Source organism: Elaeis guineensis, chromosome 9 (assembly GCF_000442705.2).
Source record: "Elaeis guineensis isolate ETL-2024a chromosome 9, EG11, whole genome shotgun sequence".
Taxonomy (NCBI): domain Eukaryota; kingdom Viridiplantae; phylum Streptophyta; class Magnoliopsida; order Arecales; family Arecaceae; genus Elaeis; species Elaeis guineensis.
The window spans coordinates 47450400-47522488 of record NC_026001.2 but is presented as its reverse complement, the minus strand read 5'-3'; the positions used below and the strand labels follow the sequence as shown (position 1 = coordinate 47522488).

The following is a 72089-nucleotide window of genomic DNA, read 5'->3' as shown; positions in this document are numbered from 1 at the left end:
AATGGGCACATCTGGTTGAGGATCAACTCATAGACTCTCCATAGGTTATTGTGAAATAGTTTGTAAGTCTTGAACTTCTCAAGTTCAATTATCCTCCTACTGCCTTCTTCTTAAATAAATTCTTTTTTTAAGAAAAAAGATATACCTACTGACAAACATCTTTTGTTCAATAGGATGGTAGAAGTAGTATCACATACTCTTCTTAGGATAACCTATAAACTTGTACTTATCTAATCTAGCACAAAATTTGTGTACATCAACTCTTTTCACATAAGCCAAGCAACATGCCTCTTTCTTTTCCATATCTTATATAGAGTGCTAGTAACAAACTTTGATGATACCTTATTCAAAACAAATACAGTAATTTTTCGGCATATCCTTAGAATGAGATTGGAAGGTCTGTAAAGCATATTATGCACCACACCATATCTCATATAGAGTATCCATCTCTACCTGAGTTGTTAGTAGCCTTCAAACATCCATATATACGTGGCCCAATAGCTCGCTTGCTATCCTCATATTTAGTAAATGGAGTCTTGGTCATCTTACCCATGAGATAAGATTTATAAGTTTCATATGATTCAAAATCATACTAATCAAAAAATTTTCTTTGTATAACTTGTTTATCTTTGACTCACTAATATGGCCAAGTTGACAATGCCAGAGATATGTGACATTCACATCTTCTCACTTTTTCTTCTTATTCTTATCAATATAAAGAATATTATCATTGAGTGATATAAACATGAGATCATTATCATCAAATCTATAACCATATAATTTATCAGAAGGAGAACAACCTTTGCTTTTTACATTAATTTCAAAATCATGATCTAATAACAAAAAAATTAAAATAATATTTTTGATAATTTTAGACAATTAATAATAGTCTAGTAGTTTCAAAGCCTTGTCTGAAAGCAATACTAACAAATAGGTTTCTTCAACTTAGGCCAAGATAGACTCTTCACTAGCACCGAATAGCTCGAAGTTATCTTTATTTAATTTCTTTATTTTCTGCAATCCCTGCAACAACTTACACAAGTGGGAACCACATGAGGTATCTCACACCTAAGAAATAAAGCTGAAGTACTCAATGATAAATTGGTCTGTATCATACATAAATATTTAGTAAATATAACCTTTGCATCCTGCTATTGCTTCACACTTGCAAGACAGCTCTTGTAATTTCTTTTTCAATATCCATCTTTATCGCAATTGAAATAGGTACCTTTGATGGAGACATTCTTTACCTTTTTCTCCTCGAAAATGCTATCCATAAACTAAGAGAAAGAATTAGGAAGTGATTGCAGGATCAAATCCTGACTCAACTCACCATCCATGACAAAACCAAACTGACCTAATCGCATGATTAAGTCAATCAGGATACACTTGACAAACGTATTATCATCCCACCATATCTTATATGCGATTCTTTTCTCCTTTATAGCATCATTCTAGATCAGATCAGGATCAGGAGCATCAAAAATATAAGAGATTTTCTTCTAAGTGAAACTATTCTCAAGTTCCTCAATCAGTTCATGTGGTTCGGTCTGGTCAATTTATTGATAGTGATAGTGAAGATGCAGATGAATATATTAGAATACAATATAAATGGACAACTTATGATGATATACATAATTAGATGAGATCTTTTATCTAATCATGTCTTTCATTTATTTGACGAATTTCATAGCCTTCTAGTATGAAAAATGAGAAACCCTATCGTCAGGTTTCTTAGTGGGGTTGAGATCTCAATTTCTCATAAAAAGTCTCATGGATAACACAACAAACTTTTATGAGTTCAAGAATAGATAACTCTTATCAATTGCATCTCATACAACTCTCAATATAATTTTTGCCTCTAAAATACTTGTAACCTTATGGATAACACAATAAGCTACAGTATTTTAGTTAAACCATATCCTTCATTCCCATATAGTCATATCTAAATAATATTATCCTTATGGATAGCACAATAAGATAGCTCCATGCAAATATGCCATAAGCATCAATATGTACTAAGTCAACATCACATCAAACCCTATAGCAAGCCTTGTGGATAGCACAACAAACTCACTATAATTTTTGACATACTCTATTGGCTTAGTATGAAGGAAGACATGGGTAGTATTCTTAACACTTTATCATTATGACTTAATATAATTTAAATGAGGGACTTAGATCTCCAGCACATCTATAACAGGCAATTATATTTAATTCTAACTACCAGCATATAAGAGCAAATAATAAAATTAGATGGTCATGAACTTTTCTAGTGTTATCCATCCAAGCCACTTGGATGGATTATGGATCTCATCCTAAATGCATCATAGACAAAACCATCTCATGGTCGATCTTATACGCTTCCCCTCTTTAGCCGCCTGGTAGTCCGGTCTTCATCTCCATGAAAGCTTGGATGAATGCTGTCTTCTTTCTTTATCCATAAATATAAAGAAATAATTTTTATCTATTTATAAATAATTTTTTTTATCCTTAATTTTATATCAATATGTAAAAATTTGAATCAATAGTTGGGAACATATAAAGAAAGGAACAGAAAGATACAGCTGAAAATATAATACATCGAGGCACCCAATCCCTATTAAAAAATTATTACCATTGCAGATACATTCATACAATCAGCCATCACAGATACATCCATTATATAGGTATTTCTAGTCCATAACTATCCATCATGTAATTTATAACAATTTTATAAAGCATGATAATAAACTATCTATGTTATTATTATTATGATATCATTCATGCACATGTCACTTAAGATATTTAAATTCATGGGCACATGACCCACTAAGATTTTTTATTAGAATTCAACTCTTGATCCAAATTCAATTATGAGTCAACCATATATCACCCTTTTGAGTTAAGTTAACTAATTCTTGAACAAACCCTAATCTAATTAGGTTCACAAAGATTCGATCAACTATGACTCAAGTCCTAATCAAATTAAGTCAATGACAATTAGGTCAATTTTAATTGAATAATATGTGTTGGAGCAAAAATTCACCTACGTCGGAGAAGCTGGAGTTGAGAGAGTCACGGTCGCCACCGGGACCTGCAAAGGAAGTCTAAACCGGAGGTGGGGTTGCTCCGGCAAGACCCTCCGATGCTCAAGTCAGTTCTCTGCCTCAACAAGAATGGAGTGCTCGAACGAAAATTTTAGCAGAGTTTCTAGGTAAAAAATGAGAGCTTAGAAAATAACGTATCTAGGGTCCCCTTTTATAGACGGGGGAAGCAGCGGGTTGATAGCGACTGTTTATGATCGCCTCGTCATGGGCCGTACGGGGCCAGGAAGAATTTATCATGAAGAGTAATGGGGTGGAGTCGTGGCTATCACCATGGCTCACCATGTGGAATCAGTTGCGGGGAGTGGAGCGGCATCCGTTGTCGTGACTCGTCAGGGGAGTGGAGCAGAATCGTGGCCGTTACTACAACCTACCAGGGAGTAATGGAGCCGCATAGGATCTGCCGTGGGGAGTGGAGCAGAGTCGTGGCCATTACTACGGCCTGCCAGGGGGTCCAGACTTGTCGGCTGAAGTTCGGTTGGAGTCTGTAGCTGGAGTCAGAGGTGAAGTCCGGCTTCCGTAGGAGTCCGGACAGAGCTTACCAGCGGTCGAAGTCGGGGATGAGGTTCCAGCTCCCGTAGGAGTCGGACGAGTCTTCTTTCGATCAAAGTCGAGGGCGAAGTCCGACTCCCGTAGGAGTCCGGACGAAGTTTGCCTGCAGCCGAAGTTGGAGACGGAGTCCGGCTCCCGTAGGAGTCCGACGGAGCTTACCAGCGTCGAAGTCAGGACGAGGTTCTGGCTCCCGTAGGAGTCCGAATGGAGTCTTCTTTCGATCAAAGTCGAGGGCAAGTTTGGCTCCCATAGGAGTTCGGACGAAATTTGCCTGCAGCCGAAGTTGGAGACGGAGTCCGCTCCCGTAGGAGTCCGGACGGAGCTTACCAGCGGTCGAAGTCGGGGATGAGGTTCCAGCTCCCGTAGGAGTCCGGACGGAGTCTTCTTTCGATCAAAGTCGAGGGCGAAGTCCGCTCCCGTAGGAGTCCGGATGAAGTTTGCCTGCAGCTGAAGTTGGAGATGGAGTCCGGCTCCCGTAGGAGTCCGGACGGAGCTTACCAGCGGTCGAAGTCGGGGATGAGGTTTCGGCTCCTGTAGGAGTCCGGACGGAGTCTTCTTTCGATCTAAGTTGAGGGCGAAGTCCGGCTCCCGTAGGAGTCCGAACGAAGTTTGCCTGCAGCGGACGTTGGAGACGGAGTCCGGCTCCCGTAGGAGTCCGGATGAAGCTTTCCTGTAGTATCCCCGAGGGGTCACTCCGGACACAAACTTGGTTGGGGAGGTTTTACACCCAACACCAGTCCCCCTACTTTCGAGTTCGAATTTCGATCGAAGGAAGTACAAAAATTTTCACACCGAAGTCGTTTCCTTGAATTCTGCACACGACCGCCCTCGAAAATCTTGGCATTTAATGCGCACATGCTGGAGCCTTTTTCCGATTAGGGCGACCTGAAAGGTCTTTTCGGAACTCCCACTAGGATGTGATCCTAAGCATCACACCATAAGAGTCCGCGAATGGTCAACCCCATGCCACAGTGAATGGGACACGTGGTGGGCACTGGTTGGCCTAGGGACATCTGCCACCATAACTGCGCCAGACTCCGTTGCCTATTTAAGCCCCCGCCTTTCCTCCAGGGGCTTCACTTCGCCTGAGGGTCGACGTCTTTCTTCCGCTTGAGAGCCTAGCCACTCAGCCACTCCATCGGTGCCCTTTCTGACTCCGAGCATCTTTTGCGTCGTCTTTGCCATCTCTGTCGGCTCTCCGCCATCTTCGGTCCTCTGAGTTTCTCCGAGGGGTTCTCCCGCGGGGCCCCCACCCCGGAGGCCAACCTCACGAGGATGCCACGGACTAGGAAGAGTGCGAGGAGGAGAACAGCGGTCTGCGAGTTCTCCGGTTGTCAAACTACCTTTGAGGGTTCCATCGCCTTAAAGGGGGCTCGAGGGAGAATTTTTCAACAACAGGGGTTTAATAATGGGGACAACCGGTGAAGGCGTTCCGCCTGAAAACTTCAAAGTAGCTGAACGGGGCGACACCGGTCAAGGGGGCAGAGTTGTCGTCACAAGCCGTGGCGGGATCATTGATGTCGTCGGGGCGAGGGACCATAAGCGGTCGACACCGACGGTGGGGCAGTAGAACTTGTTACGGGGACGGTGGAAGTAGCGCATGCCGACCTTGCGGAACACCTAGGACAGTGATTGTCGCGGAGCACACGGTGGTGGCGTATATCTCCGGTGCCATCGCTGCCTCTGGGGTAACCCCGGTTCTTCTTGAAATAGATCGTCGTCGCTGCTGCCGTTGCCTTTGCTGCTCCCTGAATTCTATCCCATCTTTTCCACTAGGGTTGGGATTTCGAGATGGAGCGGAACAAGGCGGGGGGCGAGAGCCGAGAAGCTTATCACACGTACTGGAAAATGCTGCTGGAAAGGACAGAACCGGAAGAGAAGTCTACAGCTTGAAGTGGCCTCCGGTGTATCCCTTTCAAGTTTTGTAATAATATTTTCTTTTTCTGGCCCTCTGGGTCTTGTAACGTACATCTTGTTAATCAAAAAATGAGAAGGAGATTTTGTTACTTCGTCTGCACTTTGCGTCAAATTGTTGTCTACCGAACTTCTTTCCTTTACCATTGTTATTGCTGTATTCCCTTCTCTCTATTTCTCTTCTTTTCTTCTTTTTCTCCTTTTTATTTCTTTATGTCATCGTCCATAGGTTACCGGTAGTTGTCAGGTCAGCTCGCCTTTCAGTTATCCTTCTCCCTCAACCTCAATGGCTCTATAATGTATATTGGATGAATAATACGAGAAGGAATTTTCTGCTACGTCTTATACTCACGTGTTGAATTATCGCTTGCTGAGCTTCTTTTCGGCCTTTGCATCGTTCGAGGTACCCGATTGCATCGTATCGATCCATCCTTTTCGTCCATGGTCGCAGATTTGTCTGGGGCCGCTCGGGTTTGGTGCCCCCCACCAGGGCCTGGGCTCGGAGGTCTGAGCTTCTGTCACCCTGAGGAAGTCGTCTCATCTCGGGCTTGCGTTGAGAGCTTCCTCGAGAGCTGGGGTTCTTGATAAGAACCCCAATTCTTGCTGAGACGGGTTCTCTGCATCTTTGACGCTGTTTATTTTCCATCCGTCGCTGATGTAGTCCATCACTTCCCTTTTCAACCCCTCCTCCCTTTTTCTTTTTGAGTGAAATTTTTCCTCCGCTCTTAGTGGGGCTACGGGAGTTTGACTCCCGTAGGTGAAGTCGGGGTGAAGTCCGGCTCCCGTGGGAGTCTTGTCGGAGTCTACCTGCAATTGAAGTCAGAGGTGAAATCTGGCTCCTGTAGGAGTCCGGACGGAGCTTACCCGCGTTCGAAGTCGAGGATGAAGTCCGGCTCCCGTAGGAGTCCAGACGGAGCCTTATTGCGAAGGGGCCGCTGGGGAAGGTCCCCCTTTTTCTCATTGGTCTTAAATGGCCAGACTTTAATTGATGTCGGGGTGAGGTTCTTTTCCTATTTCTATCATAACAGGTTTCAGCTCTGGTTAGGATGAGGTTCTCCTCTTGTCTCTAATGCGGCTGTAGGGGCACATATGGGCGTTGCTGGGCCCTTCCCCCCATCCGGTCTAAAGAGAACCGGGCCTTCACTTTGCTCGAGTTAGGTGAGGTTCTCCTCCTGTCCCTAACAGGGCTATGGGGGCGCATATGGGCGTTGCAGGGCCTCTCCCCCATCCGGTCTAAAGAGAACCGGGCCTTCGACTTTGCTCGAGTTAGGGCGAGGTTCTCCTCCTATCCCTAACAGGGCTGTGGGGGCGCATATGGGCGTTGCAGGGCCTCTCCCCCCATCCGACCTAAAGAGAACCGGGCCTTCGACTTTGCTCAAGTTAGGGCGAGGTTCTCCTCCTGTCCCTAACAGGGCTGTGGGGGCGCATATGGGCGTTGCAGGGCCTCTCCCCCCATCCGATCTAAAGAGAATCGGACCTTCGACTTTGCTCAAGTTAGGGCGAGGTTCTCCTCCGGTCCCTAACAGGGCTGTGGGGCGCATATGGGCATTGCAGGGCCTCTCTCCCCATCCGGTCTAAAGAAACTGGGCCTTCGACTTTGCTCAAGTTAGGGCGAGGTTCTCTCCTATCCCTAACAGGGCTGTGGGGGTGCATATGGGCATTGCAGGGCCTCTCCCCCCATCCGGTCTAAAAGAACCGGCCTTCGACTTTGTCGAGATGAAGTTCCCCTCCTGCTTTCGATACAGTTTGTTTCGACTGCCCTATCGATATAAGATAGTGCCAAGAGGGGAGACATGTAGATATGCAATTTTATTTAAAATAAAGTTATCGGTAATACATTCGTAAGTTTTTCGAGCTCCATGGTCGGGGAGGTCTGCTCCTTCGAGCTCCTTGAGGTAGTAAGTTCCAGGCGGACTACTTCTTTGACCTCATACGGGCCTTCCCAGTTTGGGGCGAGCTTCCTCGATCCTGAGGTTGCGAGACAGCGGCTCGTCGAAGCACTAGATCTCCTGCTCTAAAGGCTTTATTCTTGACCCGGGAGTTGTAATAGCGGGCGACTTTCTGTCGGTAGGCTGCCATTCAAACTTGAGCTACCTCCCGCCTTTCTTCCAGCAAGTCGAGGTTGGCTTTAAGACCTTGCGAATTTTGATGTTCGTCGAATGCCACGACTCGCGTCGACGGGAGTTTAAGCTCAATTGGGATGACGGCCTCTATTCCGAAGGCTAAAGCAAAGGGGGTCTCCCCCGTGGGCAGTCTTTGGGTAGTTCGGTACGCCCACAGCACATGATAAAGTTTGTCTGCCCAAGTTCCCTTCGCCTTTTCAAGCCTTGTCTTGATCCCCTACAGTAGGGTTCTGTTGGTCACTTCAGCTTCACCGTTCACCTGAGGATAGGCTACTGATGTGAAGTTGTGGGAGATGTTTAGATCTTCACAGAGTTCGACGAATCTTGATCCCATGAATTGTCGTCCATTATCAATGATTAGGGTCCTTGGCAGACCGAACCTACATACGATTGACTTCCAGACAAAATTTTATACTTTTGCTTCTGTGATTTTTGCCAGTGGTTCGGCTTCAATCCACTTGGTGAAGTAGTCAATCGCTACCAGGAGGAACTTCCTCTGCCCTGATGCCACGGGAAAGGGTCCAAGGATGTCCATCCCCCATTGTGCAAAAGGCCATGGGGCACTCAAGGGCGTAAGCTCGGTGGCGGGTTGCCTCTGGATGTTGGCATATCTCTGGCATCGATCATACTTTCTGACGTATTCAATCGAGTCATGATGCATCGTCGGCCAGAAATATCCTTGGCGGAGCAACTTGTAGGATAAAGATCTAGCCCCCAGATGGCTTCCGCAGATTCCTTCATGCACCTCCCACAAGGCGTAGTCAGCTTCCGAAGGTCGGAGACATTTCAAAAGGGGCAAAGAGTATGATCTCTTGTACAACTTGCCCTCATAAAGGATGTATCGGGAGGCTTGATTTCGGAGCTTCCGAGCTTCTTTCGGATCCTGGGGGAGAACCCCGTCTCTGAGATATGTTATCAGTGGGTCGATCCAGCTGGACTCGTGGTCAATTTCCAACACGGGCCGTGATTCTTTCGTACTCGGGCACTTGAGCACTTCAAAGAGAACACCCTTGGGTAATTCGGCCGGAGCCAGCATTGCCAGCTTGGAGAGAAGGTCGGCCCTGCATTTTCCAACCTCGAAATCTGCCTGATGTTGAAGCTGCTGAAGGAGGGGACGAGCTCCTTTACCTTTTCAAGATATTTAGCCATGCTGTCCTCCCGCGCTTCATAGTTTCTGTTGACTTGTCCCACTACTAGTTGAGAGTCGCTGTGGACCTGGAGCCGATCTATTTCCAGCTCTTTGGCAATCCTCAGTCCTGCGATCAGAGCTTCATATTCTGCTCCGTTGTTTGTTGCGGAAACTCGAAGCGCAGAGCGTACTCCGCGATGATTCCCTCTGGACTGATCAAGATCAGGCCCGTGCCTGACGTGTTGGAAGACCTGTCCACGTAGAGGACCCAAAAACAATCAGAGGGATCTGCTTCTTCTTTGGGGAAGTTCAGTCGGGACTCCAGACCGTCCATTTCGCCTTGTTCAGGTTCGGCCTCCTCTAGGATAGTACACTCCACTATAAAATCTGCCAATATCTGGGCCTTCACTGCTGGCCTGGGTCGATAGTTGATGTCGAATTCTGTGAGCTCGATCGCCCATTTTGCCATCCTCCCGAGGCATCCGCCCGGTGCAGAATCGCCTTGATCGGTTGGTCGGTGAGCAGCGTTATGGTGTGCCCTTGAAAGTAGGGTTGGAGCTTCCGGGCTGCAATCAACAGGGCGTAAGTCAGTTTTTCTAATTTGGTATACCTGGTCTCGGCGTCTCTCAATACGCGACTGACGTAGTAGATCGGCCGTTGGACTTTTGCTTCTTCCTTGACAAGGACTGCCGCAAGGGCCATGGGAGAGACCGCCAGGTATAAAAATAGTTTCTCTCCAGGCTCTGGCTTTGCCAATAGCGGAGGTGAGCCGAGGTAGCTCCTTAGTTCTTCGAACGCCTGTTGGCACTCAGGGGTCCAACAGAAGTTCTTCGACTGCTTGAGGGTTTGGAAAAATGGTAAGCACCATTCGGCTGACCTCGCGACAAAGCGATTCAGGGCTACTACCCTCCCTGTAAGGTGCTGAACCTCTTTTATCGACTTTGGGGCGCCATCTCCTGGATGGCATGAATTTTCTTCGGATTGGCCTCAATTCCGCGTCCCGATACCTTGAAGCCCAAGAACTTTCCTGAGGTCACTCGAAAGCACATTTAGTCGGGTTCAGCTTCATTTTATATTTCCAGAGGGCGTCGAAGGTCTCTTCGAGGTTGACGACGTGGTTCATGGAAGATTTGCTTTTTACGAGCATGTCCTCCACGTAGACCTCCATGTTGCGGCCGATCTGCTCCTTGAAGATTTTGTTCACCAACCGCTGGTAGGTTGCGTCTGCATTTTTGAGGCTGAAAGACATGACCCTGTAACAGTAGAGGCCACGGTTAGTAATGAAAGCAGTCTTTTCTTCGTCTTCCAGCGCCATCCTGATTTGATTATAGCCGGAGAATGCATCCATGAAGGTGAGGAGCTCATGGTCCGAGGTCGTGTCCACCAGTTGATCAATTCTGGGCAAGGGGTAGCTGTCCTTTGGGTAGGTTTTATTCAGCTTTTTGAAGTCTATGCACATCCTCCGCTTGCCATTTGCCTTTTTGACTAGGACAACGTTGGAAATCCAATCAGGATAATTGACTTCCCTAATGAATCCGGTCTTAAGGAGTTTGTCCACTTCCTCGGCTATCGCCTTCTGCCTCTCTGGTGTATGACCTCGGATTTTTTCTTTTGTCGATCGATGCTTGGGATCAACGGCCAGGCGGTGCTCCATGACTTCCGTGTCGATCCCCGCATGTCTGCAGGAACCCAAGTGAAGACGTCTGCATTCTTTCGTAGAAAATTGATGAGACGCATCCGCACCTCTTCCCCTAGGTTGGAGCCGATCATCGCCACATGCTCCGCATTCCCGTCGTTCAAAGGGATCGGTACCAGATCTTCAATTGGACCGCCCCTCTCTTCAATGAGGTCATCGTAAGCATCCAGCCCATCAACTGGACAGGGGTTGGATTGGTCGCTTCTTTGCAAAGCTATGTTGTAGCAGTGTCTGGCCAGGGCTTGGTCTCCTCGGACCTCTCCGATCCCCTGATTGGTAGGAATTTCAACTTCAAATGGTAGGTTGACACGATGGCTCGGAGAGCATTGAGGCCAGGTCGACTGAGGATTGTGTTGTAGGCTGACGGCGACTTCACCACCAGGAAATTTACTAGAGCCTGGATTGTCTTGGATATCGACCCACAGCTACAGTCAAAGTCACCATTCCCTCCACCGAGACAGCGTCGTCGGTAAACCCTACTAGAGGGAGGTTATCGGCCTCAAATGGCCGTCAAGGATGGACATTCTTGAAAAGGCATCGTAGAACAAAACGTCGGCCGAACTTTCATTGTCGACAAGAATGCGGCGGACATCGTAATTTGCTATATTCAAAGAAACTACAACTGCGTCGTTATGAGGGAATTGGACTCCCTAAGCATCTTCTTCGGTAAAGGTTATGGGCTCCTCAATTTTTTGCCGCTTGGGGGTACGGCCAGTACGTTGGTTGCTTCCTGCCGGGATCCTCCCGAGATGGTGTTGGCGAAATCCATCGGAGGCCGATTGTCCGACCGCTCCCTGCTGGCCACCGCTGCCGGAGGATGCGGGGCCTGGGAAACTGGAGGCAAAGCCGGAGCCTGAGATCTGGCCGCAGAGGCCGTGGGTCGCCGTGTGGATGCTTCGCGAGAAGGCATCGGGCGAGGATCTAGTGGGGGGAAGGAGGAGTAGATGTCGGAGAAGATAACCAAGGCGGTCCAGATGAGCGCTCCTTTAAGAACAAGGGTACTGCGAAGACACACCCCGTCCTCTAGCGTCAATCCTGTTGGAGCAAAAATCCATCTGCGTCGAAGAAGCTGGAGTTGAGAGAGTCGCGGTCGCCGCCAGGACCTGCAAAGGAAGTCTAAACCGGAGGTGGGGTTGCTCCGGTAAGACCCTCCGACGCTCAAGTCAGTTCTCTGCCTCAACAAGAATGGAGTGCTCGAACAAAAATTTTAGCAGAATTTCTAGGTAAAAAATGAGAGCTTAGAAAATAACGTATCTGGGGTCCCTTTTTATAGACGAGGGAAGCAGCGGGTTGATAGCGACTGTTTATGATCGCCTCAATGTGGGCCGTACGGGGCCAGGAGGAATTTATCATGAAGAGTAATGAGGTGGAGTCATGGCTGTCACCATGGCTCACCACGTGGAATCAGTTACGGGGAGTGGAGCGGCGTCCGTTGTCGTGACTCGTCAGGGGAGTGGAGCAGAATCGTGGCCGTTACTGCAACCTGCCAGGGAGTAATGGAGCCACGTAGGATCTGCCGTGGGGAGTGGAGCAGAGTCGTGACCGTTACTACGGCCTGTCAGGGGGTCCAGACTTGTCGGCTGAAGTTCGGTTGGAGCTGTAGCTGGAGTCGGAGGCGAAGTCCGGCTCCCGTAGGAGTCCAGACGGAGCTTACCAGCGGTCGAAGTTGGGGATGAGGTTTCGGCTCCCGTAGGAGTCCGGACGGAGTCTTCTTTCGATCAAAGTCGAGGGCGAAGTCCGGCTCCCGTAGGAGTCCGGACGAAGTTTGCCTGCAGCCGAAGTTGGAGACGGAGTCTGGCTCCCATAGGAGTCCGGACGGAGCTTACCAGCGATCGAAGTCAGGGATGAGGTTCCGGCTCCCGTAGGAGTACGGACGGAGTCTTCTTTCAATCAAAGTCGAGGGCGAAGTTTGGCTCCCGTAGGAGTCCGAACGAAATTTGCCTACAGCCGAAGTTGGAGATGGAGTCCGGCTCCCGTAGGAGTCCGGACGGAGCTTACCAGCGGTCGAAGTCGGGGATGAGGTTCCGGCTCCCGTAGGAGTCCGGATAGAGTCTTCTTTCGATCAAAGTCGAGGGCGAAGTCCGGCTCCCGTAGGAGTCCGGACGAAGTTTGCCTGCAGCCGAAGTTGGAGACGGAGTCCGGCTCCCGTAGGAGTCCGGACGGAGCTTACCAGCGGTCGAAGTCGGGGATGAGGTTCCGGCTCCCGTAGGAGTCCGAACGGAGTCTTCTTTCGATCAAAGTCGAGGGCGAAGTCCGGCTCCCGTAGGAGTCCGGACGAAGTTTGCCTGCAGCCGACGTTGGAGACAGAGTCCGGCTCCCGTAGGAGTCCGAACGAAGCTTTCCTGTAGTATCCCCGAGGGGTCACTCCGGACACGAACTTCGGCTGGAGAGGTTTTACACCCAACAATATGTTTAATCTAATTAGAACTATAATTCTGATTTGATCTATAATCATAAATCCTAATCTCATTGAGTCAATGAATTGTAGTCAACATCAAATCCATCAGCAAAACCCTAATTAATGTTTGATGCATCTCTCTTCCATGATCCAGATTATTCAGCCTCCCACATGCCTAGGTCAAGAACCATGATGGGAGACCCCACCATGATCAGCACCCAATTTGTGGTGGCCGACCCTGAGTATAGGGTGTGTGCATCACATGCAATAACTCTATGTCATGCGCATCGCATGCGCTAGGCTATAATTTCATAAAAAAATCAGATCACAAGATCTTTTCTCAACTTGTCACACAAGTATTAAGGCCATGGAATTTTATACCCGGGTTTGATCATGAACAAAATAACTTTTATTCTTAACAAAGGATGCAACAAACCAGCAATTAAACATCATTCAAAATTTTGATTTTGACATATCATGAATTTGATCTAATCAATATCACAACAATAACATATCGTTTGATTGAATCAATTAAGGATGGCTCTAATAGCACTATAGGGATTCGAATGCACAGTGAAAATATATTTTAAAATTTTTATTGAAAATATGAGATCCGAACCTCAATCGTAAAATCACCTTATTGATGTCAATCAAACATGAATCATATAGCATATAAATGAGAGATCAGAAATGATATACCTTACATGAAAATCTAAGTTACCTACTGATTGGTATCCTTGAGGCATCCAAGCATTTGCTCTCCAATAGTGATCTATATGGATCTTGATCTAGGACTCTCCTCAATCTGAATTTGCTAAATTTTTTTCTCAAAAAAATCAGCAGCTCCTTCTTTCCTTGTATCACCAACTATTGGTGTTTTCCTCTCTCTTTTTTTTCTTCACTTGGAATGTAAATCCACTTGTCTCTTAGCCATCTTGCTATCCAACATTTGGACCTTTGGAACCCACACATAAGATTTGATATTTGATCTCTTAGATCCACACATCCCTTGGCCTATTTTCAGTCTTTTTATAGACCCAAGTCATAACTCAAATAAGAGCCATGAAAGGAGTCTAAACACCCTCCAACACCCAACCCTTGGGCATCCAAACTAGAGGCATGAAGCCGTTTTTGGCATGAGACATGGAAGAGTCCTACTCTCCATGGACTTCTCCCCAGAGCACCAATTATCTGAGGCATGAAACCTTCTTCACGTGGAGATATGGGGTGTGATTTTGTTTTAGCAGGAACACCTTCACGCGTGGACCAAGGAGCATGGAAGATTTGTTTCCAAAAGGGACTCCTCAAAACCTGAAATTCTTTCACTTAAATTGGAATGAAGAGGAGTGAGGGATTAGCACACAACTCTTGGTGCATACCCCTTCACAAAACACGTCGAATCTCTTGGGATTAAGAAGCACATGGAGAACTCCTAAGAGGCATGGAGAGCATTCAAGGAATCAGGGACTCCTTTAAATGAATAGATAAGAAGGGGTGCCACATTTAATACATGAAACTTCTTTCATGCAAAAAATAAGAAGGTGTGAACTCGTTCCTTATGGCATGGAGACTTCCATTCATCCAACTCTTGGACACCCAAAACTAAGGAGGCGTGGACACCTCCCTAGATACGGATTTGACCAATCAAAGGTGGTTAGTATCCTATATTTAAATTTGCCTTTGAACTGACAAAGCCCAATGCCACTAGGAATCCAAATTGATTAGGATTAGGGTTTAAACACATGCTAGCATGCTTAACTCAAACCCATTTAGAATTTCAATTAAATCCTTATTCAATTAGATTCAATATGACCTAATCAAAAAGTCCTAGATCAATTTTTTTTTGTATGTGATCCATTGGGTTCCACATCTAGCCAGCAGTAGGTCCAGACTCTAGTGCATCTAATCCAATTAGGTCTAAGATATATTAAACCTAAATATATCAATTAATTAGAATCCTTCTAATTAATTTGCTGAATTAAACTTTTTAATTCACAGGGACCTATAAGTCAAGATTGACGTCTAGCAACGTGTCATGACTATCTAGAAGATGTAGAATTTGGTGGAATACTAAAATTATCCTTATATAATGAGGTGCCATGCAATACAATCCTTCGATCACACAACATCCCAGATAGATCATGGGCATGCAATCATGTCAAGCCCAAATACCTATCCATATGTATCTCGATCTGATGATGATGACTTGGTCAATGAACCAATAGAAAATCTTTCTAATATTTATTCTACTCTAATCAGAGACTTTCTGAGTCATCATCCTATGAGATCATATAGGATGTTCTCTCCTCTTACAAGGAGTAATCAATTTCTTCTTGATAACTCACAACCTCCATGTACATTTCACCATACCCAGAACATCCTACACATATCTCAAAGAGTTATGCTAGAGAATGAACCAAAGCATAGATCCACATATATAAGGTACCATGGTGATCTCAGATCTAAAGATTACTTGCACCACTCCCACAAGAGAATAATTTTTTGACATACAAATAAGGCTCTATCAGATGTTCTTCCTGTGAATCAGATTAATGAACTCATTCACTAATGAGCACCTATATCCTTGTATTAGTGTCACCACACAAGTGATTGTGAGATCAATCATCCTCTCTATCGAGTATATATAAAATATACTAGTCTTACCGACATCATCGATCTCTGACTCGATGATCCTATGACTGAAAATATTTTAGACTAGGACTATCAAGATTTTCGATCTCACTGGTATGATCTCATCATGGCCCTAAAATATTATCTTAATCTATGGGTTCATCATAATCATAATTAAATCATAATATGATATAGCAAATGATGAAACACAATACTTCATAAATAACCAACGTCATACACATGAGTAGAAAGATAAAATAGAATAGTCCCATCGCATCACTAATGCGATTAGCTTGTAGGATACTATTCTTTCATTAGTCATAAGATCATCGAGTCGAGGATCAATGATACCAGTAAGACTGGCATATCCTATGTATGCTCGATGAAAAAGATTATTGATCTCACAATCACTTATGTAGGATACTAATACGAGGATGTGGGTGCTCATTAGAGAATGAGTTCACTAAACTGATCCATATGGAGAGCATCTGATGGAGCCTTACTAGAATGTCAAAAGATGGTTCTCTAATGAAAGAGATGCAAGTGATCCTTAGACCTAAGATCACCATAGTACCTTGTACATATGAATCAATACTTTCATTCATACCTTAGCTTGACTCTCTGAGATTTGTGTGGGGCATTCTGAGTATGGTGAAGTATGTATGGAAGTTATAAGTGATCAACAAGAAATCGCTCACTCCTTATAAGAGGAGAGAATATCCTATGTCGTCTCATGAGATGATGACTCAGAAAGTCTTTAGCCAAAGCAAGATAAAAATTAAAGAGAGTTTCTAATATTTCATCAATCGAGTCATCATCATCAAATCGAGATATATATGGATAGGTATTTGGGCTTGACATGATTCTATGTCTATAGCTTATCTGAGATGTTGTGATCTTAAGATTGAATTACACAGTAACTCACCACGAAAGGATATTTTGGTTATTCCATCAAAATTTTGCATCTTCTGGATAGTAATGACACATTACTCGATGTTAATCTTGACTTGTAGGTTCTATTGAATTAAAGAGTTTAATTTGACAATTAAATTAGAAGATTCTAATTAATTACAATGCATGGGCTAAATATGTCTTGGACCTAATTAGATTGGGTGGACACAAGCCTAGGCCTACTGCTAGCTAGATGTGAAACCCAATGGATCATATACAAAAAAAAATTGATCAAAGATTTTTGATTAGACTTAAGAAGACCTAATTCAATAAAGATTTGTTGAAATTGTAATGGATTTTGGACAAACATGCTAGCACATGATTAAACTCATGAATCCCAATTAAATTGGACTCCTAGTTGAATTTGGTTTTGTTTGAGTCAAACCATTAGAGCCTAATTAATGACTCCTTATGTGATAGGGAGTTGATCAAGTCAAGAGTTGATATATAAGAATTCCTTAAAGCAAAAGGACTCCTAAACCCCTTTGAGTCTCCATGCCTCATATGAGATGTATGCCCCTATTTTACCATGGAGAAGAGGTCCATGCTTTCTTATATTTTGGATGCCTCCCTTGTTCACGCCAACTTCCTTCACATGAAAGAAAACTTCATGCCTCCAGTGGTTAGCACCTCATCTTGTTTTCTAACACCCCTAGATAGTTACACATGAAGGTCTTCACATTTTCCTTGGTGCACCACCTCATCACGTCTCACACCATAGGTGCTGATTTCTTGTGAAGAAATTCAGCCAGCCAAGAAGAGTTCTTGGCAGAGAAAAAGATCAAGAAAGGTTCTCGATAAAAAAAGGAAAGAAATAAACAAAAGTTCTTGGAAAGAGCATGCTGATTTCTTGAAAAGAATTCAGCAACAAAAATTTAGGGGCTGATTTTTTTTAGAAGAAAATCAAGAAAGAAACCAAGAAAGGTTCTTAGTTAAGGGAGAAAGAATCCAAGAAAGGTTCTTGGAAAAGAAAAGAGATTGATTTTCTTGAGAAGAGAATCAAGAAAGAAAGGACTGGATTCCTTAAGAAGGAATTCAAGAAATTGATTGGGGAGATTCTTAATCGATTCTTGTGTAGATCACCGTCGGAGGGCACACACTTAGGTATTTTTTAAATGTGAATCAAAAAATCTGTCGATCAGCGAACAATCAGGATCTTCTTGAAGGTATCCCTTTTTTCCTTTTATATTTTATTTGCTATCTCTCTGCATTTGATTGCTATCATCAAAGTGATTTCAGGATTGGGGTTCAGATCCATATGTAATCAATAGTTGATGCATGCCAAAAAAATTTTTAAAATCTATATTCCGCTCCGCATCCGAATCCCAACACTTTCTTCTTTCCCCTGAGGCCATGCTCCTTGCTTTGGAACCTACATCCTCGTGTTGGAGCTAGAGATGGTAGCAACCCCTCTCCACTCTCTTCTATCTGTCCTTACCTTCAACTGGTGCTTCCTTCCTCCATGCTTCCATAGCCCGCTTCACAGCATGAGCATCATAGAAACAAGCCATTCAAGATAAGTTTCCTACAACTTATTACTCATTATTTTTTTCTTTTTTTTTTCAATCTGCTCCACTACAACCCTAACCTAACCCTTTTATCACCTCCTCTGGAACTTATTTCTCACCATTTTATGTTTTTCTTTTTTTTTGATCATCTCCTCCGCTATCACCTCCATTGCAACTCTAACCCTAACCTAAGCCCAAACCCGAATCCTAACCCTAACCCAACCTCTATCGTAACCCTGCACTTAACTCGAACAATCCGCTGATGCAATCCATTAACCCAACAACCCAATACCCAACCTGACAACCTAATAACCCAAAACCTACCAAGTTGTTAGCCTGTTAAACCAAAACCTGATAACCCAAATTCATTAACCCACAAATCAAAATCCATCACTTTAAACCCATTAACCTAATTTAATAATTCAAACCCACTACTCTAATCTAATAACCCTATTTCTTTCCTTCAGATTCCTCACCCGATCACTCAGTATGCTTTCTCTTCCATCCATGGGTTTCTCAATTCTTTGAAACTAAAGAGCTACGACACTACAGCAGTAATTGTCCTACATCTTTCCCTCAAATAATTTTTTTTTTTACACTCTGTGGAAGGCTACCAAACCATGACAGCAACACTTTGTCTACTCTTCAATTGGGAATGGAAGGTTATTGCATCCACAGTAGCAACCATCCCAAGTGTCTCCCTCAAATGATGTTTGTCAGTAGGAATAGAAGGTTGCCTAAAATAAGTAGCAACCCTCCCATACCCCCAATGAGAGACCAAACATGGTTTCTTACATGATGTTTAAGAAATTGAAAAGTTGCCAGATTTTGGCCATCAACTTTCTAGCAAACTAATGAGGGAATGAAAAACAACAATTTAAGAGAAAATCAGCTAAAAAAAGAAAAAAAATCAATGCTAAACTCACCCTTCCTCGCTGAGTTTTCTCAATACCACTATTTTTTTTATGCTCTGAATCATCCTTTGAATTCTCTCACATATACATACTATGGTCCAAGTGAAGCGTTCAAAAATGACATGGATATGACCATCCATTTATTCTTTCTCACTTCTATATTTTCATATTCAAAAGCCCTTCTCCCTCCATTTAAAGATTGTCCTCCTAAAATCGAGATTTTTTTCTCCATTTAAATTATTATTTCACTTAACTAAAGATAAGGCGTACCTATCTTGCTCTTTGCTAGTCTATGTGCCTCTCCCCCTGTTTCTCTTTCTCTTCCTCTCCTCACAAATTGAGCGAACCCCCAATATCGACATCTGATGTGGATGGTGATGTAGCAATAATGTTCACATCTCTTCAACACAAGCACCATATTATACCAATATGTACTATTGATGCTGACATGGCCAGAATGCGGCAGTACTCACATGGTAAGACAAGATGGCAAACCTACTACATCGAGCACCCCCCCCCCCCCTCCTCCAAATACATCTAGTTACATGTACTACCGTTCTTTCCCTCTTTTTGCCCAACTCTTTTTTTTTTTGCTGGATAATTTTTTCGAGGGGGGAAAGCATACTCTATCTACTGGCACATGTATTCTATAGGAGAGGGGGCTTGTTTCAAACTCTCGTCTAGAATGGCAACATGTGTTTCATCTAAAATGATGACACATGTCACCATAGAAAATCTTGAACTTCCCTTTCATATATTGTATAGTTTTACACCATTTTCCATCCATATTGCATGCCAAATTTTCCATAGATCCTCACTCAAAGTTTTCAACATTATCTCATGTTTCAAAAAGCTGCTTGTGATATTCTTACCCTGCTTATCTGGTTCCTGAATGAAATCTTTATTTGACCACATTAACAATGAGGTATGTCGAAATGGTATAATATAATCCATAGACTAAAATGAAAAAAATCACCCCTCAAGAAAATAGTTTTCTATCTTAATATTAGCACCCAACTAGACTAAGGCAATCGACGTCTGCCTTTAGATCATGTTGATGAAAATTTGTATATCCAGTCCTCATTATTTTTTTCTATCAAATCGTTATTTGTTTTTAGGTAAAACAAAAATTTATACGATTCTCGAATAAATACAACCAAAGAATCAAAATATAGAATATCCAAAAACTGAGTAGGAGCGCCTGTTGTGGAATTCCACAAAATCGATCCCGCAAATCATCAATTTTTCAGCAATCATTTTATGTTTAGTCTTGGGCTTTGCTCGCCTGTGCCCGCTATTCATAAATGCACATAGAACACGAAACTGTGTACAGAAATAAGTCCAATCGTGCACAAGTTATACAGCTAAGCATATACAAAGTCGCTAAACAATAAAATGTTAATGGTAGTGTCGATAAATAGGAAAATAGAAGTCGGACGAAAGATAATTGTTCATGGAATGCTGTTATGCTATGCGCATGCATGAAAGTTCCTGGTTGAATAGGGCCTACCACTTGACCCGTTCATAAGATTTTCTGCTAAATGTGGGCCAGGGAACCTCTGTATCCTGCCTTCAAAGATGATCACCTGAACGAAGATTGCAGTTTGGAACAAGCTAGACATCCCCATTCCACTGCAGATATGCGCATAAGAATACTTCTCAGAAGAGGATGTACTAAAACGACTGAACTATTCACCTATCCAACTATTCACCCTGTTTTAAGAGATCACTTCCTCATCCCTAGCAATACACAATTCAGCAACCAACATGATGAAGAAATACTCTTTGATGTTCTGATGAGGCCGGGTCTTAGGTGCAGTCAGTGCTCCACATCAGCATTAAAAAAAGCTGAGCAGGAAGAGTAGCTTGCCTACCGAGTTGAAGGTGTGCATCATTATTCTTTTTCTACCTCCTTATTTGTACTAAAAAAGAAAGCATCTGAGATGTTGAAATGAAAAGAAGCAAGAAGAGGTCCGAGGGAGAAATAAACAGTTATTCCTCAATCATCATGAGCTCATAGCACCCCACATTGCATGCTTTTAAAATAGGGGACTCAAGAGAGACTCAACATATTTCAGAAAATAAAATGACAAAATCATTGATTAATGTTACAATGTTCCCGGGACTGGAACAGAATTTGCTACCTTGTAGCTGATGGTAATGAGTGTAAGGAAAGAGAATGAATGCATTTTTCTGATAAAAAGAATATGAATGAAGCAAACTCATTAAACCCATGCTATCATTCATTGTCGACAGTCTAACAACTTAAATAACAAATCATGAAGGTCAATAACAACAACATGGACATTCCCACCCCCAATCTGCAGGCTGAGGATATTTCGTGAGCATCAACTGTATAAATTGCCCCAGTTTTGTCGTCCTTTATTTGGATGCTTGAAGAGCCTGAAATCAACCGTGTCCCAAACTTTATTGACCGAACTGGAACGGGGCTGCATGCTATTACTTGGCATGCTGCTGTGCCAGTACGCTAAGCACACCAAACACTGGCACAATATGCTTTGTGCCATGCTTGGCTGATGGTCTAGTGGCACAAGATAACTGTTAAATCTATTAAATTTAAATTACTAAATGATTGTTGCTTTAAAAGCTAATATGCTTATTGTAGAAATCAATGTTATATTTATGGAAATCTTCTTCAAATAAAAATCATAATAAAAACTACTATTGCTTTCTTAAAAACTTGCTAATAGTTTATGTTCAATGGAATAAATCATGATCAAACAACTTGTTCTATCAGACTTACAATTGTATTCAGTCCAACCAATAACTTGATCCTCGAGGTCATACAGGACTAACTTGTTTGATAGGGCTAGATCTGCAAACAAGTTTCAAGTGTAAGCACGAACACTTCAAAGTATGAAGACCTGGATAAAGAATCAAACTATACAGCATGCCTACTGCACATAAAAACGGTAAAATTAGACCAACTGTTGTATGCAGCTTGTTGCGCACTAGTAAGAAAGTTAACTGCTAATATATAGTAGAGCACATGCTTTTGGTGAAGGTATGAGATTATAAGCACAATGACTGCGAAATTTTTCATATTAGGTAGACAAAAGATCATTAATTAGGTCAATACATCTTCACTATTCCTTTTCTTGGAAGTCCAATGATGAGTGGTACTCTCTAGTGTCATTCCTATGCCTACTTCAAAGGCATAGGAATGGTACTCTCTAGTGTCAATACCTAATTTTTCATATTAGGTAGACAAAAGATCATTAATTAGGTCAATACATCTTCACTATTCCTTTTCTTGGAAGTCCAATGATGAGTGGTACTCTCTAGTGTCATTCCTATGCCTACTTCAAAGGCCACATGATTGGACCTTGAGGTTTTCAATTAAGAATGGGAGATAAATCATCATTCTGAAGAAAACTTTCTGAATCATCTAGACTGTTGTGTGCAATTAATCAGACAGTCTAATGGTCTTTGAACTAGAAATTCAGCATTTTATGGTTTCTCTGCGAAGTTGACATGAATTTCTCCAAAAATATGAATCATATACCTTTAGAAGAACATATCAAAATGAGATGTTATTGTGGTTTCATTTGAATATGTTTATCTAATTATTGGTTCCTCATCAAGTAAATTTATTTGCAAGATTAGGGTTCCACTGCATAAGACTACATGGTTGTGAGGTGTTCCTAGTAGCCTTTCATTATATGAACACGAACCAACACATAGAATAACATATAAAAAGCCAGAGCCAAGATCTGTTCTCGTCATAATTAAACATTAAGACTAAATACATTTCTAGTTTAATCTGTTCTATTTATTTATACATAAAACAATTCAATAGGTCAAATTAGTTTCCTCATGCAACTAGACTCATAAACTCGCATCCTCTATAAGCAGCAAACTAAGTGGTTGGCAACTGGATAGGGGCAGTTTGTCCTTTTTCACCTTGTAGGTTGGATGCCCTCATAAGCTTCAAAGAGGTGCATGCCATGTAACAATCCTGCGAACTCCTACCTTCTTTTTTTAAATCTTCTCCTTTTCTCATTGGTCTACATGCCTCTTCTAAAAGTCCTTACTTTTGTTTTATCCTTCATTCCTTTAACTGATGTTTGCATGATCTGACTTCGAAGGAAGCAAACACAACTTGGATGTTGTTCCCTTGAAGGGACCATAATATTAAATCTAAAAGAATTGCATCAGTCCTTAAGTCTAACCAGGAAGCCACCAGTGACATGTCTCTAATTATATATATCCAAGACCAGAACATAAAAACCCTGATTAAGGAATACCTTTACTACAATCAATGAAAATACAGACAATTGGTAGGAAATTGATGAATTGTACAAACATTTGTCTAGATGCTTCCTTTGCAGCTCTAATTATCAAATTATGTATTTTCCCAAAAGATTTATCACGTTACCATGATGTACACTTGTAAAGACCCAAGACCTCATGCAAAGAGCCGGCCAGAAGGTTATCAATTGAGGTCCTTGGCATTACGTAGGTATGCAAGACCTCTTTAATGCACACCTGTCGCAGGACTAAACATACATCCATGCAGGTCACCACACACTCCCTCTGTTTAAGGCTAGGCATCCTCACTAGGAGGATCCAATCACAAACACCATGACCAGCTCTTGGTCAGCCTAAAGAGGACTCATGGTAGTACAAAGTTCGTAGATTCGGTACCGGAACCTATGTTGGCTAGCTAGCAGTACGGGTTGATATGAGTCCGTACCAGACCGGACCGGCATGAACTGACACAAGGAAAGGAAGCGAACCGGAAGGAAAAGAAAGAAAGAGAGAAATATAGAGGGGGGAAGAAAGAAAAAGAGAGAGGGGAAGCCCCTAGAAAGGCCACCGGACAGTGCAGTCCACACGCACGGTGCCGCGGGCGTGAAACAAGGGTGACACCCCTATTTCACAGGATTTTTTTAAAAAAATCTGAAACAACGTGAAGCCGGCTTAGGACTTTTTTAAAAAAATTCGAAACAATGTGAAGCCAGTAATTGGTTTGCCGGCTTCACTGTTTTTGAATTTTTAAAAAAAAATTAAGTGAAGCTGACAAACCGAGTGCCGGCTTCACTACTCATCGTCCTTTTTAAAAAAGACGATGGAGGAACAGGGGTGGTAGCCCTTGTTTTGCGGCCACGGCTCCGCCCCCATGGTTTTCGCTGCCCGATGGCCCCTACGGCCACCTGACAAGCTCCGACGTCCCCTCCATCGCTGTGCTTCCCTCTGGTACGTCGCTCTCCCCTCTCTCTTTCTCTCTCGTTTAAAAGCCCTATCGCATGATGGTCACACTGCGGAGACTTCTGCGGCCCTCCGATGGTCGCAGCAGGCCACCGTCGGCCTCCGACGACATCTGCTCTCTTTCCCTCTTCTCTTTTTCCCTCTCTTTCTCTCTTTCCCTCTCTTTCTCCCTTGAAGCCGGCGTGTGCCACTTTCCAAGCAAGAACCGTCCCAGTTCTCCGTCAGTCCGATCCGACACATCCTGAACTGCCCGATTCGGGATAATTCTGAAAATCTTGTGGTAGCATCCCCTGGCCACATGGGCTGGGGGTTGGGCTGGTGTAGATCCTCACAGAACTTTTTCAGCACTTAAGGGTGCTCTTGGCTAAAAAATTTCATCTGCTGCAAAGGATGAGATCTCGATTCTTAACTAGACATATTCGCCCATTTTATCAATCCAATACATTATAATATGTCTGCTGGTGGAGATCTTAAGTTTTTGAACTTTCTAATTTAAAGATCTTACACAGTTGTATTGTGACAATGACATCTAATATTTTGGTGGTGTTGATTTAAAATCTTACCCAAACGAAACATCTAACTAAAGTGTTTGATTCTTCCAATGTTCTAACCCCTCTAAGATTTGTAAGGCAGTCTACATGCAGTCTACATTTATTTTGTGTCATGGTTCTCGTCAACTGCTTCAGCCACAAGAAGCTGAAAGGTTGGCAGTTAGGTTTTATCTTTTATTCAAAAGAAAGAGAATAGAAGGGAGGTGATTCAGCCACATTTGCACAAACTGACACCTAATGTCTTTGATGAACCAAACACCACCAAGTATTTCTTCAATCATACCCATAACTACAAACAAATGACCATTATGCTCATGCTAAGTATTTTCGTACTCGTCTATTTCGTTTATATTAATATGTTTCTTGTACTATTTGAATAGCATTTTGGCATATCTTGAGGTATATATGGCAAACATAAACAAGTAAAAACACTTTGAAGCTTATATTTTAGTATGAAAAATTTCACTAACCTCGTGAATAAAAAATAAAAAAAAATACAGAAATATCTCCTCAACTTTAGCCCGATTTCACTTACATCCCCCATCTTTAAAAAGTGTCAAATTGGCTCTTCTAGTTATGAATATGTTCCAATATGGTCCAATCGTTCATTTACCAACAAACAGATGTTACCTTTCTCTCTCAATGGATAGAAATGTCCCTCGCTGATGGGTGGGCTTGGAGGAAGAGGATGAGGAAGGGGAGGAGAGGAGGGCAGCCGGCAAGGAATGGGTTAGAGGAGGACAACAAGGAGAAGAGGATGAGGAGAAGGATGGGTTGCCGGCAAAAAGGGCAGAGGTGGAAGGGACCACCATGGAGGGAGATGGCTTATCTGTAGCTTAGAGGAGGATGAGGAGGAATGGGAGGAGGTGGTGAAATGGGTGGAGATGGAGGGGGCCACCTGGAGTAGAAATGGAGGAGAAATGGATGAGGGGAGGGGGAAGGGTAGGTTGCTGGTGAGAAATGATGGATGTGGAGAGGACCGTCATAGATGGGTAGGGCTTATAGGAGGGCTTCGAAGAAGAGAATGAGGAGAAGAAGTGGATGAGGAAGGAGAGGAGGGGAGGGGCTGCTGGCCAGGAATGGATTGGAGGAGGACGAGGAGAAGAGAATGGAGAGAAAGGGAAGGGAGAAGGATGGGTTGCCGGGGAGAAGGGATAAAGATGGAGGGGGCTTGAAGGAGCATGAGCAATGGATGAGGAAAGAAAGAAGGTGGTGGAATGGATGGAGGTGGACAGAACCACCATGGAGGAGAAAAAATGGATGAAAAAGAAAAAGAGGAAGAAAGAGGGACGCCGACGACGGAGGGGATCAATCGAAGAGGGATGAGGGAGGAGAGAGGACATAGAGATAAGGGTATTTTCATTATTTTATAAAATAATGGTATCATATGATAGTCACATGGCATCATGCTGTACGAAGATAGATGACCGAACTACATTAAAATATATCGATAACTAGAAGGATTAGTTTGATACTTTTTAAAATACAGAAAATGTAATAAAATTGAGCTAAAGTTGAGGGGGTGTTCCTGTAATTTTTTTTCTAAAAAATAATAGAAGCATTCCATATTGAGGCCAGAGCTTGGGTCTAGGGTTTAGAATAAAAAAACCTTCTGAAGTCACTTTATGAAACTTAATTGTAAGTTTTCTTTTTTTTTTTTTTTTGACTACAACCTTACCTTGAGGTTCAATGTAATTTATCTCACTCTCTTACAAGCATCGAGTTATTTTTCACTTTTAGGTACAATATGATTTTACCTTGAGGTCCCATGTGATTTATCCCACTCTCTTCTAAGCATCAATTTGACATTCATAAAAGGAAAATTGCAAAAAGACTATGCATTTATGTTATATATATATATATATATATGTAGTTATAGACATAAATGCATGTATTTGTATACATTTGACTATATGTCTTAGATATAGAGATATATTTATTATGTCCATGTGCACATTACACAAATGTATATGTATGCATATGTAATATATAATGTATATTTATACATAGAGAAAGGTTATGATACACATGGGGTGTAAAGATAGGACTTTATGACTACCATGACATCTGATGTTGGGTTGCACATTGCAAATCTAAACCATTGGGCCACTGGCTGTGTTCTCCAAGGTCTACAATGCATATGTATAAAATAAACATGTCACAGAGGCCTCTTGATTATGCATTGCATCAAGACCTCCCATAAAGTCTCTGTTAGCAAAAAATAAAATCTCAGTCTCTTATATTCAGTCCCACATCTGATATTGTTAACCACTAGAGCTCAAAAGCTTAGGATGAGAAGGAAAGGGTCAACAATGCACATGAGGCTCAACAAATACCCCTCACATGTGGCCTGGACCATGCATGTGGAAGGACCACAATGATTGACATGAATCAAGATTATTAACAAATCAACAATGACTGAGATGAGTCAAGATAATAAACAGGTTACTTGAATAAATAATCAGCATAGAGGGATTCAAACTTGTAACCTCCAGCCAACCTGTGCTCTGTAGTCTGTGCTCTGTAACATGTTGATTAACCACTAGACCCACTTATGCTGACAGTGAACAGGTGAAAAATGTACATCAGGCATAATAGATATTGCAGGACTGTCTCAAGTGTTGTCAAGCAAAGTGGCACACCACTTGGCCAAAATGACAGGAAACGTAGTATGGCATATATCCAATTTATGATTTACCATCCTTAAGATATATTTCATTATTTGAAAATGCTTTAGAAATATTATTAGAAATATGATATTGCTACCAATTGCCGTTAATTACTAGTGTCACTATGGATTTCTGATTCCATAATTTGAGAGTTAAAATAATCCTATCTTTTTTATTCATCTACTGATCTACATGCCCTGAAACTCCAGCACTGTAATTTCACCGAGCTGATTTGTGAGCTGATATAATGTAATAACTGAGTAATAACATCTGTAAGCTTATACTGATAATAAAATTTCAGAGTAAACAAAAAATATAGTGAGCATGTCATGTGTAAAAGTGACTACCTCCCAAAAGAAACATGTCTTTCCCATCCTTAGACTGCATTCCACCATTTTGCCAGCCAACACAATGGACATCATCCTGAGTAGATAGCAGAAATAAAAGTACTAATGAATCTGGAAAATATGACAAGCAGCATATACAGCATCTAAAAGGAACAAGAATTATTGAACAGATAAATCATCTCAACAAGCATCAATAGATAATAAAATCACGAAGCAGCATCAATAAAGATGTTTTACTCATTGTTAACAATACCAGCCTAGACCATCATCCTTTTGGTAAAACAAGCTAAAGCTTTAAATTAAAATACACAAAAGATACTTCTTAATAAGCAAAAGCAATAGTTTTCAACCTAAAATTAAAAGATGCAAACATTTAGCTCCGAGCCTGTAAGCAGAACACAAGAAACAACAAGGATCTGCAAGCATAATTCCAAGATTAAAGCACATACAGACACACAAAACAAAGACACAAGTAAAATAAACTTTGCAAATTAGGATGAGAAAGCAAATGCAACCTTGTTAAATCATATGCAAGTTTTTAAGCACCAAAATTGTATAGGATCTTACTTACCTCATTTTGAAAAAGATAATCATGTGGATATACATTCAATGAAAGTGAGTTCTCAAAATGAAAGACAATATTAGGAAATCCATCATCCACACTGCAACAAAGATTCAACAGCATTTTAGTAAGGTAAATAACTATCAAGTACTATCTTATATAAAAAAAATGAGTAATAAAAGCCTTGAAAATTTTTGAATAATACAATGACCAAATATCAAAGGGTTAGCATCATCTAAAAGATCTATGCACAATACATTATACAAAACCTAATGGGCTCAACCATTGCAAGGTTACAACCCTACTTATGTTGGCTTCCCATAATATGGATCAATTTGTCCTTCAGATGAAGCCTACCAGGCATTTAAATTAGCATTTGAGTGGCAACATGAGTTCAACACGGAATCCCGTATCATAATTAGTTATAAATTCACATTGAGTTAGTAAACATATGATTTGACAGCTGACTTATGATTTGATAAAAGGCTTTGTATCACTATCAATTTTGGGTGTATTCAAAAAATAGTCTAATTCCAGTATCTTATCATGTTGTCTCGCTCCATGAACGCAGCAGTACTCATTAACAATAATAACAGCATCTGCAGGACTTATTTGATTTGTTTTCAGCCATAACAATTCCACAGGACATTTTTTCTCTATCATTCTCTCTAGCCACAATCTTGGTTTGATCCAATTAAGATGATCAAGATCCAGGATCATATCATAATTCATCAAAGATCTGCAAAACTTAGGATTTTCTTAGATTTTAATCAGTTGTCATTCTGCTGTACTTTCCCTTCGTCTCCGGTTCATAGTTTTAGTGGGCTATTTTAAAGTGCTATTAAAAGATCTCATATCTTATTTGACAAATTGATAGGCGCGATTATTGAAGCAGTTCACACAGCACTAATGCTACAGTAACTGCGAACAGTAAATATGCTTTATGACAGTATTGGGATTATCAAAGCAGCGCTGTTCACATAGCACTAATGCTACATTAACTGTAAACAGTAAACATGCTTTATAAATAGGGACCTTTCTGACTCACAAAAAAAAAGAGTAATTCTTTGTGCATCACATGCAGTGCAATAGTAGCGCACCGCCTAATAATATTGGTGCACATAGCGCATTTAGATGGGACGGATATTTAATGCCACTCAACTTTTTTCTTTCTCTAATTTTCAGTGACGAAAATACCCTTTCCTCTATACAACAAAGAAAGAATAGTATTATACTTCCTAATGTCTTATATGACTTTCCGTGAATATATATGATGTCTTGAACCATATATATGACTTCCTGTATATTTATGACATCCTGAATAATATATATGGCTTCCTGATGCCTTATATGACTTCTTATGAATATATATGACATCCTAAATCATAGAATATTGTACCGTGCCGGACCAGCCGGTATACCCCGGATCGAGCCGGCCGGCGGAGAACCGGCACCGGCACAGTTTGGCCAGTTCAAACGGTATACCGACTGAGAAGGGAGGGAACGAGAGGGAAAGTGAGAAAAAGAGAGAGAGGAGAGGAAAAGAGGAGGGAGCCGCTGGAGGCCGGCGGTGGCCCGCTGCAGCCATCGGAGGGCCGTGAAAGCATCCCGGCTCATCAGTTCGCTCGATAGTGCTTTGAAACGAGCAAGAAAGAGAGAGAAAGAGAAAGCGGGAGATCACCGGAGATGAGAGCGGGCGACGTCGCGGATGCGGGCTTCATCGAGGCTGAGAGAGGGGGGTCGCAGAAACGGCGTGGGTGGCATCACGATCGCAACATCGCCGAGGCCGAGAGAGGGGGGTGGCAGAAGCAGCGTGGGCGGCATCGCGATCGCGAAACAGGGGCTGTCACCCCTGTTCACGCGACCCCCTTTTTTAAAAATGAAAATCAACAGTGAAGCCCGCAAATCATTTACCAGCTTCACTATTTAAAAGATTTTTTAAAAAAATTAAAATCAATGAAGTTGGCAAACCATTTGCCGACTTCACTTAAGTTTCGATTTAAAAAAAAAAAATCGTGAAACAAGGGTATCACCCCTGTTTCATGCCCGCGGTACTGCGCACGTGGACTGTACCGTCCAATGGCCACGACGGCCAGTCGGAAGCCATTCGGCGGCCCCACTCCCTCCTTTTCTTTCTTCCTCCCTCTCCTCTCTATTTCTGTCTCTTTCTCTTTTTGTTCTTCCGGTTCGGGTCCGATGTCTTCATCGGTTCGGTATGGTACAGAATCATATCGAATCGTACCGCCGACCGACCGACCGAAATGGCCGTCGGTATCGAGACGTCGAATCTTATCCTAAACAATATACATAACATCCTAAATAATATATATGACTTCCTAACGCCTTATATGACTTCCTGTGAGTAAAAATGACATCCCGAACCATATATATGACATCCTCTGAATATACATGACATCCTGAGCAACATATATGGCTTCCTAATGCCTTATATGACTTCTTGTGAGTATATATGACCTCCCAAACAATATATATGACTTCCTGTGAATATATATGACATCTTGAACAACATATATTGCTTTCTAATGCCTTATATGACTTTCTGTGAATATATATGATGTCCCAAAAAATATATTTGACTTTCTATGAATATATATGACGTCCTGAATAATATATATGATTTTCTAACGTCTTATATGACATAAAAAAGTCATATATATTATTCAGGACGTCATATATATTCACAGAAAGTCATATATATTATTCAGAACATCATATATATTCACAGAAAGTCATATAAGCGTTAGAAAGCCATATATGTTGTTCAGAACCTCATATATATTCATAGAAAATCATATATATTGTTCAGAATGTCATATATACTCACAGAAAATCATATATTTTGTTCGGGATGTCATATATACTCACAGAAATCATATACGGCGTTAAGAAGCCATATATGTTGTTCAAAATATCATATATATTGTTCGGAATGTCATATATATTCATAGAAAATCATACAAGATATCAGGAAGCCATATATATTATTCAATATGTCATAAATATACAGAAAATCATATATATAGTTCAGGACGTCATATATATTCACGAAAAATCATACAAGGCATTAGAAAGTAATAATACTATTCCTTCTTTATTGAATAGAGGAAAGGATATTTTCGTCACTGAAAATTGGAGGAAGAAAAAGCTGGATAGCATTAAATGTATGTCCTATCATTAAGTACGCTACATGCTTTAAGGTAATTGGGTGGTGCGCTCCATGTCAAATTTATTGCACCACACGCGGTGCACAAAGACTTTCTCAAAAAAAAAAAAAGATTAGGGGCCTTAGGGTCCTATTGCAATAGAATGGATGGTTGATTAATGAAGAAATGAATGCAGCTTTTATTTTTTTTAGTTTCCTTTGTCACGTGATTCTGCAAAGGAGCTATGAAATCTTCAAACCTTCAATGTGATTCCTAGATTCTGAAGTGAGTCTAGTGCTCTCCTTCTTCTTCCCTTACCCATGTTTCATTTCCTTCTCTCTTCTTGTTATAACCTGCCTTTCTTCCAATTGTTCTTGATCAGAAATATAATTTTATTTTCCATTGATCTTTCATGTCATATACACATCAGGTGTTTCCTAGGAGAATTTCAGCAAGCTCTTGATTTCAGTTGCTCATTATTCTAGATCACTTAAATTTGCATTGTAACCCCAGATTAGCATTGACAACCAAATTACATCCCCTCTCTCTCTCATACACACATATCTGCACACTGTTTTTTTTTTTTAATTTATAAACAAAAATGTCGCCATTATCCAAAACTAGATTTTAGGTTAACATATCAAATCCACGGTAAGAACTACTAAGTCATTGTTCCTAGAACTCACCACCATTCCTAAACCCTAGATTATCATTGACAACCAAATTACGTCTCTTTCTCTCATACACAGACTTCTGCACACTGTTATTTTTTTTCGTAAACAAAAATGACACCATTATTCAACAAGATTTTAGGTTAATAAGAACTGCTAAATTGTTGTTCCTAGAACTCATTACTATTCCCTAACTCATAATCATTCCCTAAACCCTAGGTTTGATGTAGAATCTTCTCCACTTCCTTTAATCCACAAGAAACTCATTTTCTTGTTCCCTTTTCTAATAGCAGATAGCCTGTGGTTTATTTGATTGAAACCTAGATATTATAGTTCTTAGGGTCCATTATTGCAGATATGCAGAACATCCTATTGGTCTTGAGTACAATTCAATCAAACAATCACGACCTAGTATTCTGGTAAACTATTACTTCAAAAAATCTAAGAAATACACCAATATATGGATGGAAATGGTCAACAGAGAAAATTTGCGGAAGAGGAAACACTACAAAGGACTACCTTTGAACTGAAATGAGATAGAGTATTAAAGGTGGATGTTTGTGAGTGGCTTAAAACTTATCCACAAAATTTCAAAAAGGTCCCAAGACCATTTGGATCTAAGTTGGAAAATCATAATGAAGCATACTCAAATAATGACATAAATGCCAAAAATGTATTTAGCACTACATTTACTAATATGATAAAAATGAAAACAATAAATTATGAAACACCAATTTGTAATCATTGAAAGAAAATAAAAAAACTTTTTTGAATATGTTTGATTTGAAAACTTTTTAGAAGCATACTATAGAAGTTTCAAGCCAAGTTTCCAACACTTGATATGTACCCATTCATTCCAATTATCCGAGATCAGACCAGTAAGATGTTGGTCCTGGAATTGATCTGGGACTCTGGTATTTGCAAACCTAGGTCATCTCGATAGGTACCAACTCATACAATCCAGGTCAGTGATGGCAGTAGCCTGTAACCCTAGGTACCAACTAGGTTGCATCATAAAAGGTTCCAAGCCTCTTCTTTTCCTTGTTTGCTTTGCACATGATAGGAGGGGAGAGATAGCTCTTTTCCTCTCGATAGCTCTTTTACTCGGGATGGTGGATGTCTTGTTTCATTCTGGTCTATTTCTTGACTTATTTCATCCTAACACCTGAGATGAGGATCCCTACACTTGAGACAAGAAACTGCCTTGACATTTGAGGTGGTTGGATGCCTCGCCACCCCATTGGTATTTGAAACCTTGCAAAAGAGACTCTTTAACCTGCTCCAATCCATATTAAAATCCGTTAATCTATCACCTCACTTTGTCCTTTCCTTTTTATTGTTTGGTTGAAAATCAAAAAAAGGAAAAATATTTTTTGGATATGTTCATTTTTCATTTTGCCCTTTATTTTTCATTTTTTGACATCTCATAGGTTTGGTGTCAACATACAATCCCATGTTTTTTGGGCTATGCATTTTACATAATTATGTTACTTTTGGAATAAAATTACAAATAAAAGTAGTTTTGCAAAAAATGATACAACGTTTGAATTAAAGATGCACATAGGGCAAAATACTGTTGGAATTGCATCATTTTTGGGTATGTGCAGAAGCACCAAAACCTATGTTCTAACTTGGCATAACTTAAAATTAATCCTACCAAAATCCCTTTGTTCAAGTTAGTTAAAATACAAGTAGGGCCTGACGAGAATCTGCAGAAGCCCACAACCAAGTTTAATTATCAAAATTTCTAAGAATTTTAAATTAATTTTGAACATGAATTGATTTAAAATGATAACAAATAAAATCAATCTTAAAAATGTAGATGAATTCGGAGTCATTAGATATTAGCATGCATTTCAGTAATTATCTGAATTAATCCAAATACCAATTTGTTATTAATTAATAATCCTTAAATATGAAAATAATTTCAATAAGTTTAAGATTATGAATAAATATTTTGCTTTAGTTTTTATTCATTTGAATCAAACATTTTGGACCTGTTTAGGTGTTGGAATATCCTATTGATCCAATAAGATCTTTTGGTGAGGGCCATCCATTATGCTGTAGAAGAGGTGGAAGGTAAACAAAGGCGTGGAGGAGTGGGAGTGATCAAGCCTTTTGGTGGAACCATTAATCCTGATTTTTAAGGATAACTAAACCATTTGAGAGATGATTATCTTAGCACAAACAAATCAGGATTTTGAGAATTGAATGTTTCCTTTAATAGCCTAGATCCCCTCCAGACCTTGTCTATTTTCAGAGTAAAATTTCCATCATGGATGGGTTATCGGTGAATGGTTAAATCTGACATTCAAAAAGCCCCTTAAAGAGTCACGCAACTTGTTGAATTGCATTTTTTTGGCCACAATTTCATGCATTTTATAGTTTTGTGTATTTACTATCATAAACACCATATTCCTAAAAAAGCTATAAAATAGGAAAAACTTAAAAAACAATGCCAAATTGGCACTGGTACTGGCAACATAAACCCAAGAATAGGATCAAAAGCCCTTGCTAATCCTAGATTACAATCTAAATACAAAACATTGAAAACAACCAATAAACAACAAACAGAAGAGAAAAGCAAAAGGCATCCTGTGAATTCATAAGATTGGAAACCTTGTTTCAGCCCAGCTGACATAAAAAAATCAAAATTCTTTAGGATTTTTTTGCATGTATACCCACACACACACACATGAATACCCTCATAATTTGCTATTTGTATATATACCCTTATAATTTATTCTTTTGCATGTATACGCCTATAAAAAGTCTAAAATTGCATATATGCCCTCACCAATTGACTAATTACGCACCCTTATAAATTATTTCTTTTTGCCTATATACCATTATAAATTATTCTTTATATATGTATATCCTTAGCCAAGGTTTTAAATCCTGTGGGACAAAGGTGTCCCAATTTCTCCATGGAATGGAATGTCCCACTGTCTCATCCCATATCGACAACAGTCCCAATTATGCATCCCAGTGGATATCTTATATCTTTCTCCCCTTCTTCTTTCCTTTCTTTCTTTCTTTTTTTCTTCTTTTCTGATTTTCTTTCTTCCTTTTCTTTCTTTTCCTCTACCTTTCTTTTTTCCTTTCCTTTTTCTTTCTTTTTCTTCTCCCTTTCTTTTTTTTCATTTTTCTTCTTTCCTTTCATTTTTTTCTTTTTCTTTATCTTTCGTTCCTTTCCTTCTTTCTTGTTTCTTCTTCTCTCCTAGTGTGGATGGGTTTTGATGTCCCAAGCTCGTTCTGGTCCTGTTTTTTCACAGAAATAGAATAGGACGACCGGGACACCCCCCATCCCATTGGGACATAAAACCTTACCCTTAACTCAATAAAGATAAATATGCAAAAAGAAATAATTTATGAGGATATACATACAAATAGTATATTTACAAGGGTATAGACACAAAAAGAAATAATTTATAAGGATGTACATGTAAATAGTAAATTTACAAGGATATACATGCAAGTTCATATATTTGTATGGGTATGCATGCAAAAAGAATAATTGAAAATGGTTCCATGCAGATGGTAACTTTGTAAGGGCATATGCAAAATTTTAAATATTTATAAGGATATACATGCAAAAAAAACCATTTCTTTAGCCTTGTTTGAACTGAAAAAAATCTTTGAAATGTTTGCAACAAGGTTCAATATACCGATATCAAGGGTTAGATTGGTCAACTGACGTATGGTTCAATATGCCGTTCCATGCCATTACATGCCGGGCCTGTACCGATATAGTAGATAGGGCAAGGGAGAGGGAGAATTGGAGAGGAAAATGGAGAGGGGGGACAGTGGGAGAGGGAGAGGGAAGAATGGAGGGAGAGAGATGGTGAATGCCAGTAGAGGCTAGTGGAGTGGTCCTAACACGACAGAGAGGGTGGGGGAAAGAAAGAACGTGAGAGAGGAAAAGACAAAGGGAAGGAGAGGGAGAGGGAGGGAGGGTCGTGGAGGGCTAGAGCGGGTTGCCAGTTTATTTAAAAATCACAAAATAAAAAGGAAGGGGGCAATAAGACCCTTGTTTTGCCCTATGCGACCATCTGAAGAGTAAAGCACCTCCTCTGGCCCTCTACAGCCATTTGACGCCCTCTGTGGCCCTCCAATGGCCTCTGGCAACCCTCCCTTCCTCCCTCCCTCTCTCTTCCTCTCTTTCCTTCTCCATCTCCCCTTCGTCGGTTTCTCATTTCAAATGCCAGAACTATCCCGATCCACCACTAGCATGGCTTAGTACGCCCCGAACAAGATAGTTCAGGATGGCTCTGCATTCCATGTCCTTGTAGGTCTTGAGGAAGAGACAAAAGACAAGTTGAATTCCATAACAGAGTGACATGGATAAGCAATCCTTCACTGCAATGGTTAGAACTGTCATAAGTCATGGATTTGCCGATTGGGATGGTGGGCAATCTATAAGCATGTGCTAAGAGTTGCAACAATAAAACATAATGCATGATTAGGGGGACAATACCCAAATATATAAACTTAAATAATCTATATCCCCTAACATAAAACACCAGTATGATGTCCCCATCATTAAGAATTAATCATCCGACTAGAAGAAAGTTTACTTGATACAAGGATAGGAAAAAAGAAATATTAACTCATGGTTGCACGGATAAACCAAAAGAGATAGAATGATGAAGTTTCATAATTTTATTTCGTATAAAAAGCATAATGCTATAGTTTGGGCTAACATTTATGTGAAAAAAAAGTAGATAGACAAACTGGTTTTATAGCTAAGCTTTTAAATTCCATAATTCCCAAGACCCTAAACAAAGATATAAAATGGTTGGTGCACATGCATACCTTCCAGTATATTGAAAACATAAAAAGTCCTGAATGGCGTGGAAGCTTAAATTTGGTTGGTAAGAGAAAATCTAGAAAAGAAGAAGTGAAGAGTAAGTAATAATTGACATAGAAAGATCTTCAAAAAGAACCAATTTGAGAGGTCTCATACCGCATTCATTAATGGTTTATAAGCCGCCTCTGGAAGATAAGATAAGGTTGTACCACTATCAATTATTGTTCCTTTCTTGTCTCCATTTTCAAACAAGTCTGTTGGAAGCCGTAGAAAAGCCCCACCAACCTCAATTGCCTTAAGATTGACATTATAATGTGGCCTAAAGTAGCGATAAAATCAGTTATAGAAGAATTGAAAAGCCAATAGATAAATCAAGAGTTAGCAATCAGCAGACGAAAAAAGAAGAAAACATAGAAGAATTTATTCACCTGTTAGAGCAGAAATAAGGAAGAATAAATACTGATTCACATTAAAAACATAGGTGGAAACAAGGGGTCATTTCTTTAGGAGGAACTTTCTTTGTCATACTACATTTGGGCCCCCTCCCCCCAACCACCTCCTAACACTCATTGTCTTATTGTATGGGCTGTATGCCCTCCTGCCGCCCCCCCTCCCCCCCCCACCACCACCACTCCTCTCCTTCCCTCATTTGCTCATTTTTATATCATATAATTAATAATCTATAAACATGCCACATTTAATTTCCAAATTTTTCTAAATAGAAATAAATGTTTGATTAGGTTCTCAAAATTAATATCTAGGGTTTTATACATAGGAAGCCAAACTTTGATTGCGTGTCTCATATATCCTTGCTTGATCCTATAGGACTCCTATCAAACACTCTAACACATGTTTTCTTGCTCCACTTCTTTGAAATCCCAAGGAACACGTATCTCATTAGAGCCTGAAATAGAAAGGCTATGCCACCATATTTATCATCCTAAAAATCATGGAATTAGGATCCATTAATATCACTCTATTACTTTTCAATATAGACACACATACCAGCCTCCTATACAAATTTTTTGATGGAAGATGCATGATACCTTCAAATCCTGATTTTATATTGCATATGCATGATAGATTCCTAGCCTGATTTAGATATGAGAGAGAGGGAATGGTTTTTTTTTTTTTTTTTTTTTTTTTGGGGGGGGTGTGTGTGTATGTGTGTGTGTTCTTCTCTAAATTTTTTTCTAAATTATTCATTGATATTTTTTATAATCATGAAATTTGTTATATGGATGCAAAGTTTTTCTTAATTTTGAACTATAAGGTATTCCAGTTCTCTGAGAAAAAAATTCTTAGAATCCTTATTTCACATACATCTTCATAGAATTTTGTACTATTGCTTTTCTTTGAAGTAGTTATTATAAGGGCCTGTTTCATATTAGTATGTTTCTGTTTTTTTTACTTTTAAACATGAAAACACAAAAATTCATGGTAAAAAAAAAAAAAAGATTTTTGATTGCATTATTTTATTTTTTTAAAGTGACTTTCACTATCTATGGAAAAAAGTGGGAGTGAAAATATTTTCATTTCCACTTTTTTCAAAAGTAACTTTTAGAGGCCTAAAACAAATCCTCATGCATCTAACTCACCCTCTTACATACACTATCCAAGTCCATCATCCCTATGGGTGGAGATTTGGCACATCGCTGCATTGCCCATCTGAGATCCACCACACCAACACACCGCCCATTTGAGATCTGGTAAGTCCTTCCTTCCATTCATCCTCTCCAGCTCTTTCCCATCAGCGAGATCTTTTCATGCCTCATTTAGAACAGTCTGGAAGTAGTGGCAACAGTTTTCCGGTATTAGCAAGGGTGTTTGGGTAGGTTTTGGGGATAGGGATATTCCAAATGTCAAAAGATTAGATTTTGGAAGCATGGAAGGAGGCTTTCCAGTGGGTGAAGAGGCAATCACACAACATCCATTAGGCGGCCGGTATTGGTGAGGGTGTTCTAGTGGGCTCTGGGGACAGGGATCTTCCAAGAGTCATGTGATTGGATTTTGGGGATGGTGGAGACGGCGTTCCAGTGGGCGGGGAAGAGGCCTTTGGAATATTTTTTACATGATCTTTTTGGTTGGTGGTGAGGTTTTGCTACCAAAATCAAAGGCCTGATGCTGTTTGCTCCTGTTGACATGTTCCTTCTTTAGTTTCTTGGTAAATTCTTGATGTTTTCTTGCTGCTTCTTACCAAAACCATTCTCCCCTCAAGAAGATTGCTTATATGGGTTAAGGAGTCCGTCAAGGTTCCCTTTCAAGTCCATTCTGGGATTTCACGTCTCTTTTTAATTTGGGGTACCCACAAAGTTTTTGGGAGGTAGTTAGAACTGATGTGAATCGTCTGAATATTCTCTTATGACTCCTTTCAAGAACTCAATGGCTTGTCAATAACTTGAGTACCTTGTTATGAGCAGAGAAAATACAACTGCATTGAATTTTTAATTTTTGCTTAACAAACATGTTTTCTTTCTTGCTGTGAAAAATGAAGAAGTAGCGACTACCAAGCATCTTTATGTTGTCAAAAATCCAAAAAGATTGGAAACAGAATTCCTGTTTTTAATTTTTTATAAATAGAAGTGACAATGACACCACATGCAGCCCAAGCAGTAGCATCTGATGTAGGAGCATAAACCAATACCAACAATGATAATCCATTTACTAGAATAGAGCATCGAACAACCTTTTTTGGATCATATTAAATTAAGCATGGTGGAGAATCCAACCTTTTTTTCAAAATAAAAATTGTTTAATGACTTAGCTGCTTTAGAACATATTATGCACAATTTCAATACATTTATGCAAAAATAAACATATTCTTATCAAAAGTTTAAATCCTTTTTTCTTTGACATATTAATCTTTCATTGCTGAACTTCTATCATTTGAACACCAGTCCCCTAAAGAAAAAAATCCTGGTTACACCCCTGACAAAAATAGTTGTTATTTGAATAAACCAGCAGTATCATATCGAAGCAACTTCTGAAACCTATGTCAAAGAACAATTCTTCTTACCCCAGACATTGAAAATAAAACAAAAGAAAGAATACACATTAATTAGAATTGTCAGGAAAACATGATACAAGCCTTTTAACGGAATTGAGGATGAGGATATATAAACAATCATGTCAGTGTATGTATACATATATGTTTGTCTATGTATGTTTCTGACTTTCTGTGATATCCATTATCCAATGTCACACCAATACCCATCCCCATCTCCACAATCATGTGTATGCATACATAAATGTTTGTGTATGTATGTTTCTGTGACATCCATTATCCAATGTCATACCCATAGAAATATGCATCTCCAGTTGTCAACTCAGGGTTCTTTATGAGTCCTATTTCGCTATTCATTGAACCCTATCCTCCACCAAGACAAGATTATTTCAATCCTTTCTTATAATATTCACCTACAAGTTCTCTGGTTCACCTTCCTATAATTTTGAATTCCCCGCCTTATACAGGCAATTTTGGTCCTTCCTTGCCCATAACCAGCATATAACAGTCATTTCCATCATCTTATCATTTTTAGTAACAACTCTTGTGTTTTTCTAACATATTCCTTCTATATTCGTAATTCCTAATTCCTCTGCAACCCTACACTAGCTAATTTTCTTTAAAAACTATAAGTCTATATACAATGTATCAACACCTAATCTTTGAGAGCCTTAAAAAGCTGAAACCAATCACTTAGAACTTCGTAGCACACTAATCTCCTAGCCTTCACAAAGAATAAATGCCAAAAGATGAGTTCATGACAAAATGAACAACAAAGCATGTAGAAATATAAAACTAAGTTATAAAACCTTTACTAATACTAGCTAGGTACATCCTTGCACAATTCCAGTCAGATTTCTCTTCTAATAAAAATAGGTTACAACTTTTCCGAAATAGATATAACTAATGGAAATTGAAATCCTACAGGAGGAAAATCTTGACTTCTATATTAGCTTTGTCTTCAATCGCATTACCTAATTCTATCCAAATTGAAAGATATGCCTCATCGAAGTGTCAAAAAGAAACTTTGGATTTAACCAGCTTGTTTTGAGACCCAAATGATGAAATTTGGCCTGATTGCTCGATGCGCCATACCTTTTGTGGGGTTGCACCATGTCATAGAGCTTGAAAAGATATTTGATTTAAAAGTAAAAATATCCACCTCAATTGATATAGTCTAGGCAAGTAAGGATCTTCAAAAGTTTGATTCACCATCAAATTTCCTGATGTGGCGGATCTTGCTCCTGGATCCTATCCATTTTTTTCTTACAATGGCCAAAATGGTCAACGTCGAGTCTAGTGACTCTTGAATCATGGCTCTCTCAGTTTGGAGGATTTAGCTCATGCTAAATTGGAATTGAAGATAGGAAATGCCCACATCCCAATCTCATGACTAAACCACTTGGCTTTGCTATAAAGCAAACCATTCCACGAGATCCAAAAAGTCTCAATCCTCCTATTTTTAGCTTATGTGACCTTCCTCTTAAGGACAACCCTGGTCCAACAGCTTTTCCTACTTCACCTATAGATCATCCGTAGCTAGCAGCACTGGTTTCTGGCCTTGATCTTCAACTAGCATGGAAGGCTTAAACAACTTTAGCTTCTTAGCATTAATTACTAAGTACATCTCCATGTTTAGTGGCAAATCAAGCAGAAAGTCATTCTTTCTATCTTTTTGAAAATTTTGAAAAGACTATATCGAATGACTTTCAGTTTGTTTCCTTCACCCTTCAATGTTTCTTTCTTGAAACAAAGCCACCCTAGCTCTCCCTCTTGGAAGTTGAACTCCACATAATGCCTTGTCATGCCACTCCTTACTGTTGTTGTGATTGATGTAGCCATGCCTCGACCTCCTGATGCATCTTCCTAATAATCTGAAGAAACCTTGGAGCTTGTGCCTGGTCTCCCTCCTTGTTGTTCTTTGGTTTAGCACAAACTGTGAACTCTAGGTCGAAGGGGCTCCATGGTAGATAGCCCAAGCAGACCTCAAATGGCAACTTCTATATAGAACCCTGGTTAGCCCTATTGTAGAGAAACTGGAGGTAGGGCAAGCTATAATCTGAATTATTTGGATGCTTTGACTTATAGTATCAAAGGAGCTGCACCACCATATGATTCATGACCTACATCTATCCATTTATCTATGGGTGGAAAACAACACTCTGCTTGAATTTGCCATCCATCATCACCCACAAAGTTCTCTGAAAATCACTTAGAGAATGGCTATCTATGAAATTAAGAAAGAAAGGCCAAAATTCCATACACGCTAAAAGCAAGATGCTTTTTCTCCATTCACAATCTTGCTTTTCTTCCATACATGCTGCTTTTTTCCATACTTGCTAAAGGAACAAACTAGCTTTTTCTTCTTATAAGGAATCAGACATACCATCTTGATCTCAATCGATCAACTAACACAAATGATGGTCATAGTTGTGTCCTATCTTTGTCAAACTTTCCAAGAAATTTATCATGACACTCTCCCAATGTCTACTAGGTACTGGTAATGGTGTATAAAGTCCCAGCATTTTATTGAAGGATTTTGATGTGCTATATAGTTTATGGCCTTTGATGAATCAGGTCACATCTTACTGCACTTCAGGCCAACAGACATTGCTTCTCAAGTGCATTTCAGCCTCCACTCCAAAGTGTCCAGTAACCTTTAGAGCTTGAACCCCTTGAATCCAATGTATCCTATCAGCAACCTAAAGGATGCATAAAAAAGTTCCAATATATAGAAGTCCATTCTTCAAGGTGAACCTATCAGCAAGCCTTCTTCAAATTCCCCAACTCTTCTTAAAAATCTAGATCCGTTGCATAGATGCCCTTATACTCCTCATGACAGAGTGGCTCAATTTGCATTCAACAATAAACTAAAGACCACTTTTGATGGTAAGTCAACTAATATGTTTGTAGCTTCTTTTTCTATTTGATCACGAAGTTAAATTGCTCCAGATAAGACATCCATTGCATTCCTGGTGCAACTTGGACCTTGTATGGAGAACTAATATGGCTTGTAATCTGTGTCCACAATTCTCTTTGCCCAGCAAGTATGATCTCCAATGCTCCATGGCCTGATTTAGGTCATACAACTCTTTGTCATACTTTGGACACTGTAGTGGTGCCTGAAACATCCTCAAGTGATATGCTGCTAGTTTCTCATCATGTGTAAGGGCAACTCCCAATGCATACCCTAATACATGGGCTCAATCTCAAAGAGTCTTTATAGATTTGGCAATTGTAGGATCATTTATTTGCATATCTTCAAAAGCTAAAATGTGTCTTACTGTTTCTTCGACCATTCAAGATTTATACTTTCATTTTATCCAACTAATATAAGGGTGTCACAATCACTAAGAAGCGCCTGATAAAATTTCTAACACATTTGTATAAACCCATGAAGCTCCACTCCTCAGTCATCATCTTGGGTTTAGGTCAATTTTTAATGACCCTCACCTTTTTAATTTTGGATCAACTTTTGGCTCGCCTCTACCAACTACAAAACCTAGGTACACCATGAATTGCTTCCTGACCTCGCACTTCTTGAGGTTCAACATCAGCTTGTTCTCCTCCAGCACTTTTAGGACCTTCATGATATGCTTGATGTGCTTTTCCCAAGTATTACTGTAGCTTAGGATATCATCAACATACGCAATCACAAAATCTCAATGAAAGGCAGCAGCACCTTGTTCATCAACACCATGGCATTGATAGGGGCATTAGATAAGCAGAACGACATGATAAGCCGATTGAACAAACCTTACCTCACCTGAAAGTTGTCTTTCAAATATCTTCCTTACGAATCCGAACTTGATGGTAGCTAGATTTCAAGTCCAGCTCAATGAAGTAATTAGTTTTCATGCTTGATTTGGTCCAGCAAGTCAACAATCTAGGACAGCGGATATCTGCCATAATGGTCATCATGTTAAAGGCAAGGTAGTTGATACACATCCTCCAACCACCATCTTTCTTTGGCACTAGGGCCACATGCAATCCACAGGGCAAGCTGTTAGGGTTGATCATGCCTTGGTCTAGCAGTTTTATGATCTGCCTCTTGATCTCTTCATTCTCCATGACTAAGCGGTCATAGAGACCCAACTTGGACAAAGATACATCTCTAACTAAACTAATCTCGTGTTCGATTGCCCTTCGATACAGTAGCCGTTCACTTCTTGGAATAGATCTACATTTTTTAGCAGCTGATTGGCATCGGCTTTATAGTTGGAACTCAAAGCTATTGCCAAGGGACTCAATCTCTCCTAAGGGACATCAACCTCTCTTAGCATCAACACATGAGCTTCTTGCAAGAACTGACTAGTTTCTTCACTTGGGCAGTAATCACAAGGTCAATGTGTTCTTGTTTTCTAGAGGCATTGATCATGAACTCCTTGTGCTTTATGAATACATACTTTCTCTACTGCTTATAGAAGACTTTATCTTGATCCCAAGGATAAATCTCCTAAGGATGACTTGGCAAACATCTAAAGGAACCACTTCATCAATTACTTCCCAATGATAGCAAATTCGAAGGTACAATACTTGGTGATTTTTATCTCCATATTCTTTTAAATCCAAAAGAATGTAGTGATGCAGATAAGGCATAGTCTGCCACCCTAATTTTGAATCAGATTTTCAAAATAAGACTCTTCTAGTCTCCAAGATCTACAATAGTTTCAATGATACTATGCTTCAATTGAATCCTAAAGTGCAAGAGGAATCTCTGTCTGCTTCAGTTGCTGTCTCAAGTTTTGTCACCGTAAAACTCTATTTTGGGTCTCCTTGCTTGGGCTCAAGCAGCTTTTCAACCTCAATCACAATAAGGACCATCTTTTCTTTCTTTTTAGGATCCTCCTTTGACTCCTTTCCTTTTGATTGTATCACGAGGTGAAGCTTCCAACATTTTCCTACTATATCCACTAATCCTCAAGTGGTCACAATAATTTTTATAAATCATATTGCTTGCTTCTTACTTAGCTCCCCCTTCTAGCCTGGTTTTCCACTATCTTTTTTGAATTTATCACCTTCTACCCTTCCTTGGACCGATTTTCTCCTCTATTCCATGGTCTTCATACTAGCTTCATTGATCTCTACAACTTTCAAAAGTTTTAGTTTCTTTCAAATGCTCTTGTGCAAACCACCAACATGCTTTATGAAATGTATGTAATCATTGATAGAGATCCTAAGTGAGATAGCTTGCTTGTGGAACTCGATCGTATAGTCTTGAACAAATTAATCAAACTTCTGCTACAAGTAATGTTACTTGATCTATCGATCTTCCTCATGAGTTATTTAGTAAATCTGTTTCTTGATTAAGCTCTTAAATTTGCTCAATGTTAGATTGAAGATATCGTTATTTCTTATATACGAATTCCACTAGATAAGAACATGGCCAGAAAGCATGAGAAGGCAAACCCTATCTTTTGGACACTAGTGTATCCATAAATAGTGAAATAGGCCTCTAATTGGTCGAGCCAATTATTAGGCTTCTCTGCATCCTCCATCATATGCAAAATTCTAAATTCGAGCTTCAACTTTTAAAGGTTTAAGAGAGATTTTGAGTGATTGCAGATTGTTATTCCTCCTCACTGGATGGTAGATTCTCATCTCCAGACACCACAGATAGCTTCATATAAGAGTTGGTGGTGCTTGAATTGAAGGCGTCACCGATTAAGATACAAGCTTGGTAAGTTGGGCAATCTTTTCCTCCTATTGTATAAGGCGTATCTTCATCTCATCATCCGTCAAGGTAGAAGAAGTAGCCATTCTCGTATTTATCTTTCAATGGACATCAAGCATCTATAGTGGTTCTCTCATCTACTTGTATTGCTAGCACATCTAGATTATAAACTAACCCCTATGGATGTAGATGACTGAAGCCCAGTAACAACTGTAGCTGATCAGCAAAATGGAAGAAATTCCATAAACCTACTCAACTTGAATATCTTTTATAAGAAAATTTAGAAAATGGGAAAATTGGCGAAAGTAGGATCTAGGTACCTTCTTTTTTAATTAATTAATAATAAAACTGAGTTACAAAGCCTCTATCCATGCTAGTGAGATCCACATTTAAGTAGATCAGATTCCTTCGATAAAAAAAGCTTTACAGCTTCCCCAAAATAAACATGACCAGTGAAAATAATCATGAAAACTAAACATCTACAGCAGGTTGATCATGACTACTACATCAATTTCGTCTTCAGCCGCTTTGCATAAGTCTTCCTAGATTGGAAAATATTTCTAATCAAAGTCTTTCATAAAAGAAAGTTTTTGGCATTGACTAGCTCATTTCAAGACCCAAACTATAAAATTTGGCCCTTGATCGCTTTGTTCACTCAACCTTATCGAGTGGCAACATATCATAGAGCTTGAAATATTAACCAATTTTCAAAAAATAAAAACTTAATTTGACATCACACAAGAAGTTAGGAGCTCTAGAAGTTTAGTATGCTTCAACTTCCCAATATAGTAGATCTCATGCCAAGACCCTATCTAATCCTCCTCATAGGGGTTAGAATGGTTCATATCGAGACTAGTGATCTTCTAGATTAATTTCTTACCTTCTCTCTTATACTAATCACATTTCCACCTTGCTATTTAAATCCTATATGCAGTTTAAACTGTACTGCTGCATGCCATCCTTACCAGGCATCATGGTTTTGAAAACCGACCCGAACCGCCTGGTTCGGGCCGTACCGAGCCATACCAACATCAAATCGGATCAGTTCGGACTTGATTTTCGGCACCCAAAAATTTAAAAAAAAATATTATGAACCACCCGGTTCGAGCCTAAACCAGACGGTTTAGGCTTGAACCGCGTGGTATGCAGTTGTTTCGGGCTGAACTGCCCGGTTCGGTTCATGTTGGACTATTTTTATATCTGAGACAGAAAAAATCTCAAAAGACTTCTTCTTTGTGTTTCTCAATCTCTCTTCCTCACTCCCTAGCACTGAGACTAGCAGGAAAATATCGAAAAAATACAGATTAAAGGTATGTTTTTCTTTCTTAGCTCTCTTTCCTCTCTTCCCCTCTTCTTTTTTTTGAAAATTCATGGAAAATGGAAAAACAAGAGAAAACCATGCCAATTTTTTTTTTTGGAATGATTTTAATATATGTTGTAGATGTATGGATGATCTACATAATGACACTAAAATCATAAATTTTCATTAAGTATATAATTTTTTAAATTAAAAATATTTTTTAAAAATAAAAAATTATTAAAAAAATAAATTTCAAAAAATACCTGTAAAATCATATTATTGTTTAAGGACTTGCAAGCTACTTTCGACATAAATTTGATGCCCATTTATCAAAATTTTGATGCATCTTGGCATAGTGGCTTAAGCCTAAATTTGAAAAAAAAAAAAAAGTAGCATTTCATGTATTGATTATTTATGATGCTAAATAACATAATGTCACATTTAGATTCATATCACACGTGATTAAAGGTGTATCAGAGTGATACAAACATTAATTAATATCACTTATCAATTTGGACATCAAAACATTCAATAATCCAAAAAAATTTGATTGAACACCCTCAAAAAAATGAAAACAATGCGAACCGACACGCCTACCGTACCATGTGTCGATACGGTATCGTATCGAACTGGCCAGTGATCGGTACAGCCACCAATACTGGTTTTCAGAACCTTGCTAGGCATACCATATCTCGATACACCAAACTGACCCCAAAAAATTGGCATGCCAAAACTGTACCAATGTGATACCAGGGCTTGATATTGAGATGGCGAACCTACTTAAACTTATTATTGAATTCAAATTGCTATCCATCTCCAAGTTCTGCAAAAAGCACACATGAGTTCATTTCTTGAAGAATAATTTAGATCATCGACACAAGACGTTAAAGTTCCATCCAATTAACCAAGTGATGTTTTAATCATACGAACGACAAAATTCAAAATCTAATGCAATGAGAATGACATCCTCACAAAGTTAAAAAATAAGAACAATAAATAAAATAAAAAGATTATTCATGCATGCATAGCAAAATCTCATATGCACTTGTGTAGCATTTCTTATCACAATGCATTATCCAACATTCATATGCAAGCAGATAATTGTCAGCCTTGCTCGATGAACACAATATTTTGCAACATAACTAGTATGCATGTCCACTAAAGAACAAACCCTTTATGGTCCATATATTTTTTATGCATCCAGCGCATAACGTTCTAAGAGATTGTTCTAGCAACCAGATATGAATAAAAGCAATAGATAAATAACATACAAACTAATCTAATAGCCAGGTCTAGCATAACATACATATTGGGTATCAGTGGTGTTGTTTTCACTTTGGGTTCCACAACATTTCCTATAGCGAAAATTCCGCCTCCTTTTATTGTATCTAAGCAGTGAGCGAATACCTTCCTCACTCTTCCAGCTGCAGCTAGTTGTGAAATCATGGATGAGTTTGACTGACCAAAACCAAGAATCCCATCAAGTGCTTCACTAGATGAACCTAAATCCCCAGATTGCTGTGCCCCACACCTGTACCAAAATGAGATTGTAATTTGCAAAGGAAGATTGATAAGCCACATGAAAACAACCAAAAGATCACATGCAGATAAGTGATAATGTAAAAAAAAAAAATACCAAAACCTCAAGGCACTCAGGATTTGTTTTGACAAACTCTTGCATCAAAATTTCAAATCATTAATTAATATACAGGATAGAAGGGAAAAAAAATCCAAAGGCTACCTTGTGAAAATTGACCATCCTACTTACAGGCAATGAAAATGGAGCAGCCTATCCTTAGCCAAGTCTCTTTAATTTATTTTCTAAAGGATACAAATAGGGAAACATGGATGATTTCAATTTTCAACAACACCGTGGATGTAAGGTGATGACTCAATTACTTACAGTTTAATTGAACAGAAGACAATTATCTTGCTTGCTGTTGAGGACATTTTTATATCAGCTTTTTGCTTTGGTAAAGACCTACAGAGGTGATAAACAATATCCATGCAAAACCAATCATCAACTACAATCACTCTGCATATGTTCTTCTCATACCAAACCTTACCTACCTTCATCCTCTACCTCCTCTTTTCCCCTCTAACCTCTCCATCTTTGATTCTTTTTCACTCCCTTCTCACTTTTGCTTGCCCTATCCACTAGGTTAGCCTGCATCAGATTTTTCTTCAGTCACCACTTTATTGAAGCCAACAACCTAGGTCACAGCCACCATTATAGGGCTATCCTGGCTGGAAACAAGCAGTAGCAAAGGCCAGCCTGATCTGGTGGTGATAGGCCCAACTTCACTGTGAGCCCTAATCAACCCCTCCATAGCATGTAATATCCGAAATTCAACATATTGGAAAAATGAATGAGGAAAAAAGGGAACTCAAAGAAATAGAGAAAGATTACTGAGAAAATATAAATTGGCATTGTCACCACAAATGCCACCACCAATGTACCTAGGAGTCACGCCTAGGGTTGATAGAGTTGCAATTTCAAATTAGGCCATTTTACGACGAAAAACAAGGAAAAAAAATTGCTTCATTGCTTAAGAGTAGATGGAAGCAAGAACCGTATGTGGGCCCTTCCTTGCTACCAAAAATTATGCAGACCCTTCTTGGTCATTGTAAATTGAGGAAATATGAAAGGAAAAGGGAGGGGTGGAGGGGAGCTTTCCCTAAGACAACAACTCCTACTACCACATGGGAAAAGAAAGGATTAACTATTCATTCAAATTAAACACATTAAAAAAACAAGGAAAACAAAAATAATTCAATTTGTATTCAAATAATTTGTACGCATGTAAAGATGCCAAAAAAATTTTAGAAGATGCATTAATCAATCAGAGCTTACCCAACCAATCGGATAACTACAATAAGATCTTTCACGTTAGTCCTACACAATATGGACAATGAAATCTTCTTTAAATGAAACTCTAAGAATCAATCTAACAAAACAAATTAATATGATATTAAAAAGCGTACTAACTCTCAGATCTTTGAAACTGAAATCATTCAATAAAATGATAGCTCAAGAATATGTCTGCATAAAAGGCAGGTCAGAAAAACAATGCAAACTCAAGAAGGCAAGAAATATGGTGCAACCAGTCCTCCAACTACAAGACCCGATCCACCAATAAAATGCCGCTAGGAGGCTAGGTGCCTAGGTCAATTGGATAGTTTATCAGGTTAATATTTCCACAGGATCAACAATTGCATAAAACAGAGGCAAAGCTGACAATGATGACTGAAACATCAGAAAATGGGCAGAGCTATAATTTCAAGCAAGATTCACCTCTTGGGTCAGCTTTATTAACAACTCTGGGTATGTCCAAGTCAAACCATCCAGCGAAATTTACATTGGATGGTCATGATTTTGTGTATCCTTAAGCCCTTTAATCGATGATTAAGATTAGCTTTAAGTTTACATTAAGACTCTACTTTTTTAATTATAAATAGTGATGTAAAAATTCTTGAAATTAGTTTTGAGAATTTTCAGTGTTGATTATTGAGATTTGATCAGTTGAAACACATAAAGCTGGAAGCTTCTTGGCTGGAGTTTTCCAACATAATCTTCTTCCTCCTCTCTTAATCTCTTCTTCTCTCTTCTCAAACCTCTATCTTTCTTTTATGTAATTTGGTATTAAATCATCTGGGCATTTTAATAATTTGGTATGACAGCAATCCCATCTCTTCTAATTCTGCTAGTTTGCACAGCTAGGAATGTTACCTGAAAGCATAAAGCATGGATTGATGATTCAAGTATTTAGTGGTAGGATGCAACCTTATAGCAAAGGATACATAGTGTATATACCAAGTATGATAATGAAGAAATGCATGCAAGAAAACTTTCAGAGTGTTCTTTTCCAACCAAATTGGACAATCCATGTTGACAAAGTTCTGCATCCCTAATATTTACTTATTTTAATATGTGGGTTCTGTTCTCGCATTCTCGCAGTGGCATCACTTACTTTCCCATTAATATTTTCTCAAAAGAATAAGTTCCAACCATGCAATTCCATACCAATCCAAACCGGCCAGTACACCCCGTATCGAACCGGACAGGCCGGAGACCGATCCGGTTTGGGCCAAAAATTTGGGAAAAAGCCCCTAACCGCACCGAGCCAGTTGGTTCGGTGCGGTGCAGTATTGCCCAGAACTGCACAAAACCATGTGGTTCTGGTCGGTCCAGCTTGATTCAAACCCGAATCGAGCCGCACATGGGTGGGGTGGGGAGGTGGGAGGGGTGGGGGGCTTTTCTTTCGTTTGGTTTTGAACCAAGGAGAAAAAAAAAAACCACCCCCAACTCGCCGGATCTTTCACAATTTCATCAAGAAATCAAGATATTTTAGCTGGATTCAGTAATCCAAGTTTTCCCTCCTCATTTATTTTTTTTACATTTTTTGACTGAAAAACGGCAATAAATAGAAAAATATGGGGAAATCATGCCAGAATTTTTTATTTTTTGTATGATTTTATTATATGTTTTAGATCTTTGGACGATCTACACGATAACACTAAATTATTGATTTTTGTTAATTATATATTTTTTAAAATTAAAAATATATTTTCAGAATAAAAAGTTATAATAAAAATAAAATTCAAAAAATAACTATAAAATAGGAATATTGTTTAGGATGGTTTAAGCTACTTTCAGTATATAATTGATGTCTGATGGTGAAAATTTTGATGCATGATACGCATAATTTTAATGCATGTTCATAGGCTTAGACCTAATTTGAATAAAATTATAAAATAAATAGCTTTTAATGCATGTTCATAGGCTTAAAAAAATATATGTAGCATCTATGATATGTTTCTACTTGAATCTAAGCCTAAATAAATTTTTAGAATTTTTAAAATTCAAAAATATTTTTAATTATTTAAATAATATAAAATATGTAATCAATTTAAAAAATATGTAAAATTAGTAATAAATTTTAACTAATTCAAAAATATTATTTGAAGCACATAATAATATTTTTCTAAATTTATGAGATTTAAAATTATTTTTTAATACAGAAAAAAATTAGATATCAATAAAAATTATGAAAAATTAAAATATGAAATATATTATTCAGATATATTTTTGAAGGTTTAAAAATTAGATTTTTTTTAGAATGACAAAATTTTATTATTTTTACACATATTAAACTAACATGCTTTTTTAAACTTGCAGAAATGAATTCATCGAATAAGAAGAAAGATCCAGAGCATGATATTAGTTGGGATCATGATGCGATGCTCTTAACTCGATACCGTTGGAGATGCAAATGGTACAACACAGAATTCAAAGAAGGAGAAGTGACTAGATTGAAGCAGTACTTGGATGGATTGGTAGTTATCCTGATGTAGCCATGTGCTAAAATGCCTCTAGAAGATCCGACAGCTGATGAAGAAGTACTTCACTAATTTCAAAGCAGTAAACGAGAGAGCAAATCAAAAGAGGACAGAAGTGGACTATCGAGCTGCAAAGCCACCTTCCTATCACTCCAAAGAGTCAGAGGAGCCTCCACTCCAAATGATGAGGCATAAATTGAGGCTATCATTCTAGTGAGTTTGGATAATCAATACTAGCTGGAGAAGATGACCAGGTCTAGAGAAGGATTTGAACCATCATGCTATGAATCGGAGTTTGGCTTTGCAACCGCTGGAGGAAAGTCCAAGTTCAGGGGACCTCCTCAGTCATGAAGACCGTTAGTAGAGGCAGACAATATTTTATCTATGTTGGGGACTTTTGATAGTAGGAGGAAATCCTCTAGAGAGATTTCAATAGGAGCCACCATTTATGATTCGGATCCATAGGCTTTCTCTAATAAGGATTCAAAACAGCTGAAGATTGATAGTATGCTAAAGGTGGATAAGAAGGACATGTGATGAGATATTGTCATGGTTTCATTTCAGTCATATTCCAATAAATACAGTAGATAACACATACTATCGATCTGTCATTTCAACCATACAAGCTGTCGGTCTGGATATAGATCCTCTAGTATCTAAGGATATCTATGGTGAGCTTCTTGATAATAATAAGAAGGATCTGCAAAGATATATTTTTTCTTGTAAGAATAAATGGCTCATATACGGATTGATGGTGATGTGTGATGGTTGGACCAATCCTATCAGATAGAGCATCATCAACTTCTTGACATACTGTGATGAAAAAATATTTTTTTACAAGTCAACTGATGCTTTAAATAAGGTGCACAATGCCGAGTAAATCCTTAGACTGATAGAGGTACTTGATGTGGTAGGAGGGCAGAATATCGTACAAGTTATCATAGATAATAGACCGTAGTATAAGGCCGTCGGAAAGTTACTAATGGAGCAGCAACTGTATATTTACTAGACCCCATGTCCTACATATTGCATCAACCTCATATTGATGGATATTGGAAAGCTTCGTAAAGTGTAACAGACAGTAGACTCGGCCCAAACTATTACTAGATTCATCTACAATCATACATGGGTCCTGTCATTGATGCGGACATACATTAGAGGAAAGATCCTAAGATCGGATGTCACACGGTTTGCTACAAACTATAAACACTTGACGATCTTCTGGACAAGAAAGTGCCTTGTGTTAAATGTTTGTCAGCACCGAATGATAGGAGAGCAGATATGCGAGGGCCAGCACTAAGAAAAGTCATGTGAAGAATTTGATGACGAGTCAGTCATTCTGACAACAGGCCGATAAGATAGTGAAAGCTATTAAGCCGTTATATGAGATACTTCAGACCGTGAATGGCGAAAGATATCCCTAGATGGATTTCTTGTATCACATGATGGAGAAAGCAAAGAAACAATTAATGAGATAGATCTGAAATATGCCCATAAATACATCAAAATCATTGAGCGACAATGGGATTACCACATAGGTAGGAATTTGCATCTAGCAGGTAAGCATGAAATCAAGAATCCTCTGAAAATTTTTTTCTCTTGTACATATATAAGTTTACTTAATTATTTATGAAATTTATCTGTAGCTTACTATCTGAATTCGAGATTCCAGTATAGCATACCTAGGATATATATGGATAACGAGTTTTTGACTGTTCTTTGTAATATGATATATAAGATGGTACCCGATCTAGAAATCGCATCTATATATCTGCAAAAAGTATATTAGGTTAACTGAGGTGTGACACACCATTTAACTAAATCCGATCTGCAATCAATAATATATTTGTTAACTTACCAAATATATTTTTCACAGACGAAATAATTTAGAGAGGAGACAAATATCATTGAAGTCTCATTGGCTGTCGTAAGCAAAAAAAATGAATCCAAATAAATTAGATATCAATAACAATAAGACTTTATTGACAATGCATACCTACTAATTTCATGTAATCTGATATATAATTTTGTTTAATATTTTTGCAGCTAGATGGTGAACTCATTTTGGACAGTCCATGGACAATTTGAAATGTGTGGCTATCTACATTTTTTCCCATACGGTCTTCTCTAGTGGCTGTGAGCACAGTTGGTCAATTTTCACCCTCATCCACAGCAAACAAAAAAATCGTCTGACACAGAAGCACCTCAATGATCTTGTATACATTCACTATAATCTAAGGTTAATGCTAAAATACATTCAGGAGGAAGTACAGCTAAAGTATACAGATCCGATGATAGATGATTATGCTGTTGATGATGAGGATCCGATGATCGAATGGCTTGCAGGCCAGCAGCAGGAGTCAGAGCTTGATAAGTCGAGATTCTCTCCATGACCAGCCAGTTTGGTAGCTAAAGATATTAGGGTGGATCCAAGATAATAGGCGATAGAAATATTCCATATAAGGTTTCAACTAATCAGCCACATCCTGAGAGGCCATAGAAGAGTCATTTATCACGTGACTCCATATCCGAGACATCTTCTCAGAGATTTGAGCAAGAACTATTGAAACAAGGCTGATCATCTCAATTAGAAAGAAGAAAGAAGACATATATCCTTCCAGGCACGACAAAGTCAGTTATAAAGGGGCACAAGGGGAGGTCAAACAACTGCTCAGCAAAAAGACAAAGGAAAGACAGTTACAGCCTCATCGAGAGTAAAAGAATTAGCTCACTTAGATTCAGAGACCAAGGAGAGTGATGATGACAATAGTCATGGACCTGATGATCAGAGAGAGAATGGAGGATAGGAGATGACCATCATTCATGAGATGCAGCTGCAGAATGGTCTTCGATTCAATGATGAGTCTCAACTTACGTATACCACACAAGATAAAGACCATGGTGCATGAGCTGGTAAAGCCCATGAGGATATGATTTCATATAGACGACGGGCTTCAGTAGGTCATCCAGCATACGATGCAGTTGCAGATGACCTCGCACGTAAAGTAGAATCTATGGATGTCTCAGAATCATTCTCACATTATAGATCCTATAATCCATAGGCAGTTTATATTCTATATGGATATGGTATGTCCGAGGCATCGTCTTTCAATGGCTACTATCCTATGTAGCTCGAAGCATCTTACGAATCAAATTTTGCTATCAGTATATTTGGATGAGCCCCTCCACAACCATACCATCAACCCGAGGATACCTCTCAGAGTTGGAGCTTCAGCGAGAAATCTGAGATATCTTATAATCCAGCGTAGATACCTAATGGGATAAGCATTCAGGACTACAATACTGTTTGGTTAAAAGGATGGGTTGATGTTCCTCCTGATTATATGGATAATTCAGATATCTATGAGTATCATAAACACTCCACGAGAAATTAGATCAGCAAAGATCTTGGGGTTATACATTGTTCTTTACAGTTTGGACTTTAAATATATTTAATGTGTTTTTTTAGATTTCTTTTATTTTATTTCAAAGTGATAGAAACATTATATAATATAATATAAATGAACATTAATTTCGATCTAAAATAATTTAAAAAATTAAAAAAAATTGATTGGATTGAAAAGAAACTGAAAAAATGAAAAAAAAAAATTGCATGCTGATACGAAACTGGCATGCCTAACCATATTGAGTGTCGGTATGGTCTGAAACTGGTACCATACCGTACCAATATGGGTCCTGGTGCCGATTCCAAAAGCCTTGATTCCAACTATTGACCGATGCAAAATGATGGTTTTCATATGCATAACAGAAATCATATATAGAATGTTCTACCAACTCATACTTATCATGATAGTCGTGCTTCACATCAACACATGAGAAGAAACCAGACAAAAGTATCATGGACATCCCTCTATTAATGATTATTGTCATTTTCAAAAAAGCATAAAGCTTAATGTACTCAAGTTTCTGGGAAATATGAACCCCAAGTTATTTCTTGAACACAATTCTCTCCTTGTGATGAATTCTGTGAGTGGCATCAAATTTTTGATTCTCATAAAATACAGTTCACAACCCATTGGATGATCAGTTTATATGTAGTTGATGATACAACGATGCCCATAGAAGAGCAGGTCAAGACATCACAGGATGGATAGAGATGAAGGCAATCTTTAAACAAAGTTACAATGAGGAGAGAAAAAAAAAATGGAACAATACACAAGATGGTTATATGAACTGGCCACACATGCAGAGTCAATATAGTCTACAAAACACTCAGTGCGAGATATTGTCTAGACCAAGACCAATTGATTCAAGAGATATGGTTGGGCATACTTATGACCTATCAGAGAAGAAGAAATTATGGATTTCCTATGAGAAGTCACAGGTTAAAGAAATAAACTCTATATCCACATAGTGTGGACGTTGAGCTAAGAGAAGATCATGAAAAGCTCAATGGAGAATTCTCTTTTTAAGGGCTTGTTTAAATAGTTGGACCTAAAATCCTATGGGATTCGTGGTCCAACCACAAAAAAAACAAAATTATAGATTGGACTAGGCCTATTTTTACAACTATCTAGGACCACCTTTTGAGTGGACTGGCCCAAATCCCTTAAGGAGAAAAAAATGACCTCAACATCCAAGACCACCTTTTGAGTGGGCTGGCCCTCATCCCATAAGGAGAAAAAAATGAAAATAGACCTAGTCCATCCTATACTTTTGTATTTTTAATGGTTGGGCCATGAATCCCATAAGATTTTGGGCCCAACCATCCAAATAAGCCCCATGTGTTTCTACTGTATTGAGAGTGGATATAGATCCTTTAGGCATTGATGAACGCAGCAGAGTCTAATTCTCCATTAAGTCTTTACTTTTCTTTTTTTCTGTAGATATCAGCCTAAGTATTGAGAAATGCTACTCACTGCTCCAGAACAAAAGAATATTGAGTCCCCCTAAGTGTCATTCCAAAGTTTATTCATGTTTTCATCTGGACAATTCTCTGAGGATATATCTGAAAATGATGCCTAACTCTCAAATTTATTAATCACAAGTCAGTAGTATAAAGGCCATAAATTTATTTATCACAACTTCACAAGTCAGTGGGATAAAAAGCAATAGATGCTCAGAAATGAACACCAAAAAGAAGCTTCTGTTTTGCAAAGAACACCATCTTTTGTTTCTCAGAGCTACCATGACTTCAAGGGAGAAAAATTTCACCAACTGTTAACCATCCGCTTTGCAATCATGTAAGAGCCATTGGCTCACCTATCTGTAAATGAAGCATCAGCTAAACAGCTCCGCGACCTCAGTGATAAATTCTGTCTCCAAGGGCATCTAACAAAATCTTACAATTAGTCATAAACAAGGAGCCTAGTACCAACAATAGATTGGTTGTTCCTAGATGCAAATCAAACTAACAAAAGAAACATTGCCATCAAGTTCCAGCAACTAGATGGCATGAGTAGGAATAGTACAAGATAGATGCAACAAGGTTCCACCATGGTCTCTAAGTACTGAAAATAACCCAATCTTTTGCCTAGAAACATCAACATTAGCTTCGATCAACATGTTATAACAAGGATTCCAGATGCAAAGTGTTATGTTGACATTGGGCCCTAAGAATTAGAAATTAATATTAAGCAACAGAATTTGCTTGGAATCATCATACAACAACAAAAATGATGAACAATTTTAACATAATTCCCCTTTAGATCCATTTGGAAGCATGAAAATGGAATGACTAAAAAATGAGAGTTTTACACTAAAAGTTGCTGCAAAAAATGACCAAGTCACAGAAGTTTGGTAATTCCCACACCAAGCAATAAAGGACTTGGAGAATGTGATTTCTAAATCACTCTATACACTCCTTAAACTAAACTTCCAACAATATGCTATATTTAAGATGATATCATCTTGCTTCATCTATCAATTTTTCTGCCATAATTGTTCTTTATTTGCTTGCGAAAGTAAGACATAAAATCTTTTCAAACATCTTTCACATCTACATACATCACATAAGACCCCTTTTAGATGCCACCATACATTGAAATGTAAATAACAAGCATCTCAAAATCTACCGAGATCACCAAGTTTGTAAGCCAAACTTCACCATTGGTTCTGTTGTGGATCTGTACCTCGGCCTCGGCTGTGACATCCTCGGCTCCTGCCGAGCTATAGAAGATGGACGCCCGACAGGAACGTCGATGTGATAGAGACTGACGGACACCCCATCAGCAGTAGTTCTCAACTCTTCGGCCTCGGACGATCTATTCTAGATCGTCCTTGGTCGACCTATTCCAGATCACTCGAAGGACAAGCATCTGCTCCACTCCAGTACCTCAGCCCCAGACGATCTATTATAGCTCGACCTTGGCCGACCTAATCTCACCGGTTCCGTCCCTCTTTCAAATTGAGAAAGTTAAAATAGAGTAGAACTCTTCCACGATCGAGTCTCCCATAAAAGGCAAATATCTTCTTCGAATCAATCTATGCTACAAATCCAAAAACCATCAGGACTCCGAGACGAATACGACTCAAACTCCTTCCCTATAAATTAAGACTCCGAGATCGTCCAAGAAATGCAATCGACTCCTCGCTCTCTCCTCTTATTGTTCTCCATCTCCTTACTTGAGCGTCGGAGGGTCTTCACCAAAGAATACCACTCCTAATGAGGATTTATTTTGTAGGTGTTCGAGCAAAGCTCCAGCGACGGTCTCACCTTGGCCACATCCACCTCAGCGACCGACTTTCAGGCGGAGAGATTGGCAGCAATAGGTTCCAAGGGAAGTAAGATTCTTTCAAAAGGAGATGTATATTCAAAAACTGTCCGACCAATTTGGTTTAGAGTACTTTTATAGTATGTTGCTTTCTTGCGGTCTTTAAGCCTCATTCCAAAGCCCAACGCAAATCACTAGTTTACATTGCATATGCCCATACCATATAAGAAACTTCTCATCACTTTGTTTAACAATATAATCATTCAATTTTAGACACAAATCTTAACAACCTTATTCCACCATGCTCATATGTTCTCCTTACCTCCTCTTTAATGTCAAAAATATTAACTAACTTATTTGCTCTTCTATTCAAGTCTCTATGGTATATGATGATACATTTAACATTCCAAATGATCATATTGTTGTCACTAAAATTCTACTAGAGGCATGCTACTCTAACACAATGTATATGGATACTAGAACCAAATAAAAACAGGTTAATTAGGAATGCCATATCTTAAGTTAGAATCTGTATCCCGAAGTCATACATATACCAACTATATTTGGATGCATTGTCATGCAAAATCTCTAAGATATTCGTGTCATGCATCTCTTTTAATGCAAGAAAACAGAAATTATGTACATTTAGTTGAAATTACACATTTAGCTCCAGAATCGGTAGGATGTAACTCACCCAAATGAAACACTTGCATTGGCTGGGGTTGTTTGGTGATTTCCAGAGACTTGGTTATACTGTACAACATCCGTGACAAAGTATCCGGCAGTCGAGCTCCCATCTCCATACATTACACTGTATTGGCATGGCTTGTTCGACGAGCAGCCCTCAATCTCCCCGCCATAAGTCGATGTGCAGAAATTCTCGTTGCACGACACCAAACTACCGCTATGGGAACCCTTCGGGTCATACAACGTCAATTCTATCTGCATCCAACATCCAAGCCCCAATTAATCAGTCAAAGCTACAGCATGAGATCCAATGGAAGGAATGAGTTCCAAAGCATACCCCGAGATCGCTCTTCTTGGGGCAGCGGGTGCAGGTGACGCAATTCACCCAAAGAATGTCGCTTCCGGTGTCGACCTGCACATAGTACTTCTTCGGAGGCGTTCCGATCCCGATTTCCGCGAAATACAGACTACAATATGAAGAAAAGGAAAGTAATTGTTGAATTCTTGGATCTTCAAAACAATACTTCACAGTAATAAGAAGAAAGGAGTTAGGAATGGGAGGCGGACCCGGTGTCGGTGGGGAGGCCGACTCCGCCGATGGGGAGATCGACGCCGGAGAGGATGCGACCGTGGCGGCGGACGTCGTGGGCGCGGAGATCGGCGATGGGGCGCTTGCGGTGGAGGTATTTGTGGCGGACCTGGAAGACACCGGTGGCGCGGGTGAGGGGGGCGAAGGAAAAGAAGAAGAGGAGGAGGGAAAGGCGAAGGAGTCTCCGTGGATCCATGAGAGACTCTTTTGTTCCTTCCCTTCCCTTTGCCATTATGGTGCTGCTCTTCTTCTTCTCTTTTATCCTGTAGATGTAATGCAAAGAAAAGAGTGGAGGGAGGGAACTCCTTTTGCTTTTTCGGTTTTTTTTTTTTTTTGCGTTTTTTTTTTTTTTTTTTTTTTTTTTTTTTTTTTTTTTTTTTTTGCAGGAGAAGGAGTTGGAGACCGGAGAACTAAAAGAGGGAAAACGACGGTGGGGAGGCCGCGAGAAGGTTTCAACGGTTAATTTTAAGCAACGTCTTGATATTGTCACCCACGTACTATATTAACAGTTTTATTGGTATTTTTGTTATTTTTAATGGATTAAATCCGGATTTGGGAGAGTGGACGCGGAATGGTTTGCCTCGGTCTAACACTTTCCTATTCAGGCCGCTCTTTTCGGAGAAGATAAAAAATAACAATAATAATAATAAAATAAAAAATTAGCTCACGTACATGATCGAAATCCAATATATAAAAAAAAAAAAAATTTTTGATTCCGTACATGAGCTAATCACCACAGACAGCTTACGATGCACAAAATATTTTTTAAAAAATACTTAAAAATCTATATTTTTTAAAAAAATTATTTTTAAATAATATTTAAATTAAAAATAATTTATTTATATTTTTTATATATTAAAAAATAATTTAAAAATCTGTAACTCTTTCTTTTTTTGGTATTATTAATTTTAGATAAATTACTAAAATTTATTTATATTTTTTATAATATTTTTTATATAATAATATAATATATTATTATTTATTACTATATATAAAATAATATTATATATTATTATTTTATTATTATAAAATTAATAATATATTAATAATAAAATAAAAATATTATTTTTTTTTGATGAGAAAATGATTTACCCGTCTAGAAAGTGATAAGACTTTCTTTCCATTTTATTGATAAATACTATCCATTGAAAATAATTTACTTGTCTAAAAAAACTTGTAAACATAGGTAAATTGATTGATGGGAAAATTGACTAATTCTCTCGTGACATTCATCTATCGAAGAACGGACCATCAAGATTTGCTTGAATTAAGGACAAAGACTTTAATTAAATAACTTAAATAAAATTTAGTATTATTTTATTTCTAACTTATTTTTAAATATTTTTATTGTAAAGTTGGTTTGATATATTTTTGATAGTCTTAATGAATACATCGTAACCTAAATTGACTTAAGTTTGAAGCCTTATTTGGTTTTACATTTAGTTAAACTCTTATACGAAGTAAAATTAATATAAACAATATGATATGACTTGGCACAATTAATTACAAGCTCGATGAAAGTAGTTCAAGTTATTCTAAATGAAGGGCTAGTATCTGACATTGACAACCCATGCCCCTTTTTAGTAAAAAAGATTTAAAAAAGTAGCAACCTTGACTCTCAATAAAGTCTTATAGCAATTAAATGATGTGATCTTTCATGTGCACCTCTCTATATTAAAAAATATATTTTTATATTAAAAAATATAAATTTTTCATTATATATCTTATTTAGGGGCTTCAAAAGTCCTACTTCCATGTCCCAATATTTAAGAGTTCATTTTTTATACAAGCATGCAATATATATATATATATATATATATATATATATATATATATTATATATATATATATATATATATATATATATATATAAAAATGATAAAATATTATAATATAATATGATATGATATAAATATATATAATATATTATTTTAATGTAATATGGTGTATAACTAAAGTACTTGCATATCAGAAAGAAACAATGAGGAAAGAAATGTGCATCATCAAGTGGGACTCATGCAAATAAAGGATTTTTATTTTTTTTTCTAGTGAAGCCTGTTTGTTGGTGCAGAATTTCACCGACGTCGGAGAAGCTGGGGTTGAGATGACCGCGGCCGCCGTTGGAACCTGCAAGGAAAGTCTAAATCGGAGTTGGGGGTGCTCCGGCAGACCCTCCGACGCTCAAGTCAGTACTCTGCTTCAACAGAAATGGAGTGCTCGAGTGGAAATTTTAGCAAAGCTTCGAGATAGAGTTTAGAGCTTAGAGAAGAACGTATTTGGAGGTCCCTTTTTATAGACGGAGAGCGTAACTGATTGACAGCGATATCTGTAACTGCCTGGTAGTGGGCCGTTCAGAGCCACACGGAGTTTGTTACGGAGAGTAGTGGTGTCAGGGGCCATTCAGGGCCACGTGGAGTTTGTTACGGAGAGTGGAGTGGTGTCCGTTGTCGCGACTTGCCAGAGAGTGGTAGAGCCACGCGGAATCCGTTACAGAGAGTGGAGTAGGGTAGTGGCCATTGTCGTGACTTGCCAGAGAGCGGTGGAGCCACGGCTGAAGCTCGGCTGGGATGTCTAATGGAGCGAAATGGCTCTCTGTCTCGTCAATCTAGAAGAAGCTCGGATGTTTCTGAGGTTGTGACGGGTCTACTATTGTTGGGTGCCTAGAGCGCAGATGCTGCAGGCAGGAACCATCTGCTGTAGAAGCTCAGATGGAACTTTCTGTTGGGAAAGTCCGATTTCATGAGGAATCCAGCAAAGGGTCGACCGGCAGTGGACTTCGGATGGCATTGGGGAGATTCATCCGCTAGAGGAGTCTGGAGGATCCTGTGAAAGTTCGGATGGCATTGTTAAAATCCGACTGACACTATTGAAGGTTGATGGCTGGGGAGGTACGGCAGACACCGGAGACAGTCGGCCGTTGTAGAAATCCAGCTGCTGGAGCCCGTCTGTTGTAGAAGTTCGTCCGAAATCCATCCGCTATGGAAGTTCGGACGGAGTCTGATTCTTGTAGAAGGCTGAAAAGAGGCCGCTTATTGTAGAAGCTCGGTCGAAGATCGATTGTCGTGAAAGCTCGGAGTAGTGACCTGACCGGTGGAGCCTGCCCCGTTGCAGAAGCTCGTCTAGGATCCATCCACTGTAGGAGCTCGGTTGGGATCCGACTATGAAGAAGCTCGACTGAAGTCTGCCTGTAATAGAAGTTCAGAAGAAATTTATTTACAGTAGAGGCTCGGATGGAATTCGCTTACAGTAGAGATCCGGAGTAGACCACCTACAGTAGAAGTTCGGAGTAGACCGCTCGTAGTAGAAGTTCGGAGTAGACCGCTTGTAATAGAAGTTCGGAGTAGACCGCTCGTAGTAGAAGTTCGGAATAGACCGCTTGCAGTAGGAGTTCGACTGAAATTCGATTCTCGTAGGAGCTCGAATGGAATCCAGAAGGTGGTCAACTGCCGTAGAAACTTGGATAGGATCTAGTTACTGTAGAAATCCCATTGTCGGAGAAGGTCGGACACTGACGAAGTTCGGAAGAAGTTCGGAGTAGAGTCGTCCGTGGTCGGAAGAAGTCTGGAAGGGATTTCGCGAATAGTCGATCACTGTAGAAAATCGACCGATAGCGAAGTTCAGAGGGCGTTTGGAGCAATCCGGTGGATGAATAGGGAAGCTCATGGTTGGAGAAGCCCGGATGGCATTATGGAAGCTCGGACGGTCGAGGGAGTTCGGAAAGATGCCACACAAGGTCGGAAGTCGGAAAAGCCCTGGAAGGGTTGGCCTTTTACAAACTTCGGCTGGGGGTATTTTATACCCAACACCAGTCCCTCTACTTCCGAGTTTGGATTTCGAATGAAAAAGTACAGAGAAATTCTCACAGCCGAAGTTGCCTCCCTTGATTTTCGCACTCGATGGTTTTCAGATATTTTGGCGTTTGGCACGTTGGTGCTGGAGTCTTTTCAAATCAAGGCAATCCGAAAAGGTTTTTTTGGAATTCCTGCTGGAGCGCTGCTCTAGGTACGATGTGTTGGGAATAGTATCCCAAAGCCAATCGTCAGTCTGTTGATGGTTGTGCTCCTTTTGTATTAGTACATGAATTATAAATAAATAAAAGTTATTTTGGTATTTTTTCATCACAAATGTTTATCTTCTAATGAACTCCTATGTTGTGGTGAAGTCCTTAGGACTATTTAGACTCGACAAAGGAGGATTTGTCGCTTAGTCCTTAAACATGTTCGTGACCAAATGATACGTTGTTACCAAGGACGACAACGTTTATCGAGCATAGGTCGTTGTGTGCCATATGGGTTGGTTGTCCTCATAACCAAAGAGTGTGGAGACACTCCTATGGCATACAGGTGAGATGTAATGGTACATCTGCACTGAACGTGACCAACTCCGGAGCTATTTCTGCTGTCAAGATTTGCTCCGATGGGATATGGGTATAAATGTCCCTCCGACCTGAGACCGCCACGGTGACTTGCAAGCAACTCACTGCACTTAGGCACTGGACTACCTGAATTTCTAATTCAATGACGGAAGGCTGCTGGGTGTAGTCAAATACTTGACTTGTCGGTGCGTGTGTCAAGATGGGATTGACCACTCCAGTTTAGGAGCTGTGTACAGTCGTGTTTTAATTTAGCAAAATCTTGGCCAGGGTAGTCCTAGTGAGGAATCACAGGACTAATTGAGTTGAGCACGATTCGGATGATATCATCAAGGTTGACAGTTTAACCCTGAGTCGTCCTAAACACAGGGGTCAAAAGGGATGAATTATACGGTAACCATATTCACGTAGGTTCTGAATGTTGCGATTGCAATTATTCGATCTATCCGATCGTCGGGTACCATTGCTAGATGGTCACTTCGATTAGTACAGAAATTGATTCCTGTACTACCGGCTTAGGTTCGAACCTGCGGGGTCACACACATTAGTGGTTTCTTTCTGATCAGATGGCTGATTATGAGTCTTATGTGTCTGGGACTCTATGATTGAGAATTAGGATTCTCTGATCATGAGTTCCACACATTTTGGGTATCGGGGTCAAAATTTTGAATTTTAAATTTTGAATTTGAAATTTGAACTCGTTGATCAGGGTTTCATATCGATGGTCTCTGATGCCTGATTGCCCATCAGATTTGGACTCAATATTTATGAGAGGTTTAATTAGTGATTTGATCGCTAATTAACTCAATTTGATTGAGTAATTATTTTTGGATCAAGTCCAATTGAATTGGATTCAGTTTGGATTGACCCGATTAGGTTAAATGTTGACCTAATCGCTAAGGTGGTTTAGTCCCTGATTTGATCAGGGGTTAGGTTTAGTTAATTTCTGATTTGATTAGGATTTTATTGAGCCTAATTAAGTTGGATTTAATTTATTCTAATTGTGCTTAACCTATTTAGATTAGGTTGGCTCAATTAGGTTCAAACCACCTTGACTTTTCTCCCTGCGCCACCTCACTTCTTCTGTGCATATTTAAATTCACGAGAAGCAACTTCTCGTGAATTTTCTCCACACAGAAGCCATCCCATGCCCACCCTTGTGCGCCAAATATCTGGATAAAAATAAGTTGGTTGGCCATTCAAATTCAAAAGAAAGTTTGAATTTGAATGAGCAACCAACTAATCCATGCGCCATGGTCTTATCTTGTGTGCCCCATATTTTACATGAGAAAATATTTCTCGTGTAAACTCTCTACGTACAAATCAACTCACGCCCCTTCTCTTCTCATGCATAAGTGGATAGGGATGAGTTGGTTTTGTATTTGAATTCAAATTTGATTTAAATTCAAATGTGCAACCACTTATCTTTATCCTCTCACGCGGATAAGACACGTTCGATGTTGTTTTAAAAAGAGAAGAAAGATGGGACGTGCGTAGAAATTTTAGGAGAGAAACTCTGGGGTGTGAGAAAAGTTTGTGCGTAAGGTGAAGGTCCAAAACCTTCCGAGAGAAAAAGAAAGAAAAGAAAAAAAATTGAGTACAGGGTTTCTAGTGTGTACCCTAGGGTTTCTACCTAGGGTTTGGGAAGTGAGATTGGTGTGCCACGAGTGTCGTGAGTCCACCAAATTTTAGGGAGAGATCCATCAACCTCTCAAGCAATCGTGAAAATGATCCGGAGCATCCGAGGAGTCAGCACACATTGATCGAAGGAGTTCGATCAACATCTGCCATCAAAAGGGTGAAATCACGAACTAGCATTCGTGAGGAGCTGATCAGACGGGAGCTTCATGTGGATGATCCGCAGAGGTCAGATATTTATGTGGCTGTGATATGACGATCAGAGCCCCCTGATGGTGATCAGATTGTGGTGATCGACTATCCGCAAAAGGTGATGTGTTCTGAACACAGTACTGTAAAAGGTTTACTGATTCAAATTTGAATTTCAAATTTAAATGCATGCTGTTGTATCATATTTAGATCCTAGTGTAGGGTTAATTAATATTAATTAATGAAATTAATTAATAATTTTGCTGTAAAATAGTAATTTAAAAAAGATTTAAAATTACCATTTTGCCCCTGCACTAAATTTTCGCTACAAATGGTATCAGAGCATGGTTCTAGAATATGATATATATATGCATGCGTAGATTAAGGTGTAATCTATAAGTTTAAATTTGAAATTCAAAATTCAAAATTTAAAATTCAAAAAAATTTGAAATTTGAAATTTGAAATTTGTTAGAAGTTTCAAATTTGAAATTCAAAATTTAAAATTTGAAATTTGGTTGAAATCTCAAATTTGAAATTTGAAATTTGAAATTCAAAATTTGAAATTTGAAATTCAAAATTCAAAATTTAAAATTCAAAGATTGGAAATTCGAAATTTAAAATTTGGTTGAAATCTCAAATTTGAAATTTAAAATTTGAAATTTAAAATTTAAAATTTGAAATTCAAAATTTAAATTTTGAAATTGGTATATTTAAATATACTTGATCCAAGTAGCAAGTAATCTAATTGGGTTGATTGCCATGGCCGTCCGGTCATAGGAGAAAAGTAGGGTTTAAAGGCCCTCTCTTCCCATTCGATGGGGTCTCCTATGGCGGTAGGGGTGCTGATGCAATTATATCCCATACCGATGAAGCAGTGAAAGGACTTAATTAAGAAATTTATCATGAATGTGTTAGATTAGATCTAAAAAAAAAATTATGATTTATTTTGAGTTATTTTCTGTTATGAAATGAGCAATAGGATTGCTGTTTATGAATTGTGCTGACCCGTTTGTGAAATGATCAACATATTTGGTGAACAAAAAATAAAATCTTTCAAAATTTAAAAAATTATTTTCAAAATATCAAACCCTGACCCATCAGCCCAAGTACTTAATTAAAATAATTAAGTGTTGTCTAGTAGGTCTAGAATTATGAATTAAGACCTAAGACAATTGCATAAACTTGTGGGTCAATGGGTTAGATGAATTAGGTCCATAATTGGGTTAGACCTAAGGTTAGCTTAAAAAATGGACTAAATGGAGTAATTGGTCAAATCTAATCAAAAGTTGAATTAGATTAGGTCAAGGATACTCTAGACTCAACTTCAATAGTTGTAGTTGAATGGGTCCATGTCTTTAACTAGACCAAGATGGACTTAATTCATGGCTATGCGGTGGAGCCCTATTTACTAAGTTAATCAAAATTAAAACTAATGAACCGGTTGGTGTCTAAGGTAAGTTCGGCAGTTTTGACCAGTGGTCCTTAAGTGGGAGCTACTCGCATTGATTCGATCATTGACGAGTTAATGGCAAATCCCCACCACTGATCTCACTTACCTGGCCAATCTGGTAAGTTAGATTTTGATTAGATCACTTGGTGATTATAGCTCACCCATGTCATTAGGTAAATCAGTGTGACTGATTTAGGTGTTCCTAATGCCAGCTTTAATTAAATCTTTTTTTAATCTGACTTGGTGAAGTCAGTGGGAGGATTGAAATTGGCTGGATGATTTCTTCTCTACTATTCTTTAATAAAATTTCAAAATTATTAGGTCCCTAAAATGATTAAGTTATAATGATAACTAAGTCATAGCCTCCCATTAAGTGAATGATAATGAGTCCATTAGTTCAATGATCATTGGAGGCCCAAAGGCCTGGTGCTTATTGGCTAATAGAATTATTATTCATAATATGATAATTTGATTGAGTCTTTCTGATGGTGGTTAGGTTGGCCGGCCAAAGTCGGGCCTGATCATTTATTGATCCGATTCACTAAATTAAGTCATGTTAATGGTTGGACCTAACTAGATCTTTTCAGTGGAGGCCAAAGCCTACTGATTAGGTTCTGGAGCAAAATCAATTACTAGAAGTTGTTTAGAGAAACAACTGGTTAAGAACCTACCCATAGATGCACATGGGTTGACCAACCAAAGTTGGGCTCGTGTGTAGTCTGTGTGGATTCTAGTACCCATTAAGGAATTAAAGTAATTCCTCGAATTGGAGGATGAGGCTACCAGTTCGTAAAAATATTGGAAAAACTTTAGACTAAAGTCCAAGTCTTTAGTATTAATTTATGTACTAATAGAGGTCTCATTTTTCTTTAAGCAGCTATGGCCACTACCCTGTCGCTCCGGTCATTATTAGATAATGACAAGCTCATGGGACCCAATTTCGATAGCTGGTATCGAAAATTAAAAATCGTCCTTGAGCATGAGCGGATCCTTTATGTAGTAATGGATCCAGTACCTGAGGAGCCAGCTCCGAACGCTAGTAAGGCGATCCGAGACACTTACTTGAAGTGGCTCAATGACCGCACCACCGTTCGATGTATTATACTGGCAGCAATGAATGACGAGTTCAGCCGAAGGTTTGAGAACGCCCAGCCACAGGAGATGCTTCAAATGTTGAACGACTCCTTTGGCATGCCTGACGATGTTGAAAGGCACAAAACTAGTTGTGCCATTTTCAATACTCGGATGAGGGATGGGGCCTCAGTCACTGATCATGTACTGTACATGATCGAGATGATTGAGCGCCTAAGCAAATTGGGCTTTCTTCTGCACGAGCAGCTCGGTAAGGATGCGATCCTTAATTCCTTGCCCAAGTCCTTCCTCCCATTCCTTACTCATTTTGGAATGACAAAGCCTGCAGTAAACTACCACAGATTGTTGGGGTTGCTGCAGAACTTTGAGAAGGATCACCAACTCCATAAGGAGTCGGTGAATGTAGTGGGAGGATCTTCTTCTCGTTGTCAATCCTTTGGAAGGGGAAGAAGAACAAGAAGAAAAAAATAAGAAGGTGCAATCTCATGCTGGAACAGTAGCACAGGGTCAGATCAAGAAGCGCAAGCACGACCAGAGCCAGGCGGAGTGCTTCTTTTGCAAGAAGCAGGGGCATTGGAAGAGGAACTGTCCTCAATACATTGCCTCCCTGGACCCGAACAGGCCAAAGAAGAAGCAAGGTAATTATATGATAACTCCTTGCAACTTTTCAATTTGTGATACTACTGCCTGGGTATTGGATACCGGAAGCCCTTATCATATTTGTAATTCGATGCAGGGTCTGCAGGTCAGTAGGAGATTTGATGAAGGCGAGAGGTTCCTGAACGTTGGAGATGGAAGCAAAGTTCCAGTTCTAGCTTTAGGAATCATGAGTCTTGTAATCAATTCTCGTAATGTAATTCTGAGTGAATGTCACTATTGTCCAAGTTTTTTTTTAAACATTATTTCTGTAGGCCTTTTGGCCATGTACGGTTATGATTTTTTAATAAAAAAAATATTTGCAATATCATTTTGAATGGTGTTACAATATTTGTTGGATAATTAAATAATGAATTTACTTACTATCACAGCCTGTTAATGTGGTTCAAAACTTCGGTAAACACTCTAGAATAGATAATGTGTCAGAAGTCTACCTTTGGCACTGTAGGCTAGGTCATATCAATAAGAATAGGATAAACAGGTTGGCTCAAGAAGGAATTCTTGAAGTTAGTGATTGTGAATCACTTCCAACCTGTGAGTCCTGTCTTCTTGGGAAGATGACCAAGTCACCTTTTACTGGAAAAGGTGAGCGAGCCAGTGAACTCTTAGGTCTGGTACATTCTGATGTATGTGGACCCATGAGCTCAAGTGCAAGAGGTGAATTTTTCTACTTCATAACCTTCACAGACACCTATCTAGGTATGGGTATGTCTATTTAAAGAAGCATAAGTCGGAATCATTTGAAATGTTCAAACTATTCCGAAATGAGGTAGAAAAATAAACTAGGAAGTGTATTAAAACTCTTCGATCTGATCGAGGAGGTGAATACCTTTCTAATGAGTTTCTGACTATCTAGAGGAGAATGGATTCTCTCTCAGTGGACTCCTCCTGGAACACCACAGTATAATGGCATGTCTGAAAGGAGGAATCGGACCCTGTTAGACATGGTTCGATCCATGATGGGGTTTGCTGGTCTGTCGATCTCCCTCTGGGGATATGCACTTGAATCGGCTTGTTACCTTCTAAATAGAGTTTCGAGTAAGTCTGTAGCCAAAACGCCATATGAGATATGGATAGGACGTATGCCAGTACTCTCGCACCTTAGGATTTGGGGGTGTCCGGCTTATGTTAAACGTTTAATTACAGACAAGCTTGGACCTAGGTCTGACAAGTGTAATTTTATTGGGTACCCAAAAGAGACCAAAGGATATTATTTCTACCTTGCTGATGAGCAAAAGGTGTTTGTCAGCCTTAAGGCAATTTTTTTAGAAAAGAAGTTCCTTAGTGAAAAAACTGTTGCCTCTAAGGTCGAACTTGACGAAGTTGACAGGTAAAAAATCGACACATGTTACTGAACCTGAACCGGATTTGATTAGATCAGATCCGGAGCCCATTGATTACGCACCCTTAAGGCGGTCTGGTAGAGTACCACATCAACCGGACAGATACTATGATTTCTTGGTCTGGGATGGTGATCCTGTCGAACTTGATGAAAACGATGAGAATCCGATCACCTACATGGATGCAATGCAGAGACCTGACTCTGAGAAATGGCTAGAGGTCATGAAATCCGAAATGGAGTCCATGAAGGTCAACGATGTGTGGACATTGGTTGACCCACCCGAAGGAGTAAAATCCATAGGGTGTAAGTGGGTCTTCAAAAGGAAGAGGGGCGCAGACGGAAAGGTGGAGACCTATAAAGTCCGTCTGGTTGCCAAGGGATATCGTCAACGTTATGGTATAGACTATGACGAGACATTTTCTCCTGTGGCAATACTCAAATCCATTCGGATTATGCTTGCGATAGCTGTCCATCTGGACTATGAAATCTGGCAGATGGATGTGAAGACAGCTTTCCTAAACGGAGACTGGACGAAGAGGTGTATATGATACAACCTGAAGGGTTCACATCCACAGATGAGTCTAAGGTGTGCAAGCTACAGAGGTCCATTTATGGACTTAAGCAGGCATCTCGGAGTTGGAACATACGTTTTGATAGGACGATCAAAACGTATGGCTTCGTTAAGAACGGAGAAGAGCCCTGCATTTATAAGTGGGCTAATGGTCCAGTAGTAGTATTTCTTGTATTGTATGTGGATGACATTCTCTTAATCGAGAATGATGTCCCTGCATTACAGGAAATAAAGATTTGGCTATCGTCACAGTTCTCCATGAAGGATCTAGGAGAAGCTTCCTACATCCTAGGGATGAGGATCTATAGGGATAGATCTAAAAAGTTGCTTGGCTTCTCCCAGTCCACGTACATTGATACTATGCTGAAAAGGTTCAGCATTAAAATTCCAAGAAAGGCTATCTACCGATAGGCCATGGAATTTCTCTCTCGAAGAGAGATTGTCCGACAACACCTCAAGAGAGAGAGCGTATGGGTAGGATTCCATATGCTTCGGCAGTGGGATCTATCATATATGCCATGACATGTACACGACCAGATATGGCATACTCACTAGGGGTAGTGAGTAGATACCAATCTGATCCAGGAGAGAATTACTGGAA

The 72089-nt window shown here is 39.3% G+C and overlaps 1 protein-coding gene across 2 annotated transcripts; it reads right to left on the bottom strand.

The window, feature by feature from the left end:
• Window positions 1-20972: 20972 nt before the first annotated feature.
• On the bottom strand, window positions 20973-60514 carry LOC105035864 (aspartic proteinase 36). 2 transcript variants are annotated; one of them, XM_010911575.4, is made up of 10 exons: window positions 60155-60513; window positions 59925-60054; window positions 59595-59842; window positions 48193-48417; window positions 37065-37227; window positions 36914-36984; window positions 28273-28363; window positions 27702-27777; window positions 21667-21738; window positions 20973-21305 (listed from the first exon to the last, which is right to left on the bottom strand). In XM_010911575.4, the coding sequence occupies exons 1-10, from the start codon at window positions 60406-60408 to the stop codon at window positions 21160-21162; spliced, it is 1476 nt and encodes a 491-aa protein (XP_010909877.1). In that variant the 5' UTR covers window positions 60409-60513; the 3' UTR covers window positions 20973-21159. The 2 variants fall into 2 exon arrangements, with proteins under 2 accessions (XP_010909877.1, XP_073099847.1); XM_073243746.1 differs by lacking the exons at window positions 36914-36984; window positions 37065-37227 and having other exon boundaries at window positions 60155-60514.
• Between the last annotated feature and the right edge of the window lie 11575 nt (window positions 60515-72089).

Bases quoted from the DNA above. Each gene is read 5' to 3' on its own strand.
- LOC105035864 (XM_010911575.4), bottom strand. From the start codon at position 60,408: ATGGCAAAGGGAAGGGAAGGAACAAAAGAGTCTCTCATGGATCCACGG. The intron at 28,364-36,913 runs GTATGCATGTGC...TCTTTGTTGCAG, and splicing joins TGTTTTCAATATACTGGAAG to TGTGGATGATGGATTTCCTA. The intron at 27,778-28,272 runs GTAAGTAAGATC...CTATCTACTCAG, and splicing joins ATTATCTTTTTCAAAATGAG to GATGATGTCCATTGTGTTGG.